Below are 72,089 nucleotides of genomic sequence, written 5' to 3'. Positions count from 1 at the left end.
ATGGGTTAAAAATTTTAATTTCGTAAGTTAATACACTGCAGTACCTCTTCTAGCGGCCATTGGATGTGAGCAGGGAATTAAGGATTAACAAAGATTTTATAGGAAACCAAATTTGTGAATTTTTTTGAAGGAACCTTTTTTTTTTTATGAAACCCTTAAAAAATACATGGCATGCCTTCCTATCTTACTCGATAGACTGTTACTGATTTCACCTTTTTTTGACTGCTTAGCATGAACACGTATTGTTCATTATCTCTTTGAATACTAGGTATTCTACTCCATCTTGTATCTTGTTGAATTCAGGAGACTTTGGAAATACGGAAGCTTTCACACAGACTGTTGTTGCTACCTGTTGCTTAATGATAGGATAAGTATTATAGAAATACCCTCAGGAACAGACTTCAAACTTGGTCTATCTTAGATTCCTTTTCCCTTTTACTTGTTTTGGATAGTGTTTCATTGTTATTCCCTGAAGGAAAATAAAAGAAATTTCCCTTGAGAATCCATGCTCCAGGGATTTCTAACCCTTGCCAATTTGTGTGGAAGTACCTGTAGTCTTGTTGTAGCCACGCGTTCCGGGAGACAAACTCACTCAGAAGGACAATGCAGATGTGGAGTGCAGTCTGTTACGCCAGAGCGCCCAAGGCAGAGTCTCCTCTTAGCCAAGGACCCCGACCAGTTTTTGTGAAAACCTTATATACCCTAAGTGTACATACCCAAACCCACCTCCCCAAATTCCCTGAAATTAGTCTGAACAAAGGAGGAGAAAGATACAATCAAAGTCAACCCGTGATTCATATGCCTTAAACCTGGGTAGTTAACAGTGGACAATTATCAATAGGTTTGTGGTCCTTCCCCAGTAAACATAATAGAATGTATGATTCTATTTGGTCACACAGATAATTAGGGTATTCTTTTAGGTAATGGAGAGCCTTGGGGCTCTTCCTTGCAGGGGCCTAGTTTTCCAGTTGATTTGTCGTTTCCGTAGATACTGGGCAGATAGTGCAAAGTCTGCAGATCGGCCCAAGATGGAGTCCTGCTTTCAACATAGAACTTATTCTGTTTCCTCCTTCAGTCTAGCATACCCATTTTATTCACATGCCTGTATTTCAAGTAGATCACAGAAGAAATGGAACTTTTGTTGAGGGCTCTCTAGTAGGTACAATGCTAAGTCATTCAGTTCAGTTCAGTTGCTCAGTCGTGTCTGACTCTTTGCGACCCCATGAACTGCAGCACGCCAGGCCTCCCTGTCCATCACCAACTCCCGGAGTCTACTCAAACTCATGTCCATCGAGTTGGTGATGCCATCCAGCCATCTCATCCTCTGTCATCCCCTTCTCCTCCTGCCCCCAATGGCTCCCAACATCAGGGTCTTTTCCAATGAGTCCACTCTTCGCATGAGGTGGCCAAAGTATTGGAGTTTCAGCTTCAGCATCAGTCCTTCCAATGAACACCCAGGACTGACCTCCTTTAGGATGGACTGGCTGGACCTCCGGGCAGTCCAAGGGACTCTCAAGAGTCTTCTCCAACACCACAGTTCAAAAGCATCAATTCTTTGGCCCTCAGCTTTCTTCACAGTCCAGCTCTCACATCCATACATGACCACTGGAAAAACCATAGCCTTGACTGGACGGACCTTTGTTGGCAAAGTAATGTCTCTGCTTTTCAATATGCTATCTAGGTTGCTCATAACTTTCCTTCCAAGGAGTAAGCGTCTTTTAATTTCATGGCTGCAATCACCATCTGCAGTGATTTTGGAGCCCCCCAAAATAAAGTCTGACACTGTTTCCACTGTTTCCCCATCTATTTCCCATGAAGTGATGGGACAGGATCCCATGATCTTCGTTTTCTGAATGTTGAGCTTTAAGCCAACTTTTTCACTCTCCTCTTTCACTTTCATCAAGAGGCTTTTTAGTTCTTCACTTTTTGCCGTAAGGGTTGTATCTGCATATCTGAGTTTATTGATATTTCTCCCAGCAATCTTGATTCCAGCTTGTGCTTCTTCCAGCCCAATGTTTCTCATGATGTACTCTGCATAGAAGTTAAATAAGCAGGGTGACAATATGCAGGCTTGACATACTCCTTTTCCCATTTGGAACCAGTCTGTTGTTCCATGTCCAGTTGTAACTGTTGCCTCCTGACCTGCAGGCAGGTCAGGTGGTCTGGTATTCCAGTCTCTGTCAGAATTTTCCACAGTTTATTGTGATCCACACAGTCAAAGGCTTTGGCATAGTCAGTAAAGCAGAAATAGATGTTTTTCTGGAACTCTCTTGCTTTTTTGATGATCCAGTGGATGTTGGCAATTTGATCTCTGGTTCTTCTGCCTTTTCTAAAACCAGCTTGAACATCAGGAAGTTCACGGTTCACGTACTGCTGAAGTCTGGTTTGGAGAATTTTGAGCATTACTTTACTAGCGTGTGAGATGAGTGCAATTGTGCGGTAGTTTGAGCATTGTTTGAGATTGCCTTTCTTTGGGGTTGGAATGAAAACTGACCTTTTCCAGTCCTGTGGCCACTGCTGAGTTTTCCAGATTTGCTGGCATATCGAGTGCAGCACTTTCACAGCATCATCTTTCAGGATTTGAAATAGCTCAACTGGAATTCCATCACCTCCACTAGCTAACTTTTTCTCACTTAATCCTTAACTCTGGTGGTAAATTGATTAATCCTTTTTCGTAGATGATGTTCAGTCACTCAGTGGTGTCTGATTCTTTGTGACCCCATGGATTGCAGCATGCTAGGCTTCCTTGTCCTTCACTATCTCTCGAAGTTTGCTCAAACTCAGGTCCTTTGAGTCAATGATGAGGAAACGAACATTAGGGATTGAGATAATTTGTTCAAATTCATATACCTAGTGTATAACTGAGAAGCAGAGCTTGAACCCACATCCTTCTGGCTCTAGAGCTTTTCTTCTACACTACTATGATTTTTTTGTTTGTTTGTTTGTTTAAGTATTTGGTTGTAAAATGCCACAAATTTAAAGCATTAAATTGTCCTTTTAAGAAGTCTGTTGTTGGTTATTTTTCTTATTTAACACTCCTAATTTAATTTCCAGGTTCAGGTGATCTCACTTTGCCAGAGTACTGGGTCCTCGTTAAATAAGAAAGGTTTTTTTTTGATTTTGGTTTGGATCAAAGCCAACTACCTTAAGTATTTCATGTTCATTTCTGGATGTTGGTGCTGGGCCCCTTCTTTTAACTGAATGTGGAACCTTGGTAATAACATAGCAATTTTCATTTTTTCCAGCATTCCTCTCTTTTCTTCCCCTCTTCTGAGTTTGATGTAGAGGATTTCACTTAGTAGGCTGTTACCTGAACTGCACCACTTTTAACAACTTGCTGAGGACCCTGAAATAAAATAGGGAGACCATTTTTCAGTGCTCATGATTTGATCAAGTCTTTTTACCTCTTTAAAAAAGTCTTTTCAATAAATTTGCTTTTTTACTATTACCTTTAGAGCACTTAAAAACATAGTATTCAATGAAAAGAAAACCCTATAACATCTCATAACTCCAAGCTCTGTTCTCTCACTCCAACTGGTATAGCATGGTGGCTCTGTTTCCTGACAACCGTTAAAATAACGCCTATGGAATTGAAGTAACTCATGTTTACTGGTTTTTAAGTTAATTTTTATTGGAATATAGCACATTTACTTTTACATCTCAGAAATGCAACTTCTCAGTAGTTTCTCTGTATCATATCTTAAAACACCACCTAAATCAAGAAGTTTTTTTTTCCTAAAATTTAGTACGAAAATTTTCCAACATACAAATATGTTGAAAGAATTCTACAGTAAACACCTTCATATGCTATGCACCATTTGTAGCTATTAGAGCAACAAAGTTAAGAAAGATATTAACTGAGATATTATCTGGGAATCAGATGGCTTAGACTGGATTTTAGCTCTGTCATCTGTTGGGCTGGCCAAAAAGCTCCTTTGGTTTTTAAGTAAAATAAAAGACACATTTTTCATTTTCACCAATAACTTTATTGTACAGCGTATTCACTGTTTTGTTCCACTGTGCTGTGCAGTTCTTAGTCACTCAGTCATGTCCAACTCTTTGCAACCCTGTGGACCATAGCCTACCAGGTTCTTCTGTCCATGGAATTTTCCAGGTAATACTGAAGTGGGTTGTCACTTGCACCTCCAGAGAATCTTCCCAACCCAGGGATCAAACCTACGTCTCTTGAATCTAGTGGGTTGGCAGGCATATCCTTTACCACTGTGCCACTTGGGAGTCCTTGTCATTTTCCAGGCGACTTCATAATTCCATCTTCTCAAAAGTTTTTAATTTCTTGAGCAAAGAACTGTTCCAAGTGCCTTTTATAGTCAGGGTATTGAAATTTTTTCCATTAAGAGAATTTTGTAAAGACAAAAATAAATGGAAATTCAAAGGTGCAATGTCTGGTAAATGTGGCTGATGAATCAGAACTTCCCAGCCAAGCTGTAACAGTTTTTGCCTGGTCATCAAAGAAATGTGGTCTTGCGGTATCCTGATGGAAGATTATGCATTTTTTGTTGACTAATTCTCGATACTTCATGCCAAATGCTGCTTTCAGTTAGTCAAATTGGAAGCAGTACTTTTTGGAATGAATCATTTCGTTTTCTGGAAGGAGCTCATAATAGAGGGCTCCCAGTCCTACCATATATACACCATCATCATCTTTGAATGAAGGCTGGCCTTTGATGTGATGGGTAGTAGTTTATTTTGCTTGCCCCATGATCTCTTCTGTTCCATATTGTTGTACAGTATCCACTTGTCATTGCCCATCACAATTTGTTTTAAAAATGGAATGTTTTCATTATGTTTAAGTAGAGAATCACAAATAGAAGTACAGTCAAAAAGGTGTTTTTTGTTTAACTTATGTGAAACTCAAATATCAAAGTGATTAGCATAACTTAGCTGATACAAATGATTTTCAACACTTGATTTGGATATTTTCAGTATGTAAATTTATCTTCTGCGTGGTATAACGTTGATTGTTCTCAGTTAATATCTTGATTTGATCACCATCAGCTTCAACTGGTCTACTTGACCATGAAACATTGTCCAGCAAGAAATCTCTAGCATGCAACTTAGTAAACCACTTTTGGACATGTTCGCTCAATCATAGCACCTTCTCCACCCACTGCACAAATCTTTTTTTGTGTGTTTCACTTGCATTTTTACTTTTCTTAAAATAATAAAGCATAGTATGCCAAAAATGCTGCTTTTTTTCTTCCATATTAAAATGGCTACACAAAAATTCACCGGTGTTGATTTTTTTTTTTATGCATGCTGATATGTCACCTGTCACAATGCAGTCTAAGGGAATTGTTTCTAATGAAGTTAATGACAACTCAGCATTACTAGAGCCATCATACCGAAAAAACCAAGCAAAACTTTTGGCCAACTTAATACTAACAGAGTTAGTTAAGCTCTTTGTCTCCCTTCTTCACCAGTTATATGGGGATAATAATAGTTATATTTGAACCTTGAACAAACCTGGTTTGAACTGTGTGGGTACATTTTTACTTTTTTTTTTTTCAATAGTAAAGACTACGTACTATGCAAACCTAGGTTGGTTGAATCTGCAGTTATGAACCTTGAGGTTTCAAGGAACCTCTGATATACAGGACCAACTCTCAATTATGTGCAGAGGGTCACATCACACATTGTTAAGGGTCAACTTTATTTCGTAGAGTTAACATGAAGGTGAAGTGAACTGATCCAGCATGCCTGGCAGCCTAGTAAATGCTCAGTAATTGTTAACTCACATATTATATATGATGATATAAAATTTTTATTTTTTCCTACAAATTTGGATTGAGATGTTACTTTACTTCAGAACTAATACTAGTTTGTTATGAACACAGCTGTAATTGAAGATAGGCAAATAGTGAAATAAATAGAAAGTGTAGACTAAAAATTGCTGAGAAATAATTTTTATTTGTTAAAGTCATGTATCCGTAATACTGTGATAGCCCCAAGCTTTTTAAAGGTTCTGGTTCCAAGCAATATTTTGGCCTTTATGGGGAAACAAAGTTAACTTATTACAGCTAAAATGGAATCATTTACATTTTCTGTTTGTTCATATCTAGATTTGAATGATTGCAGGACTAAGACAAACTGGTACTGTAGTAATGCTTCTTTAAAAGGTAGCCTTTTAAAGAAGGCTTTATTTGTATTTTCTGTTGTTTTTGTTCTCTTTTGATTTCTGTCCTCATATTTATTATTTTCACTCTTCTTATTTTCAGTTTTCCCCTTTTTTAGTTCTTTAGTTGAATGTAGAGTCCATTTGTTTTTTATATATATATGTTTTTAATTCATTATTATTATTTTACTTTACAATATTGTATTGGTTTTGCCATACATCAACATGAATCCGCCATGGGTGTACACGTGTTCCCAATTCCAAACCCCCCTCCCACCTCTGGGTCATCCATCCCTTCGGGTCATCCATTTGTTTTTAATCTTTATTATTTCCCAAAAATGTATTTAAATAAAAGCATAAGTCTCCCTCTGCTCCTGGTGTTGCTGCTAAGTCGCTTCAGTCGTGTCCGACTGTGTGTGACTCCATAGACAGCAGCCCACCAGGCTCCGATGCCCCTGGGATCCTCCAGGCAAGAATGCTGGAGTGGGCTGCCATTGTCTTCTCCGAAGTCTCCCTCTAAGGACTCCTTTTCTTTGTTCAGGTTTTTTAATTTAATGACTTGGTAGTATGCTCTGTAAAATGGCAGTATGCACAGTATAAATTTATACTGGGAAGTTCACTGGTAAGTTACATTGCTTGAATTTAGATGTTTCTTTATTATGTTACTGATGTATTAATTACTGCATTGGATAATTATGTCTTCTTTGAATACTTTAAGGCTTAACTGATTGGGATTATGTGCTGCTGTGATAGAGAAGATTAGCATATTATTTATTTATATCCTTTACTATATTTAAGGGAAATCTTGATCCTGTTCAAAGGAATGGGCTCAGCAATAATGAGGTGACATTTTAAAGGTATAATTCATGGGAATGTTTGTAATATTCACAGAGGATTGCCCGAAGGATAATCTATTCATTTCCCTATATGAGTAGTTTTCAGCAATTTTTTTTTTTTTGCCTCAAGACTGTTGGAGGGAAAACATTCCCATTAGTGACAGTATGCTCGAGTGGGGCGCGTCTAGTGTCAGAATCCTCCTATGCGCTCCATTCTTCTTTTGGACTCACGCTGGATTGTCACAGTGGCCTCCTGCTTTTCCTGCCCCTGTTTTGTCTCTCCTCTAGACCTGTTTTTCACTCCCAAATGTATATTTCAGAATAGAAATCTAGTTGTGCAGTTGCTCAGTCGTGTCCGACTCTTTGCGACCCCATGGGCTGTAGGCTTCTCTGTCCATGGGATTTTTCCCGGCAAGTGTACTGGAGTGGGTTGCCATTTCCTTCTCCAGAAATCTAGTTACATCACCTCCTTTCCTAGAAATACTTGCAAGTGAGTTTTCATTTCTCTAGGATAAACTCCAAACATGGTCGAAGTGCTGCAAGACCTCGTGCTACCCCATCACTCCAGTGTGATGAGCCAGGTTCTGCCCTTCCTCTGACCCAGGGACACTGGCCTTGTCTCCTTTCCTATCTCAGTTCTACAGGGAAATGTTGTTGATCCTGTTTTCTTTGTCTGCCAGAGACCCTTCCCTACCCCTTACCTGCTAGGCTGACTCTTCCTCTCAATTCATTCATGGCTCCCTCAGGGAAAGCCTTCCAGACTTCCCTGAGAGATGATTTCCTCCTATTGTGTCTACTGGTAGCACATTTATCTCCTTCATGTTAATGTTAATATATGATTATTATATTTATTTGTATGAGTCTTTGATTGATGTCTGGACTCCTCCATCACTAGATTGAAAACTTCATGAGAGAAGAAAACCATGTCTTTTTTGTTTACCATTGTATCCCCAATTAGCAGTGAATAAATACGTTGAATGAATGAATGGTGCTTTTTTTTTTTTTTGCTAGGAGGACAAAAGATTCTTATATAGTTTTTGAGAATTGTTGCTCTAGATGTTGTGGTTGTCATCCCTGGCTTAAATCAGAATGTCAGATGGTTGTGTGCTTGAACACTTGGACACTATTACTTTATTTCCTCATATAATTGCTTTTCCTCAGTTGAACTTTGGCAGTATGACCTTGGTTCAAATTGGGGTATACTGTAAATGATAAACTGTTGTATTGGTTGTATGGACACTATTGAGGATACTATTTATTACATCAAGTACTGCCTATTGTATCCAATGATATTGTCTTTATTAGGGCTCAGAGGAGAATTTCTCGTTTTCCCCAAGTGTTTAAAATTCTTTATTTTTTAAAATTTATGTTTTAATTAGAACTTTATTGAAAAAGAGAAATTAATCTGTTAATCTGCTTGCTGGGTAGGAAACAAGTTCAGTGTGTCTCTCCATGCTGAAAGTGGAAGGGATAAAGAGGGATATAAAATGTTTATTACATGTTGGGAGGAATTCTGGGTATTAAGTTCTAATTGGTTAATTTGGGAAATGGAAGTTCTTTTGATTTTTTTTCTGCTTATGTCACAAAAGCACAGGCATTACTTTATGAAGATGTCTTAGCAGGGTTATGAAAGTATCTGTTAGGCTCAGGGGCATACAGTTTAGCTCTTCTGTATATACATGCTGGGAGCTTGGCAGAGTTTTAACAAAAATCTCCCCTTACTCCTACTCAGATAAAGAGCAAGTTACATGTTTACTGCTGTGTAGGTTATGGTCTTTGTGGGAACTCTGCCTTGGTTTAACTGAATTCCTTTGTTTTCCTTCTGTTATAAAGATTGATTTTTGTACCATCTGATGAAATAACAGCTGTGCAGTGGCACATCTGTCTCTGGAGACAAGGCGCTGAAGGAAAAGTAAGAGTAGCCATGAGTGTCATAAGGAGAAACTGGAAGGCACTTTAGAATGACAGCCAGAGACGCCTTTCCTGACCAGTGGGTCAGATGATAAAACTCCCCTCTGAGTCCACTTTTGCCAGCCAAGTTGTCTTTTAGTTTGGGTATAGATTGATCAACTTCCCCTATGGAATTATTCCATGAGAAGCAGGAAGTGCTAGCTATGTATTATATATTTTTCTTGGCTTGCCAGGAAGAAACACAGGGCCATGCAGTTATCTACAACCACTTGAATCAGTGACTTTAGTTTGTTGTTCTTTTAGGACTTTACAATATTATCTTCTCAGTCAATGTTAATAACACACTTTTTATTAATTTTTCTAATTATATGACCCCGTTAGTTGAAGACAGAGCCCTAGTGATTCTAAGTTTAAGGGAGTAACTTTTTTTTTTTTCCTCTAGGGTGGTTAGTACCCCTTCAGATCAATGCCCATTCATCCCAGAGAAGAATAGTCTCCTGAAGGAGATGGGAAGAAAATATAAAATTATTTCCTTGCTATATATATATATATATTTACCTATATATGCAAGTTAGGTTCTTTCTTTTTTTTTTTTTTTTTGGCCCCTCTGGCATGCAAGATCTTAGTTCCCCAACCAGGGATCTATCTGGTGCTCCATGCAGGAAGTGCAGTCTAACCACCGGACCACCAGGGAAGTCCTGCAAGTGAGGTTTTGATGAAGTAAATGTGATAAAGTGTGTTGTTGATACAGGAAATAAAGATTAGAAGGACCACATATAGTTTTAAAAACAAAAGAGCAGTTACTTATAACAAAAGTAGGGAAGGAATTCTCAGTTATCTCTGGAGTACAGATAACATATATAGAATTAAACAAAATTTGCAAAGGTTATCATATGACTATGAATGATATTAGGCTAATTAAAATATGTAATTTTGCCCATGTTTGTATGAAGTCCCATTCCTGAAGGAATTTGTATTTTGGTTGAGACTGACTAAGTGCTAAGACTGACTTGGAGAAAAAAACAAACCAAGTGAAAATTGTCATGGCTGTAGATAGTCTTTTAAAGGAATAAGCTAGTTTCTGTAAGCCAAATACATTCTAGAGGGTGTAAGAATGTATTGGGTAAAGGATAAACATAGAAGTGATTTGAAGGCTTGTAGATATCCAGATTTTACCGCTGGTAATTTATAAGGAGAAACCTTTTTCTGGAACACATAAGATAAACCATCTAGTTTTTTAAATGTTTAAAACATTTTTTAAATGTTCAAGGTCCAGCTTGGGACCTTAACTGTTTATAAGCAAACAAATCACAAAAACTCAGGTCAGGGAGCTCTTCCATGACACCAGTATAGCCAACCAGTATTTTTCTCTAAGGGAAAATACCTAGTTTTGGAGGTTAAGGTAGGGATTTAGGCTAAAGCTTAATCATTAGAGGATCATACATAAGCTATACAGGTTGAAGGAAACAGAGCAGGCACAGGCAAATCCCAGACTCAAGCAAGCTTTTGGTGACACTTGCTACAGCTTCAGCAGGTAAGATTCAGGCAGCTTATTTATACGCAGACGACACATGCCCGATCAGCACGGCGTCAGCTCCTCACCTCCCTTGTCTGACAAGGTAACACTGAGACCAAAGGGGACAGAGACGCGTGGGCACGGTGGGTGACGGCACTGTGTCACTGAGGAGCAGTTTCTGTAGTGCAGCTTTGCAATTTCTTAGTCTACAGCTATATGGTAGGAGGTGGGCAAGGTGGAAAATCTAAGCCCTCGCTGAAACCAGGGAAGGTGGATGAGAAATTGCCTTACAGCAGCCTCCCTCCAAATAAGGAAGCAGGTGAGAAATAGCCTTGCAGCAGCACTTTCCTTTTCATAATTGGGAGGATCGCAGGGTGCCTGCTCAGGCTTACATCAGCCTGTGATTAAGCCTTGCCTGTGTGGCCTGTGTGGAGACATGTATGGTGGTCAGGGGGGTGCTGGTGCAGAGCAGTTTCCCAGCATTATCATCCATGCTGAGGGAGGAAGTGACAGAATGAATTAGAACAAAGCAGGAAAAGTGCTACAGGCGATAGTTTTCAAGCATCTAGAATTTGTGTTCTCTTGGTTCTAGGATAAGCAGTCTACTTCTGTCAGGTTGTCTACTCTGAAAAATGTCTTTTTTGCTGTGAACAGTTTATCCCAAGAAACTGTGTTCATGAGTAATATCTTTGTAATATCATCCCTCCAGAGTACTTGTATACTCTTTTATTGAGCCTTTTGTGTTTCTTCCAGAAGACTCAGTTTCTAATATGTAGCTTGTAGCAGGATCCTTTGTGTCTGTCTGCTTAGTGGCAGGAGCCTTTCAGTTCAGTTCAGTTCAGTTGCTCAGGTGTGTCTGACTCTTCGCGACCTCATGGACCATAGCACACCAGGCCTCCCTGTCCATCACCAGCTCCCGGAGCTTATTCAAACTCATGTCCATTGAGTCAGTGATGCCATCCAGCCATCTCATCCTCTGTCATCCCCTTCTTCTCCTGTCCCCAATCCCTCCCAGCATCAGGGTCTTTTCCAATGAGTCAACTCTTTGCATGGGTGGCCAAAGTATTCGAGTTTCAGCTTTAGCATCATTCCTTCCAAAGAAATCCCAGGGCTGATCTCCTTCAGAATGGACTGGCTAAATCTCCTTGCAGTCCAAGGGACTCTCAAGAGTCTTCTCCAACACCACAGTTCAAAAGCATCAATTCTTCAGCGCTCAGCTTTCTTCACAGTCCAGCTCTCACATCCATACATGACCACTGGAAAAACCGTAGCCTTAACTGGACGGACCTTTGTTGGCAAAGTAATGTCTCTGCTTTTCAATATGCTATCTAGGTTGGTCATAACTTTCCTTCCAAGGAGTAAGCGTCTTTTAATTTCATGGCTGCAATCACCATCTGCAGTGATTCTGGAGCCCCCCCAAAATAAAATCTGACACTATTTCCACTGTTTCCCCATCTATTTCCCATGAAGTGATGGGACCAGATGCCATGATCTTCGTTTTCTGAATGTTGAGCTTTAGGCCGACTTTTTTACTCTCCTCTTTCACTTTCATCAAGAGGCTTTTTAGTTCCTCTTCACTTTCTGCCATAAGGGTGGTGTCATCTGCATATCTGAGGTTACTGATATTTCTCCCAGCAATCTTGATTCCAGCTTGTGCTTCATCCAGTCGAGCATTTCTCTTGATATACTCTGCATATAAGTTAAATATGACAAGGTGACAATATATAGCCTTGACATACTCCTTTCCCAATTTGGAACCAGTCTGTTCCATGTCCAGTTCTAACTGTTGCTTCCTGACCTGCATACAGGTTTCTCAGGAGGCGGGTCAGGTGGTCTGGCATTCCCATCTCTAAGAATTTTCCACAGTTTATTGTGATCCACACAGTCAAAGGCTTTGGCGTAGTCAATTAAGCAGAAGTAGATGTTTTTCTGGAACTCTAGCTTTTTCAATGATTCAACGGATGTTGGCAATTTGATCTCTGGTTCCTTTGCCTTTTCTACATCCAGCTTGAACATCTGGAAGTTCATGGTTCATGTACTGTTGAAGCCTGGCTTGGAGAATTTTGAGCATTTCTTTGCTGACGTATAAGATGAGTGTAATTGTGTGGTAGTCTGAACATTTTTGGCATTGCCCTTCTTTGGGATTGGAATGAAAACTGACCTTTCCAGTCCTGTGGCCACTGCTGAGTTTTCCAAATTTGCTGGCATATTGAGTGCAGCACTTTCACAGCATCATCTTTTAGGATTTGAAATAGCTCAACTGGCATTCTATCACCTCCACTAGCTTTGTTCATAGTGATGCCTCCTAAGGCCCACTTAATTTCGCAGTCCAGGATGTCTGGCTCTAGGTGAGTGATCACACCATCATGGTTATCTGGGTCATGAAGATCTTTTTTGTGTAGTTCTTCTGTGTATTTTGTCACCTCTTCTTCATATCTTATGTTTCTGTTAGGTCCATACCATTTCTCACCTTTATTGTGCTCATCTTTGCATGAAATGTTCCCTTGGTATCTCTAATTTTCTTGAAGAGATCTCTAGTCTTTCCCATTCTATTATTTTCCTCTATTTCTTGGCATTGGTCACTGAGGAAGGCCTCCCTACTTCTCCTTGCTGTTCTTTGGAACTCTGCATTCAGATGGGTGTATCTCTCCTTTTCTCCTTTGCCTTTAGCTTCTCTTCTTTTCTCAGGTATTTGTAAGACCTCCTCAGACAGCCATTTTGCTTTTTTGCATTTCTTTTTCTTGGGGATGGTCTTGATCCCTGCCTCCTGTACAATGTCACGAATCTCGATCCATAGTTCTTCAGGCACTCTGTCTATCAGATCTAATTCCTTGAAACTATTTTTCACTTCCACTGTATAATCATAAGGGATTTGATTTAGGTCATACCTAAACGGTCTAGTGGTTTCCCCTACTTTCTTCCCTGCTTTCTTCAATATTTTCAGTATCTCTAGTCAGAATTCTTAATATGAATTCTAAATATGAAGATATGAAAGGTCTTACACTAAGGAGCTTAAGCCAGTTGAGACTGGTGGTAAAAGAAAGGATGCACACCTCTAGGTTTTATTATTTGCATTTAGAATTTTACATACAGACAGTAAAACACACAGTTCTTAATCGAATTTTTCAAACTTGATGAATTTTTACACGTGTGTATGAAGTAATCATTGTAACCATCTATGGAGAATATTTTATTGTACTATACAGCTCCTTAGTAGTCTTTTTTTGTTAGTTATAAACCTCCAAGAGGTAATTGCTATTCTGACTTAGGTCACCATCGATTAGTTTTGCCTATTCTTGAAGTGCATATAGATGAAATCACACAGTAGTCTCTTATGTCTGCAGATTCATCATATTGTGTTCAGTGGTACAATATGTAATTTTCTCTTTGCTTTATGGATTCCATTATATAAATAAAGCACTGTTTATCCATTCACTTGTTGATGGAGATTTGGGTTTACAATTTTCTACCATTATGACTAAAGCTGTTAAAAACTTTCTTATAGTTGTCCTTTGGTGAATATATGCACTCATTTTTCTTAGGCTGTAAGATATTATAGTATTATAAAAGCTGAAAACTTTTAAAATTAAAATAGCCAGTATGCTGAACCTGTCTCACATGAAATTTTCACATCAACCTAAATTAGACATATACCTCTGATTTTATGATAGAAATTGGGGAAGAATAACACTGACTTCACAATCATCTTAGGGTGATATTGTGTGCCTGTTCTAAAATGGCAAGGGTTATGGATATTTTCCATTCAGTCATTCAGTAAACAGCAAGGCACTGTGGCAGAGCCTAGAGATACAGCTATGAAAGACACAGTCGCATACTCTGCTTTCACCAAACAATAAGCGAGTCATTCATATATAATATCTACAGAGTGCAGATATAAACAACTGAGAATTGTTAGGGGAGTACTTACGATGGAGGACTTCCCGGTGTCTCAGCGGTAAAGAATCTGCATGCAAGAGGAGCCACAGAGAGGTGAATTCGATTCCTAGGTTAGGAAGATCCCCTGGAGAAGGAAATGGCAATCTCCAGGATTCTTGCCTGGAGAATTCCGTGGACAGAGGAGCCTGGCAGGCTACGGTCCCTGGGGTTGCAAAGAGTCAGACATGACTGAGCGAGTAACACACACGCATCTTCCATGTAGATCAGTTGATTAATTTGCGTTTTAAAATGCTGTTATTGAACATTTGGGCTTCTATAACTATAAAAATGTCATAATATAAAAATTTGTAGATTTTTGCTTTTGCTGTGAATATTTTTTACAGATTCAAGTTGAAGTATTTATTCTGCTTTTGTGGTTCAGGTTTTATTACTTATCTACTATTAAAATTTATTTTCTTATTAAAGTTTACTCTTACGATGAGAACTAATATACATAGCTGTCTGTGGGCCAAAAAAAATAAAAAATTCCTTCCAGTAGTAAGAATGTTTGCGTCCTAAAGTATTTTAATTTCTCCCTTCTGTCCTTCCTTCTTTTCTTTTTTATGGTAGCTTAGTAGATGGTAATTGGTTGGTGCAAATGTAATTGCAGTTTCGGATCGTGAATTTTAAATCATTATAAGTAGACTCAATACATCGTTATTAAAAAGGGAACCATTACAGTCAACACGTTTTTGCCAGTGCGAAATGAGTTTGTTTATTCCTTTAGAAATCCATGCTTCAGCATTTGATGAACTCTGAGAAAGCATTTTCTGCATCCTGCTGTTTGGGGGTGTTTTCCCTGCAAAAAGTTGTTTAGGTGCTTCAAGAAGTGGTAGTCAGTTGGTGAGAGGTGAGTTGAATATGGCAGATGAGGCAGAACTTCATAGCCCAGTTCATTTAACTTCAGAAGTGCTGGTTGTGTGACATGAGTCAGGTTGGGCACTGTCACTGAGAAGAACTGGGCCCATTCTGTTGACCAAGGCTGTCTGCAGGTGTGGCAGTTTTCAGTGCATCTCATTGATTTGCTGAGCATACTTCTCAGATATAATGGTTTCGCCCTAAGTCATAGTGGACCACCAAACAGTGACCATCACATTTTTTTGGATGCAAGTTTGGCTTTGCGAAATGCTTTGGAGTTTCTTCTCAATCCAGCCATGAAACTGGTTGCCGATTGTAATATAAAATACACTTAAATGGTTTGTTGTTGCATACAATAAGAGAAGATGATACTTCAAAACGATAACTTTTTTTTATTTGAGTCACCCACTTATCAAGCTTTTTCACTTTTCCAACTTACTTCAAATGCCAAATGACCATACAATGGTCTATGTTGAGTTCTTTGGCAACTTCTCGATTAGTTGTAAGAGAATCAGTTTCGATGATTGCTCTCAGTTGTTCATTGTCAACTTCCAATGGCCATGCTGTTCATCTTTGAGGGTCTCGTCTTTGCAAAACTTCTTGAACCACCACTTCATGTACGTTCATTAGTAGTTCATGGTCCAAATGCATTGTTGATGTTGTGAGTTGTCTCTACTGCTTTATGACCCATTTTGAACTAAAATAAGAAAATCACTCACATTTGCTTTTTGTCTAACATCATTTCCGTAGTCTGAAATAAATATAAAATAAGCAGCAATAAGTCATTACCAAAGAAACATAAGGTGAGAAATGCACATTAAAATTATGTATAACATAGCCACATTTACTTAAGAATGTATTCCAATATCAAATGGCAAATTTCAACAATGCAAAACCGCAATTGCTTTTGCAGCAACCTAATAATTATTGCAGTGTTACTTTTGGACAGTATTGCATTATGCATTCATTCATTTGTTTGGTGAGAGTCAATGCTTTTAATCTAAATCAAAGTTTGGCAAACTATAGCTGCTGAAATTGTTGATTACATTCTTGAAGGGTGTTTTTAAAAGAGGATTTGCAACGGAAACTATATGTGGCCTGCAAATTTAAAATATTTACTGTCTAACCCTTTATAGCCCACTCCAGTACTCTTGCCTAGAAAATACCGTAAACGGAGGAGCCTGGTGGGCTGCAGCCCATGGGTTGTGAAGAGTCAGACATGACTAAGTGACTTCACTTTCACTTTTCACTTTCATGCATTGGAAAAGGAAATGGCAACCCACTCCAGTGTTCTTGCCTGGAGAATCCCAGGGATGGGGGAGCCTGGTGGGCTGCTGACTATGGGGTCACACAGAGTCGGACACGACTGAAGTGACTTAGCAGTAGCAACCCTTTATAGAAAATTGGCCAATCCCTAATCTTACTGAGTATAACTTAAAATCTTGACTCATTTTTCTTTTCTTTTGGAAATGTTTCTATAATATTCCCTTTAGAGTTGACATTTGAAAACTGACATTTTCATTGCCTTTTACAGAGAAGATGGTGAATTAGAAGATGGTGAAATAGATGATGCAGGATTTGAAGAAACACAGGAACAGGAAGCAAAAGAGGATGAAAAGCAGAAAAATCAGAAAGCCTACCGAAAATCAAGGAAAAAACACAAGAAAGAAAAAGAGAGGAAAAAGTCCAAAAGGAGAAAACGTGAGAAGCATAAGGTTAGTTAGAATCTATTTTTTTGTTTCTTTGGTAAATTTTTATGAAATGTAAACATTACGCTGAAAATTAGAGAGTATAAATCATTGCCTATTTTCTTATAAAATATATGGATTAAATCTTTTGATTTATGTGCTTAATAGACTTTAAAGATTATACAAGATATCTTAAAGATTTAAAAATGATCAAGATAAATTTTAATACAAATTAGAATAAACCTTTTAAATTGATAGAAGATTGTGTGCAAGCATACTGAAAGCTTAAGGAAAGAAAATTTCATTCTCCACAGATGTAGATTGTCAGCACTGGCCTTGTTTGCTCATTTATTTATTTATTCATCCATAAGTATTACTACATGCTTGCTGTGGAAATCTCTGTGCTGTATGCTGGGGGTTACAGTAGTGAATGAGACAGTCTCTGCTCCTACAGAGGTTACACTGAAACGAGAAGGAGAGAGGCATGAAACAACTGAAAGCCAAATGCTATCAAGAGAATAGTTGAGTGCTAGATACAGAATGATGTGGATTAGGGTTGAGCAGAGAGAACTTATATTGACAGAGAACTAAAGCTGGCAGTAGTAGTGGGGTAATTTTTTTTAACTCCCCGAATTTCCCCCATAAAAACAGAGCAGTTAGGATGGCAAAACCAAAAATGCATTGGCAACATCTACCGAAAAATGAAGTAACAAGTTACCTCCACAAACCTCAAAAATACAAAAGGATAAGGCTAAACCACAGACTCAGGACTAAAGTAGGATCAGCAGCTGTGTGAAATGAAGCAGAGAAAAGGTAAAGAAATTTCCAGAACATAGATACCAACAGGTATTCATCTCAAATGAAAGTCCCCAGTGAATGTGGAGAGCCTGTTGGCCAAACTGAGAAACCTCAGTGGAGACCGAGAGGGGACTGTACTAGTTTCCAATTCCTGTGTGAGTATAAGGTGACCAGCTAAAACTGGATGGTGCTGGAATGGTCTGGGTCTGATGAACTCGTAATGCTGGTCAACTAAATTTCTTCTAGAACAGAGTCCCACCCTGAAGAGACAGCTGCTGGGAGTAGAATCTAGATGGAGAAGACAAGAGTAATAGGGCTAAGGAAAGAAAAATGGGTTAGAGAGCAGGGGTGGCTTATCTCAGAACATATGCAGCCATATTTTTTCATGCTTTGTGTTAACAACGTGAGAGTGAAGCTGGGGCAGTTTTCCTGGTCCATTCTTCCTGTGATAATGAGCAACAAGATTGGACCATGATCACATTTCCATATAAGTTACTGTTATTAAAAAAAAAAAGGAAAATGGAGAGAATAACATTCTTCCAGAAAAGAAAGAGTGCCCACAAAGCACGAAAAACTTAACCTAATATTTCAAAATGATTTTTAAAAATTACGAAAATAATACAAACTATGATCAGACAGCATCAGTAGAATTTGCAGGGGGATCCTTTGATCATTTAGGCAAAAAGACCAAGTCACTTATTAAGAAAGGGAAATCAGATTAAAAAAAAATTTTTTGATGTCACTATTTTGTGCCAGAAGATCATGGAGTAACATATTTGAATAAAATGTGAGCCAAGCATTTTATATCCAGGTACGTACCAAATTTCAAATATAATGTCCTCAGAAAAACTGTGTAGGAAACAGTGTCATAAGCCTTCTCATAAAATCTACTAGAGAACAAGTTCAGATATCCAAAATGACTGAGTGATAAAGCAAGAGTGATCTATATACACTGCATAGTTGTCTATAAAACTAAAAATAAACAATGAACATAAGCAGGGCAGAATATTATGTATTGAAACATAATGGCTATAGAAGGTATCAGGAAAAGCAGAAGAATATATGGTAAGCAAGATAACTTTATTGGTAGCTTTATAGTTATTAACTGAGAATTTTAAAATATACCTCAAATTATTATCCTGAGAATGAAAGAAAAGAAAAGAAGAGGTTACTACCTAATTTCAACATTAGTTCTTCTAGGAAACAAATAATATGCAAAGAAGGGGCAGGGATTCAGGTTATTGGGAAAAGGCAGTCTGAAAGAAGTAATTGAAACAAAAATACCAATACCTAATACCAAATACCTTCCTAATACCAAAAGATACATTCCCCAACAATGCAAAATCTAATTCTAAGCTATGTAAAAGAGAAAGATTTTTAAAAATGGATAAAGAAATACCAGGCAAATGCAAACAAAGAGAAGGCAGAAGTCATAGTGTTGATATATGAAAAAGTCAAGGACCTTCCCTGGCAGTCCAGTGGTTAAGACTCCATGCTTCCAATACAGGGAGCATGGGTTCCATCCCTGGTCTGAAAACTAAGATCCTGCCTGCTGTAGGGGTATGGCAGAAGAGTCAAATTTAGGTCAAAAAGGTATTGGACAAGGTGCCGTGTTGAGGTGGGTAGGGGAGAGGATTCAAGAGGGAGGAGACATATGTATACTTAGGGTTGATTCACATTGTATGGCAGAAGAGAACACAATATTGTAAAGCAGTTATTCTCCAACTAAAAACAAATTTTTTTGAAAAGGCATTGAAAGAAGCAAAGAAGGGCATTTTATAATGTTAAGGATTATAATTCACAATGAAGCTATGTTGTTAATATTTTATATTCCCTTAAATTTCAATTTTAATAAAGTAGGAAGTATAGGAACTATGAGAAGAAATAGCAATAGTAATAAAAGGAGATACACTAGTAACCTCTTTTATCCCAAAGACCTCAATCAAATGGATAAAGAGTTGATAAGGATATTAAAGAAATATTATAAATATATAGTAAGCTCTGAATCCTGAAAATATATCTTCCTCTCAAGTATACTTGGAATACTCACAAAAACAGACCATGTCATAGGCAACAAACTCCAGTTAATTCAGTAGAGTAGAAATAATATAAAGAGCTATCTCAAACTACAGTGCAATAAAATAAGACATTAATAACAAAGTCAGAAACCAGAAATGTCTTTGAACACAGATTAAAACTGCAGAATTTCAGGAATATAATGATAAAACTTTGACATATGGAGGATAACTAAAAAATTATGAGAAGAAAAAGTATTATGGTATTAAAATCTAGAAAACAGAAAAGAGAGAAACAAAAAGGAAGAACTTAAAGTTACAAGCAGAATTTAACAAATTAAAATATAAAGTCAGTTTTATAAAAAATCAGCAAGATATATAAGTTATTGGCCAAACTAGTCAAGAAAAAGGAGATGCAAAAACAAAGTTAGATATTTTGAGGCCAAGAGCTTTTAAAACCATCATGCCCTGGTTCCTTTTTAACAGTTCTTCCTTTAAGTTATCTATCTTCCCTCATAGAGAGGTACTTTCAACATTTTGCTTGAAAATCTTAACTAGTTCATTAGGCTTATTTCCTACTTTCCCTTTTACTGAATGTAACAGTGTTGCCAGGTTTCTGCACTATAGAACGGAGATCTCCCTGTCTCCACTCCTTTATTTACTTTTGACTGTGCTGGGTTTGTGGCTGCATGGGCTCTCTGTAGTTCCTGCAAGTGGCGGCTGGGGCTGCAGTGCACGGGCTTCTCATTGCAGTGCCTTCTCTTGCAGAGCACAGACTCCAGAGTGCATGGTCTCAGTAGGCATGGCCCCCGGGCTCTAGAGCACAGGCTTAGTACTTGTAGCACTCCGGTTTCATTGCCCTATAGCATATGGAATCTTCCCAGACCAGGGATCAAACCACTGTGCCACCAGGGAAACCCCTTCACTTTTAATAAGATCTCTCTCTCTCTTTCCTTTAAGTTACCCCAAAGTTCAAAATTTTACTAATGATCATTAAGGATGATCCAGGCTTTCACTATGCTCCTTTAAGGTCATTCCAGTATCTATTCCTTCCCTGATTCCAAAACCAGTCCTGCCTTTTAGTGTTTGTACTGCCAGCACCACATTTCCAGAATCTGTATTAGCTAACTATTGCTGCACAGATTGCTACTCCAAACTTAGAAGCTTAAAACAACGAAAGTTTGCCTCTCTGTTTCTGTGGGTCAGAAATGTGGGTATGGCTTAACTGTGATTCTGGCTCAGCACTTCTTGTGAGGTTGCAGTCATTTCCTTTTCCAAGTTCAGTCATGAGGCTCATGGCAGCCTCAGCTCCTCACCATGTGAGCCTCTTTACATGTCACAGCAGCGTCCTCATGGTTTGGCTCACTTCCTCCAAAGCAAGCGAGCCAGCAGTGAGAGAGCAAGCGAGAGCACCCACGATGACAGCTACAGTCTTCTTAACCTAAGCACTTTGGACAAGATGTATTTACTAGAAACAAGCTTCTAAGTTTAGGCCTCACTCAGGGGAGAAGAATTAATCTTTACCTCTTGAGGACAGGAGTAATAATTTGTGGACTTAACCTTTAAAACTACCATCCAAGAATGGATAGGAAAACCCCCAAAGGAGGTGACCCTAACATATTAAAGCACATTAATGCTTCTGTCATTAAAGCAGTGTGATACTGGTACATCGAAAAATAGACAGTGAAACAGAAAACTATTTTCTTTATTTGTGGTAGATTTTTGAAGGACAGGTAGGAATTAGTCGGTTGACCGAAGAGACACAAAGAATACAAAAGCAAAAAGGCATGAAAAGGCTGCCATGTTCACAGAAGTCACTGAAGTCTCTAATTTCTTTCTGGCACTGAATATTTGAAGGGTGCACTAAGTGGCCATCCTGTTAATTAGCTCTTGACTGTCCGTCTTTTTCCCTCTTTACTCACCACGATGTGGTGTCATGCTGTTAAAGAGTCCCACAGAAAACAATCATTTAGACTTGAACTTTAGTACTTAGCAACCAAGTGGATTGAAAGAAATAATCTACCAGTGTATTATAAGTAAAATAACAAAATTAAAGGAACACTTTCAAACACTAAACAGATACTAAACAGTACCCCAAAAAAGAAACACAAAAATTCTGAAATAAAAAGTGTACTATCCTTTTCACTTAAAAATGTAATAATTTTAATTACTCTCTTCTATTTATAGCTATTTTTAATGTAGTCCAGTTGTTAATTTCAGGTTAATAATTACTCTTAGTTATTACTATATATGAACCACATAGTATATTTTTTAAATAATAGCCTACCTAATGGCTTCTTAAATCTGTATTCTAGACTCATTTTGGGGGGATAGCCTGAAGACTCTTCTTCTTTCAGCAGAATCTTCTCTTCTCTGATGGCTCTTCCTGAAGCAAGGCCCTTGTTTGAACTTCTTCTTAGGCAAGTCTTCTTAGTGTTCTTCAAATGAGAAGTGTTCTCTCAGAACCAGAGCTGGCTTCTGCTAATAACACAGCAAATTTGGCTTTTAAATTGATAATATTTATTTCAAATCCTAACCAAAAAGATTAGATACTTAAGCTTGAAGTGTTTCATCACAGAATTATAAAAAGATCTTCATATCACCTATCAAATCAACAGAAACAGAGCAGCACCACAAAACGAAACCCCATAACATTTAAGAACAATGTAGAGGAAAACAGTCATCTTAAGTGAGCATGTAAGAATGGAATAGAGGAAAACAGATCCTTCTGTCAAAGTATCAAGAGCTCAGTTTAGTTTGGCACATTTTTACTGAGTTTGTTCTAGACCTTCATGCTGGAAATGTAAGGATGATAAAATACAGAGCCAGTGTCTTTGTTGATAAGAACTTTAAAAAATATTTTTAAAGAGGATGCTCAAACTGGGAAGGTAATTATTTTGACCAGATGGAGGCGATTTGATGATCTGAATGAGTGAAATTGCATTCATACTTGAAAAAACTTATTCATGATATTTGTCAATCAGTATCAATTACTTATGGTTTGCATTTCATCTTTGTTCAATTTTATGGATTGTATTTGTTTTATATTTATAATTTGGAATGTTTTGGTGTCTTTTAGATTTAGGGTACTTATACAATAGATTAAGAACTCTAAAGCCGTTTTAGATAAAAACAAATAATAATTCATATTCAGTTCATGTTCTAGGACCTTTTTGGTGATGAGGAACCAATTTTATTTTCTTTAAGATTAACTTAAATTTAAATACCTTGAAAGCATATTTTCTGTTTGAAGTCCTTGGGCCAAAGGGATGATGGAGAAAATGCTGCCATAAAATCTCTGAGAAAAGAGGAATATGTACTTTCCTTCAGAAAATTTTAGAGAAGCTGGGGTGGAGGTGGTCTTTGGAGCAAGAATTTTTCAGTTAATACTTCAGAACCTACTAGGATGATATAATCTATTGGTTGGCCCCTCTGGTTGAAACAAGCTTATTCAGTTACTAGTTAAATTTTCTTCCTTTTGTAAACGTAACAGTTTTGGTTTTTCCTTCTTTTAGCATAATTCTCCATCCAGTGATGATAGCTCAGACTATAGCCTTGATTCAGAGGTCGAACATACAGAAACTTCCCACAGAAAAAGATCTGGTTTCTACAGAGATTATGACATTCCATTTTCTCAGGTATTTCTTTATTTTTATTGTCATAAAATATACATAGCAAAAATTTACAGTTTTAACTATTTTTCTTTCTCTAAAAATTGAAGTGGAATTGACCTACAACACTATGTTAGTTCCAGGTACACAATGTATTATAATAATAGCATTCATTATTTCTGTACATTACAAAATGATACCATCACAAATCTGGTTACCAGACTTTCACTTATTTCACTTAAAACATGGTGCCCTCTAGGTCCATTCATGTTGTCGCACATGGCAAGGTTTCATTCTTTTTTATGGCCAAGTGATATTCCATTGTATATGTGCTACATATCTTTATCCATTCATCTCTGCTGTCACCTACAGAGATACTACATTATTGTGTTTCCCCTATGTTGTACATTTCATCCCTGTGATTCACTTATTTTACAACTGGAAGGCTCTACCTCTTAATCTCCCTGACCTATTTCTTTTATTCCCCTCTGGCAACCACCTGTTCATTCTCTGTGAATCTGTTTCTCTTTTGCTGTTTGCTCATTTGTTTGGTTTTTATATTCCACATGTAAGAGAAATAACATGGCATTTATCTTTCTCTGAGTCATTTCACTTAGCATGATGCCCTGTAGGTCCATCCATGTTGTTGCACATGGCAAGGTTTCATTCTTTTTTATGGTCGAGTAATATTCCATTGTATATGTGCTACATGTCTTTATCCAGTCATCCATTAATGAACACTTAGGTCATTTTCATATCTTGGCCACTGTAAATAATACAGCAGTGAACATAGGGGTGCATATATCTTTTCAAATTAATGTTTTTATTTTCCCTGGAAAAATATCCAGAAGTGGAATCCTGGATCATATGATAGTTCTATTTTTTAATATTTTGAGAAACCTTCATACTGTTTTCTGTAGTGGCTGCACCAATTTACATTCACACCAACAGTGTACAAGTGTTCCCTTTCCTCCACATTTTCACCAATATGTGTTATTTCTTATCTTTTTGATGATGGCCATTCTGCCAGGTGTGAGGTAATACATCCTTGTGGTTTTGATTTTCATTTCCCTGATGATTAGTGATAGTGATATTGAGCATCTTTTCATGTGCCTGTTGACCACTCATATATCTTCTTTGGAAAAACTCACTATTTTCACCATTTTAAAATAACAATTTCTCAGTGACATTAAGTGTATTTACCGTGTTTTGCAACGATCACTTCTATCCATTTCCACAACATTTTCATCATTCTAAAGAGAAGCAGTATCTGCCAAACAGTAATACCTCATTTCTCCCTTCCCCACTCCTGGTAACCACTATTCTTTCCATCTCTGTGAATTTGTCTGCTCTGGGCACTTCACACACTGTCCTTTTGTGTCTGACTCTTTTTACTTAGCATAATTTTTTCATCTTTGTTGAAAAAATTTTTTCCATCTATGTTGTATAGTATGTATCAGAATTTCCTTCCGTTTTAAAGCTGGATAATATTCTATTATAGGTATATACTACATTTTGTTTATTTATTCCTTTATTAATAGTTATTTGGATTGCTTCCACCTTTTGCCTATTGTTAATGCTTCTATGAATGTGAGTGTATAGACATCTCTTCAAGACTCTGCTGTCATTTCTTTGGGGGTGTAGACCTAGGGGTGAAATTGCTTGATTATATGTTATTTCTGCATTTAACTTTCTGAGGAATTACCAACTGTTGCCCACAAAGGCTGCACCGGTTTACATTTCTGCCAACAATGCTTGCGACTTTTCTAATTGCTCCACATCCTTGTCAAACTTGCTATTTTCTGTTTTTTGTTTGTTTTGTTTTGGATAAGAGCCTTCTTATGCATATGTGTGCAGTTGATAAGTTGTGTCTGACTCTTTACAGCCCCATGAACTATAGCCCACCAGGCTCCTCTGTCTATGGGATTTTTCTGGCTGGAATACTGGAGCAGGTTGCCATTTCCTCCTCCAGGGGACCTTCTCGACCCAGAGACTGAATCCACATCTCCTTCATTGCAGGTGGATTCTTTACCACCGAGCTGCCTGGAAAGCCCAAGAGCCTTCCTAATGGGTGTGAAATGATATCTTTTGAATTACTGCCTTTTAAAGAGAAGAATTAAGCTTTCAATTTCATTCTTTGCTTTCTGATGTTTAAAAAAATATTCTATAAAACATGCTACAAATTTCAAATCTTTGAACATAAAGAATGTTTGCTAGGGCTGCCATAACAACATACCACAGACTGGTGGCTTAAACAGCAGAAATTTACTTTTCTCACAGTCCAGTCCAAGATTGAGGTGCTGGCAGGATTGGTCTTCTCTGAGGGCTGCAAAGGAAGGGTCTGTTTGGCTTTTCTTCTTGGCTTATAGACTTGTAGGCTTGTAGATCTACTTGCTGCTTTGTCCTTATACGATCATCCCTCTGTGCATGTGAACCCTTGGTTCCTCTGTGTATTCAAATTTCCTCTTAGACAGAGAGCAGTCAAATTGGATCAGGACTCACCCTAACATCTTCATTGTGACTTTATCACCACTTTAAAGTCCCTTTCTCCAAACACTCTCACATGTTGAGGTATTGAGGGTTAGGGCTTCAATATATGACTTTTGTGTCATCTACCTTTTCAAGTGCAAATGTTATTTGGTGTATTTTAAACAGAAAAAAAAGTAAAACATGATATACTTTATATCTTCCTTAAGTATATTGGATTGTATGAGCAAGACTTCAATATAAATAATTACTTTGTGCTGGAAAAATCCTGGTGCTCTCAGGAGTACTGAGGAGTATTCAGGTCAGTGTGTGTATACCTTAAAAACCCCAGACTTTCTGAGTTTTTGCAGCTGGGGATTACTAAGGTTTCCACTCTTTCCAGACTCTGGACTTCTCCTTTTGTTCCCAAAGGTTAAAACGATAGTCATAGTATTGTTGAACCTGTCAGATGTTTTTTCATGATGGGCTAATGCTTTCAGAGCAAAAACAGCTCCAAGTACTGCTCATTTCTGGGGATTTTCAGCTACTCCATGAATAATGGTCCAGAAATCCTTCACTAATTTATTAGCTCTCTGATGTCTATAGTAGTTTGAAAAAAAATATTTTGTCTACCTTTTCTGCATTTTTTTTTAGGAGAAGGGCTGATCTGAATTAAATTACCTAATCTGGCATTAGAAAAGAAAGTTCAGGGTCATTTCCTTCACATAAGCTTTAGAGTTGACTCACTGAAATTAGAAAGTATATCCTAAAAATCTCATTTAATGAGATTATAAGTAGGTACTATATGAAACTTTAACTCTAAAAGGCAATAATAGAATATAGTATTAGCATCTAACTATGAAATTGAAGTACTTAATATGTTTTCCTTTTTCCTCATCCTTGTTCAGGGTCTCCTGTACTATTATTTCATGTTCATAATGATAGCCTGTATTACGGAAACCAAATCTGCCCCCACAGACATTCTAGCAGGTATATAGCCTAATAATCAATAAGCAAAGTGATTGAAGAAAATCTTTTGGTAGAATTTATAGTCTTTTTTGTTTCTTTTATCTTTAGGAGGGCTTTTAAAAATACTTGCTAGATCCTTGCTGGTGAGTACATTTTGTTCATTCCAGATGATGAGCTTGAGAAGCATGAGGAGCTCTTCTTCTAGAGAACTGGGGCTGCTCTGTACCCCCTCAGTCCATTTAGCACTTCCAGGAGAGCTTGGGTGGTGCCCTGATGTAAACACTAAGCACTGCAGCAGGCATATTAGAGTCTGTCACTGCAGAAGGAGCCCTGAGATGGGAGATTTGCATCATTAGAGGGATAGGATTATTTGCTGTTGGGAAATCAAGGGAGGGATGAATTTTAAGTTTAGGGGTAATTCTGCTTGAAAAAGTAGGAATTATGAACATTATTTTTGTAAAGGCTGTGAAAAATCAAGAGAACTGGATTAATATTAATGCTTAAAAGTTTTTGTGGAAAGCATCTAATTTCTAGAGGAAAATTCATAGTTGCCCATTAACAGTAATCTTTAGTAATTAAGCATTGAAATATATCATTGAAAAATTAATACAATCACATTTTTAATAAAAGGAAATGTAGGTACCATTCAGTGAATTAATCTTCAGCTTAATCAAAACAATTATTTTTTGTTTTAATAGTGGCTTTTTAAAAAATATAAGAAACTGCCTCTTGGTTATAATCCTAAATCCACTTCTGAATTTCTGAAGTGCTAGACTGAGAACAGTTGATAAACTTTAAAAACGTTGCTTTAAGAATGTTGGAAGTCATGGGAGGCCAGAAGCTGGCCCCTGGCACCACGTGTACTAGGGGCCCACCAGAAGGTGAAGGCCCTTTCCGCGCTGACTTGGTGGGAGTGTGAGGTGCGGGGCCGGCTGGGGCTTCATTGCCATGGAGTGGAAGGGGGATTAGCTGTCCGCGCAGCCCACCCTTGAGACCGAGGGGCTGCGTTTCCTTCACGTCAGAGAAATTAAGGAAACAATTCCATTCACCATTGCAATGAAAAGAATAAAATACTTAGGAATATATCTACCTAAAGAAACAAAAGACCTATATATACAAAAGTATAAAACACTGGTGAAAGAAATCAAAGAGGATGCTAATAGATGGAGAAATATACTGTGTTCATGGATCGGAAGAATCAATATAGTGAAAATGAGTTATACTACCCAAAGCAATCTATAGATTCAATGCAATCCCTATCAAGCTACCAACTGTATTTTTTCACAGAGCTAGAACAAATAATTTCACAATTTGTATGGAAATACAAAAAACCTCGAATAGCCAAAGCAATCTTGAGAAAGAAGAATGGAACTGGAGGAATCAACCTGCCTGACCTCAGGCTCTACTACAAGGCCACAGTAAAGACAGTATGGTACTGGCACAAAGACAGAAATATAGATCAGTGGAACAAAATAGAAAGCCCAGAGATAAATCCACGCACCTATGGACACCTTATCTTTGACAAAGGAGGCAAGAATATACAATGGAGAAAGTGAAGTGAAGTCGCTCAGTCATTTCTTGACTCTTTGTGACCCCATGGACCCCATGGAAGCCCTATCAGGCTTCTCTGTCCATGGGATTTTCCAGGCAAGAGTACCGGAGTGGGTTGCCATTTCCTTATCCAAAGGATCTTCCCAGCCCAGGGATTGAACCCGGGTCTCCTGCACTGCAGGCAGCTGCTTTACCCTTTGAGCCACCAGGGAAGCCCAATGGAGAAAGGACAATCTCTTTAACAAGTGGTGCTGGGAAAACTGGTCAACCACTTGTAAAAGAATGAAACTAGAACACTTTCTAACACCATACACAAAAATAAACAAAATGGATTAAAGATCTAAACGTAAGACAGAAACTATAAAACTCCTCGAGTAGAACATAGGCAAAACACTCTCCGACATAAATCACAGCAGGATCCTCTATGACCCACCTCCCAGAATATTGGAAATAAAAGCAAAAATAAACAAATGGGATCTAATTAAAATTAAAAGCTTCTGCACAACAAAGGAAACTATAAGCAAGGTGAAAAGACAGCCTTCAGAATGGGAGAAAATTATAGCAAATGAAGCAACTGACAATTAATCTCAAAAATATACCAGCAACTTATGCAGCTCAATTCCAGAAAAATAAACAACCCAATCAAAAAATGGGCCAAAGAACTAAACAGATATTTCTCCAAAGAAGATATACAGATGGCTAACAAATAAATGAAAAGATGCTCAACATCACTCGTTATCAGAGAAATGTAAATCAAAACCACAGTGAGGTACCATTTCATGCCAGTCAGAATGGCTGCTATCCAAAAGTCTACAAGCAATAAATGCTGGGGAGGGTGTGGAGAAAAGGGAACCCTCTTACACTGTTGGTGGGAATGAAAACTAGTTCAGCCACTATGGAGAACAGTGTGGAGATTCCTTAAAAAACTGGAAATGGAACTGCCATATGACCCAGCAATCCCACTGCTGGGCATACACACCGAGGAAACCAGAATTGAAAGAGACACGCATACCCCAATGTTCGTTGCAGCACTGTTTATAATAGCCAAGGACATGGAAGCAACCTAGATGTCTATCAACAGAGGAATGGATAAAAAAGCTGTGGTACATATGCACAATGGAGTATTACTCAGCCCTTAAAAAGAATACATTTGAATCCATTCTAATGAGGTGGATGAAACTGGAGCCAATTATACAGAGTGAAGTAAGTCAGAAAGAAAAACACCAATACAGTATACTAAGGCATATATATGGAATTTAGAAAGATGGTAATGATAACCCTGTATGCAAGACAGCAAAAGAGACACAGATATACAGAACAGTCTTATGGACTCTGTGGGAGAGGGTGAGGGTGGGATGATTTGGGAGAATGGCATTGAAACATGTATAATATCATATATGAAATGAATCTCCAGTCCAGGTTCGATGCATGATACAGGATGCTTGGGGCTGGTGCAGTGGGATGACCCAGAGGGATGGGATGGAGAGGGAGGTGGGAGGGGGGTCCAGGATGGGGAACATGTGTACACCCATGGCAGATTCATGTTGATGTATGGCAAAACCAATACACTATTGTAAAGTAATTAGCCTCCAATTAAAATAAATAAATTAAAAAAATACATTTATATTAAAAAAAGAAGAGTGTTGGAAGTCTAATACAGTGTCTTCAAAATTCTAAATCGATGTTAATTGATTTTCTTGATTGCTTCAGTTATATACTTTTTCTCTATTTTATAATTACTGCTGCTGCTGCTGCTGCTGCTAAGTCGCTTCAGTCATGTCCGACTCTGTGCGACCCCATAGACGGCAGCCCACCAGGCTCCCCCATCCCTGGGGTTCTCCAGGCAAGAATACTGGAGTGGGTTGCCATTTCCTTCTCCAGTGCATGAAAGTGAAAAGTGAAAGTGAAGTCGCTCAGTCGTGCCCGACTCTTATAGAAAGGACTTAATATTTCTGTGTATTTTATTAAAAACACAGTCTCATGTTGGTATTCTGCCAGGGTAGTATTTTATATCACATTTAAAATGTACTAAACTGAAAATGAGTCATGGTCTGACTTTTTCTAGATCCTCAAGTTGTAATTATGTGCAATTTTTTTTCTTGCTTTCTAATAAAAAAATTGACAAGATATGACAGAAGTAATGAAAATATTTCAGTGAATAGAGAAGTACTTGAATACTATCACTAAATAAACTTCTAGGACTACAATGTATTTTTTTATTTTTACATGCTTTAGTAAAAAGCAATAAAATTCATAATGGATAAATGCAATAAATAGTTTCTAATGAGCAATTTATTCATTAGATGTTTTTCATTATTAGGGACCTCTATATTTTTTCCTATTAAATCTCATATGCAACATTTTCTTTTTACAAATTTGACCTTACATGTTTTTTATTAAATATAATATGCTTAAACATGTCATTTGGGAATTTTTCAATCTTAAGGAGACTGTATATTTTCTACCCTTTCTCCAAGCTATTTTACTATTTTTTTTCTATTTTCACAAAGACCTCTTTGGGTTTTTGGAGAAGGAATTCGTGTATGTTGATACGGATTTTAAAGTATTCTTGTGGATACAAATATTGAGGTATGGAGCATGAGAAATGTAAGACATGGGCATGGGAAACAAAGTGAACAAGACACACTCACCAGCAAGGTTTTATGAACATTACAGTGTTTAATAACATCAGAGTAGCATTTAGCTTTTTAAACTTAGTTTTAAATAGTTCCATAGATAAATTCTAACCACAAGACAGAACAACTCTTTTCCCCCTTTTCTCCCAGCTTTCTAGGGGTGGAGGGGTGGGGGAAGATGTCCTATGTTACTATCAACTCCTCTATATGTAACAGAAAAATCCTGACAATGATTATTCATTTTCACTTAGCATGGACATATATCAGGAAGCTACATGGCATCAAAGAAGAGTCAACATAACAGAAAATTTAAAAGTAAAGAATATGATGAGTACATCACCTACAGTGATGACAACTTTGGTAGCTACAGTCAGGAAACAGAGGAAGATTTTGCCAGTCAGCTGAAACAATACAGGCAAGCTAAAGAAACCTCGAATACTTCTTTAGGATCATCTTTTTCTAAAGAACCAGGGAAAAAACAAAGATTGAAAGGAATTCAGCAAGGTAAGTTTGAAATTGTCTGGTTTTGACTATGAAAACTTTATTAAGATAAACAGGTAGCTATGAAGTAAAAACTTAAATTTCTTAGCCCTTTGTTATCGTCAGTTTATTCCTGTGGTTCCTAAATTTGTTTTTCTTTATTTTGTAGACCTTGAGGACAAAAATCTATAGATATTTCAATCTGCATGATATCTTAAAATTTGCATTTAATAGATTTCCTAATATTTTTAAAGTATATAAAATGTAGAAAAACTTTACTGTTACAAATTTTCCCCTCTCTTCTATATGGTATCAGTATACTGAAAAAAAAAATTACCTATCCTTTTCAACTGTTACCTTGTGTTACTTTATATTTTAGACCCTATAAAGACAGAATCCTGGAAAGCTATTCTTTTATTAGAGTTTAAAATGTAGTGATCATCTTTGCTGTTTAAATATACTCAAGACTATATACTTTTTAAAAAATATATGTATTTTATTGAATCATAATTGACTTAAAATGTTACAGGTACACAGCAAGATAATTCAATTATACAATTACACAAATACTATTTTTGAAATTATTTTTCATCATAGGTTATTACAAGATACTGATTATAGTTCCCTATGCTATACAGTAAACCTAAATAAATGCTAGAAATCTAGCATTCTATTCATACTAAGCCAAACAAGTGAAATCAAAATGTCATATTTTTTTTGTTATGTAAAAATTCATAATTTTTCTAAAATATATGTATTATACATGTTTATACATATGTATACAAAAGCTTTTCTACTATACTTGATAAAGGCTTGAGAAAGAACATCAAAAAATAAAAATAAAAGAGAGATCAAGAAATTGGAAAACATAAACTAAATGAAATGAGGCACTGAATATGAAATAGAAAAAGTGAAACAGACTAGATAAAAATAAAAGATCATCGTATAGTCCAGTTTAGTCAGTTCAGTCACTCAGTTGTGTCCTACTCTTTGTCACCCCAAAGAGGAGGACTGCAGCATGCCAGGCCTCCCTGTCCATCACCAACTCCCAGAGCCTACTCAAACTCATGTCTATTGCATGGGTGATGCCATCCAACCATCTCATCTTCTGTTGTCCCCTTTTCCTCCCTCCAATCTTTCTGAGCATCAGGGTCTTTTCCAATGAGTTGGTTCTTCGCATCAGGTGGCCAAAGTATTGGAGTTTCAGCTTCACCATCAGTCCTTCCAATGAGTATTCAGGACTGACTTCCTTCAGGATTGACTGGTTGGATCCCCTTGCAGTCCAAGGGACTCTCAAGAGTCTTCTCCAGTACCACAGTTCAAAAGCATCATTTTTAAACATGACTGCTCATTAGAAACTTATCTGGAGCTCTGGAGAAAAAAAGCAATACCTGATCATTTGTATTTTTCAGAAAGTTTCAAGATAACTCTGATTTACATCTGGAATTTAAAAAGTGATTACAGGCTTTTTTGTTAGAGCCTAGTTTGGGTGATATGGAGTTCTATTATTTTTCTGTTGACCAATCATGATACAGTGGTATTAAGTGAGTAATAGTTACATAATCACAAGAGTAAAAGATGTTATCAGTTTTCACAATCAATAGCCATACAAAAAATAAAAGAATTACAATTGCAAGCCATAATGGAAACAGTGGGTACATAATGGATTAACTTAACAATATAAAATAACTACAATTTGGGAGGGGGAGTCAAGCAGAGTGGTGTGGTAAACGGAAGTGCATACATGCACATGTTTTCATCCACCCAACCAAGGACTATACACATTTTTCTGAATCAGAAATAACAAAACCTAAAGAAATTTTTGGAATGGTAACCTATTCATCTGTTACATTGAGGTACATCATCCTTGGGAAAACCAGGACAAGTCTCCATAGAAATTATGGATCACATAAGGGTCAAATTAGCCTTAAAAATTGTCTAGTTAGCATGTCTGCTTCAAGAAAACTGGAGCAAGATGAGGCTGAGGTGAAACGATGAAACCCAAACCCTATGTAACTATCTTTTCTTTTTTTAATTTTAAAATGTAAATTTAAAAATTTATTTATTTATTTTTATTTATTGTATTTTGTTTTTTAAATATAAATTTATTTATTTTAATTGGAGGCTAATTATTTTACAGTATTGTATTGGATTTGCCATACATCAACATGAATCCGTCATGGGTGCACATGTGTTCGCCATCCTGAACCCCCCTCCCACCTCCCTCCCCATTCCATCCCTCTGGGTCATCCCAGTGCACCAGCCCGGAGCATCCTGTATCATGCATCGAACCTGGACTGGCAATTCGTTTCACATCTTTTAATTAGCACTGAAAAAAAGAGTCCATTATGAGTAAATTTGGTTATTTTTACGGCTTTATTTTTTCTTGATTTCCTAGCAAAATTCCTTTGAAAAATGTGAACCGAGGCTTTGTTGAACTAGAGGAGGAATTTGTCTATACATGTGTTATTGTAATTGGCACGTTTGTTCCTGGAGTCAGACATAGTGGTGTCAGGGATCATTTCACTTGGGGAATAAAGGGAATGTGAAGTTCTTGTTCATCCCTTCCTACCTGGGGTTTTTCCTTTCAGACTCCTTCTTTTCGTTCTGTTAATGAATTGAGTATTGCATTTTATTCTGAATTTCATTTTTTCCCCAGAATTATGAAAGTAATATATAGTCAAATGCAGAAAACTTTTTCTATGTGTAAAAAATGATAACGCAGCAAAGATCAAAGATAAAAAAAATTTGAATCTCTACACCCAGGAACAATTACTATTAATATTTTTGGCAAACATTCTCTAGAATTTTTGAGAATTATTTTTAACAAAAAACTATACACTGTTAAAACTCCTTTTTTTTCCCCTTTAACTGTGAATTGTATTTCTGTCATTCTTACATTAATGAGTAGATTCTAATGCCTACATTCTAATAGATGCACCATAATTTATCTATTAAGTTGCTAAATTTGTTTGCTAGTAATTATTTGAGATTTAAGTTGCACCCATTTTTTGAAAATTCTGTGATTAACCCTGCATATTTATACATATCTCATCTTGGTAAACATTTTTTTCCTAATAATAAATGCTGAAATGTAGAATTAAGTCAAAAGGCATAGACACATTTGAAAATTTTTGACCCATATACCAAGCTGATATCCAAAAAGGTGTTATAGCAGTTTATAACACTTCTGCCAGTGTGTGAAAATGCCAGTTTCTCCAAATCCCTACCACCGTTATTTCTTTGAGGTGAAAATTGGTGTGTTAATTTTTAATTTCTTTTAATGAAGTGAAACATTTTTGTCATGCGTTTATTGGCTGTTTTGTAGATTTAAGATCATTGTAAAACTTAGTAGTTCAATATGACTTTGGTAAAATGAGAAATCACTTTGTATTGTAACTTACTACCCTAATATATAATTTTTATAATTTAAGTATCTGTTTAGATACTTTTAAACATCAAGTTTTTCAAGAGTAAAAGATAGGTATAAATTTTGCTTGGCAATATATGTGATATCCAGAATTATCAATAGAAACAATTTGCTACAAATTAATCACTAATAATACTTCATTGTCTTCCTTAGAGAGGAATGCAATGTTTAATTCTCTTAAAAAACAGAAAACCTCCTTAATTGTTTATTCTAAGGAGAACTGAGAAGGATAAAACTAGAGTTGACTTCTCCAGCTACGTGTATCCTTGTTCTTTGCCTTCCTTATGTTGCTAACATCACTTGAGAAACAAAACAATAAGAAGCAGTACCTTAAAGTAAAATGTAAAGATGGAATTAGTTTTTTCATTGAATCTAGAGGGAAAAAAGAATGCACTGTACATTGTAGACTATTTAAAATATGCTATTCTCTGTAAACTAGTAGGTTGGTGTGCTGTTTTATTTATAACATCTAGAGTACATTTTAACTTTTGTAGGTACTGAGCAGAGGGTTAAAAGTTTTAATGTTGCTCGTGGAAGAGGTTTGCTGAAAAAAATCAAACGCAAAGACCGTGGCGGAAGGGTCAACAAAGGGCCAAATGTGTTTTCAGGAACTGATGACTATCATGAGGTAATGAGAATTTATGTATATTGAGGATTCTACATTTTAACTTACTTGGCTGCAAGTAAAGCATTGTGATTTTAATACTATTTTCGTAGTAAATGAAAAATTTCCAGTTCAGGTCAAATGAATATAGATGAATTCCAAAAACAAGTTTTGTTTTACTTAGTTATGATACTAGTATACAGATGCACGTTTAGGTGACATTGAAATGAAATTGCTAAGTTCGAAAGCACTTCAAAATAAAATTGATATGTCTGAAAGCAAAAATTTTTGTTCTGTAGGTTCTCTGTTGTACTTTTCCTTCCTAGGGGTCATCTTCCCTTGATGCAAATGGCAGTAAGATGCTTGGTAGCTTAATACGTGGCAGGACCAAGAAGGGAGACAGTGGTAAATTTACTTACTTATTAGAATTGAAATCCTTGAAAGAGAAGAAAGGAGGTATTAATGTTTGGAAGGGTCAATTTAGGAACCATGTGTATAGTAGAGACTGAATAAATGTATGTTGAATTGAACTGAACTCTGAACAAATACATTTCAACCTTGTAGTGACTTTCTAGATTAGAGTAATCCAGTTTCTGTATTCTGCCATTGTTCCAGTAAGATTTGATTGAATTATGCAGAGCAAGGGGTTATCAATAGCTGTAACCCTGACTGATAGAAAAGGGATACTAACATTGTAATTGGAAAATGCTCAGTTTTCTAATCTCTGGGTTTAAAGATAATAGGCAAAGATTTTTTTAATATACTCCTTAGTATACTGTTTAGGGAGTTGCTAGCAAGTATGACCTTAAAAAAAAGTTTAGGACCAAATAAATTTGTGAAGCCCAGCACATACTACTCTACTCCTGGTGATTCTTAGTCAACATGAATGTTTAAAGGCTCTGAGCAGGTTAGGCAGAAAGAAGTCTGACTTTGTTCAACCCATCATTCCTAAAATTTACTTCACCATGAACTCTTTTTTTCCCCCCACACACCTACAAACATTCATTCTTAACTCACTGTTCTGTGGAATAACAGCTTTGCAAATAAGCTTAAAATTTCTGGGAAACTATGACCTGCCTCTCCATCTTTCTAGGCAGGTGTGGTTGTCTAGGATGTGCTGCTTTCACTAGACCAAATTGATGTGAATACTTTCTGAGTAAACCTCCTCCTATATTCAGTACTTATACCCTATACGTGAAAAAATATTAGCTTCCAGGAAAATATAGTTTTGAGGGAGTTACTGCCTATCTCTGAGCTTCAGTTTGCTTAACCTGTAATATTAGAGTACAGTATTAAAATTAACTCTAATGGCCCCTTCAAGCACTAATATTTTAGATGTTTCCAGATCTAGCTTGCAACTAAAAAATTTCTTAATCTTGTGATAGAAAATAAGAATAAATTCTTTCTTGTGCATTTATCAGATTTAGGACATTTTTCCTTTCCTGAAGAATCTCCTGTCAAGCAGGAGACATGGGTACTGTCCCTGGGTCGGGAAGATCCCTGGAGAAGGAAATGGCAACCCATTCCAGTATTCTTGCCTGGGATATCCCATGGACAGGGGAGCCTAGCTGACTATAGTCCATGGGTCACAAAGAGTCAAACACAACTGAGCGACTAAAGGGGTTCCCAGTTGCTGCTACTGGTAAAGAACCCACCTGCCAGTGCAGGTAGATGTAAGAGGCATGGGTTTGACCCCTGGGTTGGGAAGATCCCCTGAAGGAGGAAGTAGCAACCCTCTCCAGTATACTTGCCTGGAGAACCCCACGGACAGAGGAGCCTGATGGGCTGCTACATAGTACAACTTGGTGCATTCTTCAGTGGGTTTTACTGGGGGGGGGGGTCATTACCTAATATTTTTACTTTTTGATTTCAGAGTTATATTCCTCAAGTTGGCTCTTTGACTTCTCATGGTGCACTCTTTGGCTGCCTATTTTATTACAGCCACAATCCTTGTGGAGAAGGCATATGTGAACTGGTCATTTATAACTACTTGTTCTAAGTGAGCCTAGAAATAGAAAATGTTTATTAAAAAAATTTTCAGTTCAGTTGTTCACTCATGTCTGACTCTTTGCAACCCCACTGCAGCACGCCAGGATTCCCTGTCCCTCATCAACTCCCGGAGTTTACTCAAACTCATGTCCATCAGTTGGTGATGCCATCCAACCATCTCCTCCTCTGTCATCCCCTTTTCCTCCTACCTTCAATCTTTCCCAGCATCAGGGTCTTTTCAAATGAGTCAGTTCTTCACATCAGGTGGCCAAAATATTGGGAGTTTAAGCTTCAGCATCAGTCTTTCCAATGATTATTCAGGACTACTTTCCTTGAGGATTGACTGGTTGGATCTCCTTGCTGTTCATGGGACTCTCAAGAGTCTTCTCTAACACCACAGTTCAAAAGCATCAATTCTTCGGCACTCAGCTTTCTTTATGGTCCAGATCTCACATCCATACATGACTACTGGAAAAACCATAGCTTTGGCTAGACAGACCTTTGTCGGCAAAGCAAGGTCTCTGCTTTTTAATATGCTATCTAGGTTGCTCATCGGAGAAGGCAGTGGCACCTCACTCCAGTACTCTTGGGCCTGGCAAATCCCATGGACGGAAGAGCCTTGTAGGCTGCAGTCCATGGGGTTGCTAAGAGTCAGACACAACTGAGCGACTTGACTTTCACTTTTCACTTTCATGCATTGGAGAAGGTAATGGCAACACACTCCAGTGTTCTTGCCTGGAGAATGGCAGGGACGGGGGAGCCTGGTGGGCTGCCGTCTGTGGGGTCACACAGAGTTGGACACGACTGAAGTGACTTAGCAGCAGCAGCAGGTTGGTCATAGCTTCCCTCAAGGAGCAAGCGTCCTTTAATTTCATGGCTGCAGTCACCATCTGCAGTGATTTTTGGGCACCCCCCAAAAATAAAGTCTGGCACTATTTCCATTGTTTCCCCATCTGTTTGCCATGAAGTGATGTGACCGGATGCCGTGATCTTCCTTTTTTGAATGTTGAGTTTTAAGCCAGCTTTTTCACTCTCCTCTTTCACTTTCATCAAGAGACTCTTTAGTTCCTTTTCTCTTTCTGCCATAAGGGTGGTGTCATCTGCATATCTGAGGTTATTGATATTCCTCCTGACAACCTTGATTCCAGCTTGTGCTTCATCCAGCCCAGTGTTTCTCATGATGTACTCTGCATAGAAGTTAAATAAGCAGGGTGACAATATATAGCCTTGACATACTCCTTTCCCAATTTGGAACCAGTCTGTTGTTCCATGTCTGGTTCTAACTGTTGCTTCTTGATCTGTATACAGATTTCTTAGGAGGCAGGTAAGTTGGTCTGGTATTCCCATCTCTTTAAGAATTTTCCACAGTTTGTTGTGATCCACACAGTCAAAGGTTTTGGCATAGTTAGTAAAACAGAGGTAGATGTTTTCCTGGAACTCTCTAGCTTTTTTGATGATCCAACATATGTTGACAATTTGATCTCTGGTTCCTTTGCCTTTTCTAAATGCAGGTTAAACATGTGGAAGTTCATGGTTCACATACTGTTGAAGCATGGCTTGTAGAATTTTGAGCATTACTTTGCTAGCGTATGAGATGAGTGTAATTGTGTGGTAGTTTGAACATTTTTGGCATTGCCCTTCTTTGGGATTGGAATGAAAACTGACCTTTCCAGTCCTGTGGCCACTGCTGAGTTTTCCAAATTTGCTGGCATATTGAGTGCAGCACTTCCACAGCAGCATCATCTTTCAGGATTTGAAATAGCTCAACTGGGATTCCATCACCTCCACTAGCTTTGTTCATAGTGATGCTTCCTAAGGCCCACTTAATTTCGCAGTCCAGGATGTCTGGCTCTAGGTGAGTGATCACACCATCATGGTTATCTGGGTCATGAAGATCTTTTTTGTGTAGTTCTTCTGTGTATTCTTGCCACCTCTTCATATCTTATGCTTCTGTTAGGTCCATACCGTTTCTCACTTTTATCGAGCCCATCTTTGCATGAAATGTTCCCTTGGTATCTCTAATTTTCTTGAAGAGATCTCTAGTCTTTCCCATTCCATTATTTTCCTCTATTTCTTTGCATTGATCACCGAGGAAGGCCTCCTTACCTCTCCTTGCTATTTTTTGGAACTCTGCATTCAGATGGGTGTATCTCTCCTTTTCTCCTTTGCCTTTAGCTTCTCTTCTTTTCTCAGGTATTTGTAAGACCTCCTCAGACAACCATTTTGCCGTTTTGCATTTCTTTTTCTTGGGGATGGTCTTGATCCCTGCCTCCTGTACAATGTCACGAACCTCCATCCATAGTTCTTCAGGCACTCTATCAGATCTAATTCCTTGAATCTATTTTTCACTTCCACTGTATAATCATAAGGGATTTGATTTAGGTCATATCTGAATGGTGTAGTGGTTTTCCTTACTTTCTTCAATTAAAGTCTGAATTTGACAGTAAGGATTTTATGATCTGAGCCACAGTCAGCTCCCGGTCTTGTTTTTGCTGACTGTGTAGAGCTTCTCCATCTTTGGCTGCAAAGAGTATAATCAGTGTGATTTCAGTATTGACCATCTGGTGATGTCCATGTGTAGAGTCTTCTCTTGTTTGTTGGAAGAGGGTGTTTGCTATGACCAGTGCGTTGTCTTGGCAAAACTCTGTTTGCCCTTGCCCTGTTTCATTTTGTACTCTAAGGCCAAACTTGCCTGTTTACTCCAGGTGTATCTTGACTTCCTGCTTTTGCATTCCAGTCCCCTATGATGAAAAGGACAGCTTTTTTTTTTTTTCGTGTAAGTTCTAGAAGGTCTTGTAGGTCTTCATAGAACCATTCAACTTCAGCTTCTTCAGCATTAGTGGTTGGGGCATAGACTTGGATTACTGTGATATTGAATGGTTTACCGTGGAAACGAACAGAGATCATTCTGTCGTTTTTGAGATTTCATCCAAGTAGTGCATTTCAGACTCTTTCGTTGACTACAAGGGCTACTCCATTTCTTCTAAGGCATCTTTGGCCACAGTTGTAGTTATAATGGTCATCTCAATTAAATTCACCCATTCCAGTTCATTTTATTTCACTGATTCCTAAAATGTCAATATTCACTCTTGCCATCTCCTGTTTAACCACTTGCAATTTGCCTTGATTCATGGACCTAACATTCCAGGTTCCTATGCAATATTGTTCTTTACAGAATCAGACTTTATTTCCATCACCAGTCACATCCACAGATGGCCATTGTTTTGCTTTGGCTCTGTTGCCTCATTTTTTCTGAAGTTATTTCTCCACTCTTCTCCCGGAGCATTTTGGGCACCTACCGACCTGGTGAGTTCATCTTTCAGTGTCATATCTTTTTGTCTTTTCATACTGTTCATGGGATTCTCAAGCAAGAATTCTGAAATAGTTTGCTATTCCCTCCTCCAGTAGACCACGTTTTGACAGAACTCTCCACCATGACCCATCCATCTTGGGAGGCCCTACACAGCATGGCTTATAGTTTCATTGAGTTAGACAAGACTGTGGTCCATGTGATCAGTTTGATTAGTTTTCTGTGATAGTGATTTTCATTCTATCTGCCCCCTGATGGATAAGGATAAGAGGCTTATGGAAGCTTCCCATAGAAATAGAAAATGTTTGTAAATAAAATTTATGTAGGTTTAAGACATTTATTTCTGCTTTATTGACTATGCCAAAGCCTTTGACTGGGTGGATCACAATAAACTGGAAAATTCTGAAAGAAATGGGAATACCAGACCACCTGAACTGCCTCTTGAGAAACCTATATGCAGGTCAGGAAGCAACAGTTAGAACTGGATATGGAGTAATGGACTGGTTCCAAATAGGAGAAAGAGTACGTCAAGGCTGTATATTGTCACCCTGCCTATTTAATGTATATGCAGAGTACATCCTGAGAAATGCTGGGCTAGAAGAAGCACAAGCTGGAGTCAAGATTGCTGGGAGAAATATCACTAACCTCAGATATGCAGATGATACCACCCTTATGGCAGAAAGCAAAGAAGAAGTAAAGAGCCTCTTAATAAAAGTGAAAGAGGAGAATGAAAAAGTTGGCCTAAAGCTCAACATTCAGAAACCTAAGATCATGGCATCTGGTCCCTTCACTTCATGGCAAGTAGATGGGGAAACAGTTGAAACAGTGGCTGACTTTATGTTTTGGGCTCCAAAATCACTGCAGATGGTGATTGTAGCCATAAAATTAAAAGACATTTACTCCTTGGAAAGACAGTTATGACCAACCTAGATAGCATATTAAAAAGCAGAGACATTACTTGTCAACAAAGGTCAGTCTAGGCAGGGCTATGGTTTTTCCAGTAGTCATGTGTGGATGTGAGAGTTGGACTATAAAGAAGCTGAGTGCTGAAGAATCAGTGCTTTAGAACTGTGGTGCTGGAGAAGACTCTTGAGAGTCCTTGGACTGCAAGGAGGTCCAACCAGTCCATTCTGAAGGAGATCAGCCCTGGGTGTTCATCGGCCACCTGATGCTGAGAGCTGACTCATTGGAAAAGACCCTGATGCTGGGAAAGACTGAAGGCAGGAGGAGAAGGGGACGACAGAGGATGAGATGGTTGGATGCCATCGCCGACTCGATAGACATGGGTTTGGGTGGACTCCAGGAGTTGGTGATGGACAGGGAGGCCTGGCGTGCTGCAGTTCACGGGGTCACAAAGAGTTTGACACGACTGAACGGCTGAACTGAACTGAAGACATTTAAAATGATCCTATCAGAGAAGAGTATAATGAGTTTCTTTGAGTTTTCATGGGATACACACACGTGTGTGTATGTGTGTGTATATATATGTATATATGTGTGTATCTATAAATACTTTTTTAAAAGAAACTCAAAGATTATGTTTTCCTGGTATTCTGATACTTTTTTTTTTTTCTCCAGAAATCAGGTGAATTCTATCATTCATCAGTTGTGAGCACTGAGGATCAGATTTAACTTTACCTCTCTATTGCCTCAGGTGTTTGCTATGAGAGATTTCAGTAGATTGTGCTTTGTTCTCCATTGTCTAGCAAATTGAGGAAAAAGAGAAAACTGGTATCAATTCAGAAATGTAAATAGTTATGAACCTCCTACAGTGTGCAAGGCACTGTGCCTGCTAGGAGCTTGAAAAGCAGTGCTCTTTCATAGAGGTCATACTTTGTTGTTACTCAGCCTTCTTATACTTGCAGCAAAAGTTGAATAGGGGCCTGAGAACAACTAAGGAAAGCAAGTAGGGCTGTGAGATTTCCTATCATATACTAGGTTTTCTTAATTTTTAAGTTTAAAAGTTAAAGGTAATATATCCTCAGTTTTTTTCCCTAAAGAAAATACAAAATAACCACACATGCAAACAATCTATAACAGTTTAGAAATTCATCTAGAGATACACACTCTTAAAGGTAGGGGTATATTCTTTTAGTTGTTTTTTTCTTTGTCTTTATTATTATAAACTCAGATCACTTTTTCACTTGGTAAGGTATTGTGAACATTCTGTGTCCCCAGATTGTCTTTCCATCTGATGATTTTTTAAATGACTTTATGATATTCTAAATGTACCATAATGTGTTTTTTGTGTTCTAGTTTTAGATACATAGAGTATTTCCTGGTTTTGTTTGTTTTACTTATAAATAATTCTGCAATGGTCATTTTTGTGGATAAATCTTCATGTGCCTTCCTGGTAATTCCTTCAGAATTTTGTGCTGAAAAGTACAAATTTTGTGTCAAACAATATCAATATTTTAAGTTTTCTACCAACTATACATGAAAGTGCATATTTTATTGTGTCTTTGCCAAAATTGAGTGTTATTATTAAGTTTAAAATTTTCACAATTTTATTTTGAAAAATGTAGTTAGATGTCTTCATTGAATTAGAGATAGGGTTCTTTGCAACTACCAGTATCGTAAGCAGTTTTCTAAAAGCATGCTTGCGTGCATCGCCTCTCTCCAGATAAATAAATAGCATCATAATGTTCAGTCTTAACCACTTTTAATAATCAATATGTACTGCTTTCTAGATCCATTTTAGTATGAATTTTAATGTCTTTTTTAATACTTCATATGTTTTATTTAAGTAAATTTTTTTCTTGCAGTATAGTAAACCAGGGAAAAAATGGAAGATTATGACTCAGGAATTTATTAATCAACATACAGTGGAACATAAAGGAAAACAAATCTGTAAATACTTTCTGGAAGGGAGATGTATTAAGGTAAATTTATAGGGGTATCATAAATCATTTTAACTTCTGACATAATCTTTAAAATTTAAGGTCATTTTAGGGGGTGGTGAGTGTTTTCTCATATAGTTGGAATAAAACTAGTTCTTCAAAATGGATCTTGCATTGAATACTGTATATCAGAACTCATATAATTATATTTTGGGACAATAATATAGCTTGTTGAAATCAGTTTTTATTTTACCTGACACATGATGCTATGTGGCACGTGCTCTTCAAATTGTCTTACTAATATTAAATGTTTTCATGTTTACAATGATGCAGTAAAGTTCAGTTACTGTTATTATTCTCATTTTAATCATGGTCAAACCAACAGGTTAAATGAGTCCCCAAAGTAGCTCAGCCAGAAATGGTGAGTGCTGGAGCCAAGCAGTGTCCTCTGAGGTCATGTTCACTGTTCTGCCTCTCCGCCCAAAGCCACCTCCACTATCCTGGGCAAGAATTCTAAGGGATTGTTTCAATTACTGTGAGCTCATTATTTAAAGATGGGAGATATGACCATGGTTCTACCATGAAACACCACAGAGAAAATTCAACTCAATGGTTACTTTTTTTTCTCTTTTTTTGTGAACAGGGAGATCAATGTAAATTTGATCATGATGCAGAGTTGGAGAAGAGGAAAGAGATCTGCAAATTTTATTTACAAGGATATTGTACCAAAGGAGAGAACTGCATTTATATGCATAATATCCTTTATTAAAAATGTTAACCAAAATATTGCAGTTTTCAAGTGTCATTGAGGCTTTAAAAATCTAAAGTACAATCTGGAAAGCCTAGTTTGGTTTTAAGTTTAAAATAACACATTATGTAAACTAGATCTCTTCAGCCTTTGCACTTCAGAAGGTCAACTGAGTTTTTTTCTTTAGGGAAATGAAATAGCTTCCTTTTGGAAAAAAAAATCTGAAATAAACGTATTTTAAATAATATTTATAAGTATTTCAAGAGGCTGTGTTTTCTGAAGTAGTTGGCAACATATTTATTCTGTGACTTAATTACTATTTACTTGGGTTCATAAATAATAAATTATCATTGTTGGGAATTATAAAGTTCAAGTACTGTCAAATCTTACCACCAAATGAGAAGCACTACCCTGTATATTCTTCCCTACTTCTGATACATTTAAATTGTATTCCTGCCTCTACCCATGTGGCATTTCACTGTATATGGTACATATATATATATGATTTTTGTTAATGTGTGAAAACCAATTTGTAAGGCAATCATCCTTCAGTTAAAAATAATCTAAATATATATATATAAAACATTTCCTTTGGTAAAGACCTTATTATTTTCCAAATGGTTAGTTATCATCTCCTCTTCACAGATTTAAGAAGTCACCTGCCCATATTCTAAGTTTTCAGCGAGCATAGTTTTGTTTCTGTAATACATCATTATACCTTGTGCTATCTGACCATTCTGCTCTGTAGTAGTATGTTTGATACTTACTAAGGGCAAATACTCCTTTTGTATCAAAATGTTATAATAAATTTGTCTTATTCAAACAAATTTTTTTTTAAGATTTGATGTATTTCTTTAGAAACCAGACACCTTATTGAACAGTTTCTGAAATCTTCTCATCTATTCTTATGTTTTCTCCATAGTCATGATATCTGTGGCATGACAATTTTAATAGTATTGGCTGCACTTGCAGAAAAATGTTAAATAATAGGGATTGTGAAGCATAAAACATGTTTCAAGGGTAATGCCCTTTTGCTTTGGCTTGTGGCTACAATTTTAAGATTGATTTTTAAAAAAATCAAGTATATAAATCTTCAGCTTCCTAGGTGTCTCAGTAGTAAAGAATATGCCTGGAGATTCGTGTTCAATCCCTGGGTCAGGAAGATCTCCTGGGGAAGGAAATGGCAACCCACTCCAGTATTCTTGCCTGGGAAATTCCATGGACAGAGGAGCCTAGCAGGCTACAGTCCATGGGGTTGCAGAGTCGAGCATGACTCAGAGACTAAACAACAACATCTAATATATATCCTTATTTTACTAAGAGGTTTTAATATTAAAAAACTTGAATTTTATCAGTTGTCTTTTGTATCTGCTAAGATAATCACATTATTTTTCTTTCTTGACCTTATCAGTGTGATGATTTCAGTAATAAATTTCCAAAAACTCCTCAGAAATTCTCAGAACATACACCAGCTGAAATGGTATATTTTTCACTATACTTCTAGATTTAATATTTTCTTTAGATCTTTGTCTCCAAAATTTTAAGATTAGTTTGTGGTTTTGGTTGTTGGGATATTTAACTTTAACATGACAATATCAGACTCCTTTATTTTTCTTCATAGATATAAACATTTGCTCAAAATTTATTTGCTCTGTATTTTGTTTTATTGTGTAAAGTAACAGTTTACATAATTAAATTATACCATAGCCATTATAAATAGCTATAGCCATTTTTACTTTAGAAAATTGTTTTCTTGAAAGAGAGTGTATATATATATATGTATATATGTATGTATAACTGAATCACTTTGCTGTATACCTGAAACTTACATGACATTGTAAATTAACTATACTTCAATTTTTAAAAAATGGTTATTGAAGAAACCTCAGTGTCCACTGCAGCACTACTTACAATAGCTAGGGCATGAAGGCAACCTAGATGTCCATTGACAGATGAATGGATAAAAAAGTTGTGGTACATATACACAGTGGAATATTACTCAGCCATAAAAAGGAACTCATTTGAGTCAGTTCTAATGAGGTGGATGAATACAGAGTAAAGTAATTCAGAAAGAGAGAAACAAATATATATGGAATCTAGAAAGATGGTACTGATGAACCTGTTTACAAGGCAATGGAGACACAGACATAGAGAACAGACTTGTAAACACAGCAGGGGAAGGAGAGGGAGGGACAAATTGAAAGAGTAACACAGAAATATATGCATTATGATATGTAAAATAGATAGCCAGTGGGAATTTGCTGTGTGACACAGGGAGATCAAACCTGGTGCTCTGTGACAATCAAGAAGGGTGGGATGGGGAGGGAGGTGGGAGAGAGGTTGAAGAGGGAGCGGACATAATGTATACCTATGGCTGATTCATGTTCATGTATGGCAGAAACTAACCCAATTCTGTAAACCAGTTATCCTCCAATTAAAAAAATAAAATTGATGTAACTAACAAAAAAGAATCCACCAGCCAAGGCAGGGGACACAGTTTCAATCCCTGTTCCAGGAAGATTCCACATGCTGTGGGGCAACTAAGCCAGTATGCCACAACTACTGCGCCCCATGCTTTGCTACTGCTTAAGCCTGCACACCCTAGAGCCTGTGCTCAGCAACAGGAGAAGCCAGTGCAGTGGGAAGCCTGTGCCCACAGCTAGAGAGCAGCCCGCAGTCACAGCTAGAGAGAGCCTGCACACAACAGTAAAGGCCCAGTGCAGCCAAACATGAGTGAAAGTAAATAAGTGAAATTTTAGAAGTATTAGTGGAATTAGCTAATTATCCAAGCTCTATTTGTATGTAACATTTCCCTAGCATGGTACTTTCAACAAACTATTGAAACCTTAACATGACTCTCTTGATCAGTGGTGAAAACAGCTAGAGTTTGCACTAGATTTTAGACATAATTTATTTACAGTGGTAATTTGGGAGATGATTTGTAAATCTTGATTGAGAGCTCTTATTAAGGAAGTCTGTGTTAATTACCCACATTACTAACTCTACTATTATAGAAGACATAAATATCACTGACAGAAAAAATAATAGTTTGTACAGTCAAGTTTTTTAAAACAAAAAAATTAAGCTCTTAAAAAATTGTTCTCTAGTTCTAATAGAGTAGAAGAGACTTAAAATTTTTGAATGTTCTGCAACAGCATATTTAAAATATTTAATCTTAAAATTAAAAATTAAATCTGTGACTTGAAAATTTAGTACAGTGTATGGTAATACAGTTATATTGATTTCACAGTTGTATTTTTTGTTTTAAAAATATGAGAGTTTGATTTTACTTGGTCTGTTCCTTAATGTTTTTATTTACATGAATTTCCATGTAAGTTCTATCATAGTGGAGCAAAATGTTACCAAGGAGACAACTGTAAATTTTCACATGATGATCTGACTAAAGAAACAAAGAAACTTTTGGACAAAGTGAGTAATATTTTTGCACCTTGATTACAGATTCATTAGACTTTAATCATGTTTTATAAGTCATATTTTATGCCTGGAGAATCCCATGGACAGAGGAGTCTGTACAATCCATGGGGTTGCAAAGAGTCAGACATGACTGAGCAACTTCACTATCTTGCTGAGAAAGCAAGGACTTATTTTATGTTTTATTCTGTTAATGTAGTGTGTTAGAAAAGCAGGAATATTGGACTAAGAATTAAGAATATTTTGTTCTTATAAGATTCAATTGTGATGTACATGAAACACTTTGTACCACTCCTAGTAAACAGTAAAAGCTCAGTTAGTGGCTGGAGAAGGCAATGGCACCCCACTCCAGTACTCTTGCCTGAAAAATCCCATGGATGGAGGAGCCTGATGTGCTGCAGTCCATGGGGTGGCTAAGAGTCAGACACGACTGAGCGACTTCACTTTCACTTTTCACTTTCATACATTGGAGAAGGAAATGGCAGCCCACTCCAGTGTTCTTGCCTGGAGAATCCCAGGGACGGGGGAGCCTGGTAGGCTGCCGTCTGTGGGGTCGCACAGAGTCGGACATGACTGAAGTGACTTGGCAGCAGCAGCAGCAGTTAGTGGCACCTATTATAGTTCTTTACTTATTAATGATAGCATAGAATATAATTGCCTTAACCTTAAAAAAAAAAAAAACACAGAATCTTTTGTTCTTATCATTGTTCTGCCATTAAAAAACAGTCCATCACAAATTTTTTCAACCAGTCCATCATAAATTTTATTTTTCTTGGTTGAGCTCTTGTTCAAATGTCATTTACTTTCCAATTTTATTTAGATATAATTGGTATACAACACTGTATAAATTTAAGGTGTACAACATAATGATTCAACTTACATACATCATGAAATTATTGCAAGCTTAGCAAACATCCATTATCTCAAATAAATACGAAATTAAAGAAACAGAAAAGATTTTTTTCCATGAACACCCTTAACGGATTTCATATATAACGGTACAGCACTGTTAATTATAGTCACCATGTTGTGCCTCACATCACTAGTGCTTGCTTACCTTATAACTTGAAGTTTGTATCTTTTTAGTACCTTCATCCAGTTCCTACTCGTACTACCCTCTGCCTTTGGTAACCACAAAATATGATCTCTAAAAAAGCTAATTTACTTTGAGAAATATCCTTTACCTCTTTGAACCTCATATTCTTTATAAAAAATTAGTTCACTATCTCTGACCTATTTCAACTTTAATATTATATTTTTCTCTTAACAAAACTAGTTTATTCAAGTCTTCACAGTTTTAAATGTGAGGAAGAAAGCTAGTTTTGAAATAGTAAATCTTGGCCAATTATCTTTAGGTGTTGAATACTGAAGAAGCTGCAAATGAAGATGAAAGAGAATTAGAAGAACTTAGAAAGCATGGCATAACTCCTCTTCCCAAACCACCTCCAGGAGTTGGACTTCTGCCAACCCCACTGGAGCATTTTCCCTTTTCTGATCCTGAAGATGGTTTTCAGACAGATCTCTCTGATGATTTCAAGAAGATTCCATCTCTTTTTGAAATAGTTGTAAAACCTACTGTGGATTTAGCACATAAAATTGGAAAGAAGTAAGTTAAAATTTTCATTCCTTCCAGTGAATATTCAGGGTTGATCGCCTTTAGGATTGGTTGGTTTGATCTCCTTGCTGTTCAAGGGACTCTCAAGAGTCTTCTCCAACACCACAGTTCGAAAGCATCAGTTCTTCAACACTCAGCTTGCTTTATGGTCCAACTCTCATATCCATACGTGACCACTGGAAAAACCATAGCCTTGACTAGACAGATCTTTGCTGCAGAGGTCCAATATCTATTTAGAGATGTAATGTTCTTATTTGTCTCTTTTCTTTGAACTAAGAAATATTATTCTTTTGTCCACAGGCCACCAGCATTTTATAACAGTGCCTCACCACCAGGACCACAATTTCAGGAAAGCAGCCCACATCCTCAACATGTCTATAGTTCGGGGTCAAGTCCAGGTCCTGGCCCTAACATGTCTCAGGGACACAACAGTCCTGTGATCCACCCAGGCTCCCCCGGACACTGTCCTGGCTTACCAGTGCCACAGAGCCCACCTTTGCTGCCTGGCCCCCCAGGAATTGTGGGCCCTCATGGTCAAGCTGGAGTACTTGGTCAACCAGATACGCCTTTGACACCACCAAATATGAGTGGTTCTTACCACTGCCCGGGCTTTCCAGAACATGTAATGAAAGTACCTAGAGAGAATCATTGCTCTCCAGGCTCATCGCACCCACCTGGTGAAAGGCAGCTCAGTACCAGCTATGATTCCTTACAAAATCCCGCTGAGTTTTATGATCATTACTATTCACAGCATGCTGTCCATAATTTTCAGCCACCCAGTCACTCTGGTGGTAAGTTTACCTTTCTAAATAACTCATTTCTAACTTAAAATATCTGGAGTCCTATGTTTCTTTAGTAACATGAAAGGCATGTGTGTTTTAAATAAAGGAAAATATGATGAAATTGAAATGTTAAAATGTGTTTTCAATTTAACCAAATATTTCTAACAGTAGACTTTGAGATAACTTTAAACAGTGCTTACTGTTACATAATAATCTGATAATCAAATGTGATATTATTGTAACTCAGTTTCTTACAAGGCACAGCGGTCCTTGTCTCCTGGAGTTTTGTGCTCAATCAGTGTCTTGTGTCTTTTTGTGTTGTGTATGTAGATGGGGTGTGGCACGGTGACTTTGCCCAGCACCAGGCTCCAGTTGTTCCAGACTCACCTAACCGTGGGAGTGGGTCCGACAGCAGCAGTAGTGTGGCAGGCCAGGGCCCCCTGCCTGCACTGGGTCTCCTCCCTGCTGTCCAGAGAGCTCTTTTTGTCAGACTTACTCAGAAATACCAAGAAGATGAAGAACCAAGCAGCACCCAGCCTCAGAGGACACCAAGCAAGGAAGAAGGTGTGTCAGGTGTCATGATAGCATCATATCTGTTTGGATCTACCTATTCTATTTCCAGCTACCTTACAGCTACTATCTTCTTGGGGCTGATAGTCATTTCCAGTGCCATTGATGCATTAGTAATTAATTGCAATGGGTTTGATTTGAAGCAATAAATCAGACTGGAGTGTGAGGCCTTGGAAGCACACTTGTTATTAAGCTTTGTTTTTGAAGAGAAATAGAACAGAAACAAGATAGCCTTGAGTTTAAGAATTTTAACTTGTAACTCAAGTTCAAAATTATTTGGTTATTAGATTTTTATGGGCAGAGGCTGTTTCCTTCAGGTTCTGCTATACTATTAAAGGATATTATTTTTAATATAAAAGATTATATTTTAAGTTTCCCTTAGTATTTTTGATACTGATAAATCTACAGCAATTAGTTAATTCAGTTAAGGGAAGAAAACTTGAAATCAACCAGTTGTTATTATGAGTTAAAAAATTGATATGTTTGGCCACTCTTAAACATGAAATTAAGGGCTTCCCTCGTTCCAGTGGTTAAGAATCCATCCTTCCACTGCAGGGGTCAGGGAAGTTCACATGATGTGAGGCATGGCCAAAAATGAGAGAAACATGAAATTTATGAATAACTATGTAAAACTGGATAATGCTAGCAGCCACAAGTTATATAAACATTGTTACATTTGCAAAGATAGTATTAAACCTTCATTTATTTAACATGACAGGGAAATGAGGAATTTCTAATAAGTTAATTTCCTGTATAATTTATATTTACTCCTTTAGATACTAATTTTAAGAAATAATCATTTTAATGGTATTCTTTCTTTAAAGTGTAACAAAGTCTTATATTTTCATAAAGAAAAAAATAAAACTTTTCTAAGTGATATAAAATTTTATATATAATACTATAAAATTGGTAATGTTTTATAAGGCTTGTTTTCTTGGAATCAGAAAACATCTTAAACAGATTTTTGTGTGTTTGTGTTCATTCTTACAAATTTTATTGCCTTTGTGAATTTATTTGTCCTTTGATAAAAAGCTGATAGAAACCTTTTAATCATTTTCTAATACCTGCTTTCCACTGACCTCTCTGCTGTTCTACTTTCTTTCTGCTCCATATTCATTCTTGTTCCAAAAAGATTTTAAGACTGCTTATAAAATATGTTTATATGAAAGTGAAAATTAAATAGCATCTTACCTATCTGGATCAGATTTGGATTAAGTACCAAATTCTATGAGGAGTGAAACTCCTACACAGAAATGTTTAAAATAACTACAACAGTTGAAAGTGAACCACAGGTCTAGCTCTAGACTTCCTGGAGGTCAGAGAAAAAAGAGATCCAGTGTCTAGAAGTAGTTTTTTTCAGACACTGAGGTATGAATTAAAGTTTTTGCCATTGTGATATAGTGTATACTATTTTAAAGCCACATCCTCCCCTAAATATGAGTGCTTGTTCTGTAGCATTCGTCTGTTCAAACTAACTGTGTAATGCTATATTTCCATGTGACAGAAATGCATGGTGAGCAGTGAGATAAAAGTGAGAATATATGTGCTATTCTATTGATTAAAGATATTCTATGATATACATAAGTGTGTGTGTGTACATATATACATGTACATGGCTAATTCAGAGATAATCTATGTATGTTTTAATGGAGAAGAAGGAAACCCACCCTCCTGAGGTGTCAGTTTTTATTTCCTTCTCTACTAGAGAGAAGACCTCTGATGGTTAAGCTTCTTAACATTATGGCTCATGCTAAAGTTACATAGGCTTTAAGAGTAAGGCCCAAAGTTCTTACAAAGTTTAAGTATGTAAATTTTAGGGTGTTAGTTTCATTTGTTGCTTTTAATTTAGTGTTTGAGTAATATATTCACAAGGTCAAACATTTAAAAATTTATGAGAGAAAAGCCTGGGGCCCATATATGCTCAGTTCCCTTTGCTTTCCTAACATTCAATGTTAGTGTTTTGTTTTCTTTCCAGGTTTTTTTTTTTTTTTTTAAATAGCTCTTCCGTGTTATCTGATAAATCCAGAGGTATGAAATTTAAGGGATTGCTTGAATTAAAGAAGGCTTACCTGGTGGCTCAGATGGTAAAGCGTCTGCCTGCAATGTGGGACACCTGGGTTTGATCCCTGGGTTGGGAAGATCCCCTGGAGAGTTCAGTTCAGTCGCTCAGTCCTGTCCGACTCTTTGCGACCCCGTGAATTGCAGCACACCAGGCCTCCCTGTCCATCATCAACTCCCAGAGTTCACTCAGACTCGCGTCCATTGAGTCAGTGATGCCATCCAGCCATCTCTGTCACCCCCTTCTCCTCCTGCCCCCAATCCCTCCCAGCATCAGAGTCTTTTTCAGTGAGTCAACTCTTCTTATGAGGTGGCCAAAGTACTGGAGTTTCAGCTTCAGCATCATTCCCTCCAAAGAAATCCCAGGGCTGATCTCCTTCAGAATGGACTGGTTGGATCTCCTTGCAGTCCAAGGGACTCTCAAGAGTCTTCTCCAACACCACAGTTCAAAAGCATCAATTGTCCGGTGCTCAGCCTACTTCACAGTTCAACTCTCACATCCATACATGACCACTGGAAAAACCATAGCCTTGACTGGACGGACCTTTGTTGGCAAAGTAATGTCTCTGCTTTTCAATATGCTATCTAGGTTGGTCATAACTTTTCTTCCAAGGAGTAAGCGTCTTTTAATTTCATGGCTGCAGTCACCATCTGCAGTGATTTTGGAGCCCAAAAAAATAAAGTCTGACACTGTTTCCCCATCTATTTCCCATGAAGTGATGGGACCAGATGCCATGATCTTCGTTTTCTGAACGTTGAGCTTTAAGCCAACTTTTTCACTCTCCTCTTTCACTTTCATCAAGAGGCTTTTTATTTCCTCTTCACTTTTCTGCCATAAGGGTGGTGTCATCTGCATATCTGAGGTTATTGATATTTCTCCTGACAATCTTGATTCCAGCTTGTGCTTCTTCCAGCCCAGCGTTTCTCATGATGTACTCTGCATATATGTTAAATAAGCAGGGTGACAATATACAGCCTTGACGTACTTCTTTTCCTATTTGGAACCAGTCTGTTGTTCCATGTCCAGTTCTAACTGTTGCTTCCTGACCTGCATGTAGGGTTCTCAAGAGGCAGGTCAGGTGGTCTGGTATTCCCATCTCTTTCAGAATTTTCCACAGTTGATTGTGATCCACATAGTCAAAGACTTTGGCATAGTCAATAAAGCAGAAATAGATGTTTTTCTGGAACTTTCTTGCTTTTTCCATGATCCAGCAGATGTTGGCAATTTGATCTCTGGTTCCTCTGCCTTTTCTAAAACCAGCTTGAACATCTGGAAGTCCACAGTTCATGGACTGAAGTTCATTGCTGAAGTTCACAGTTCATTGCTGAAGCCTGGCTTGGAGAATTTTGAGCATTACTTTACTAGCGTGTGAGATGAGTGCAATTTTGCGGTAGTTTGAGCATTCTTTGGCATTGCCTTTCTTTGGGATTGGAATGAAAACTGACCTTTTCCAGTCCTGTGGCCACTGCTGAGTTTCCCAAACTTGCTGGCATATTGAGTGCAGCACTTTCACAGCATCATCTTTCAGGATTTGAAATAGCTCTACTGGAATTCCATCATCTCCACTAGCTTTGTTCTTAGTGATGCTTTCTAAGGCCCACTTGACTTCACATTCCAGGATGTCTGGCTCTAGGTGAGTGATCACACCATCATGATTATCTGGATCACGAAGATCCTTTTTGTACAGTTCTTCTGTGTATTCTTGCCACCTCTTCTTAATATCTTCTGCTTCTGTTAGGTCCATGCCATTTCTGTCCTTTATCGAGCCCATCTTTGCATGAAATGTTCCCTTGGTATCTCTAATTTTCTTGAAGAGATCTCTAGGCTTTCCCATTCTGTTGTTTTCCTCTATTTCTTTGCATTGATCTCTGAGGAAGGCTTTCTTATCTGTTCTTGCTATTCTTTGGAACTCTGCCTTCAGATGTTTGTATTTTTCCTTTTCTCCTTTGCTTTTCACTTCTCGTCTTTTCACAGCTATTTGTAAGCCCTCTTCAGACAGCCATTTTGCTTTTTTGCATTTCTTTTCCATGAGGATGGTCTTGATCCCTGTCTCCTGTACAGTGTCACGAACCTCCGTCCATAGTTCATCAGGCACTCTGTCTATCAGATCTAGTCCCTTAAATCTATTTCTCACTTCCACTGTGTAATCATAAGGGATTTGATTTAGGTCATACCTGAATGGTCTAGCAGTTTTCCCTACTTTCTTCACTTTAAGTCTGAATTTGGCAATAAGGAGTTCATGATCTGAGCCACAATCAACTCCTGGTCTTGTTTTTGTTGACTATATAGAGCTTCTTCATCTTTGGCTGCAAAGAATATAATCATCTGATTTTGGTGTTGACCATCTGGTGATGTCCATGTGTAGAGTCTTCTCTTGTGTTGTTGCTATGACCAGTGCATTTTCTTGGCAAAACTCATCCTGCTTCATTCCGTATTCCAAGGCCAAATTTGCCTGTTACTCCAGGTGTTTCTTGACTTCCTACTTTTGCATTCCAGTCCCCCATAATGAAAAGGACATCTTTTTTTGGTGTTAGTTCTAAAAGGTCTTGTAGGTCTTCATAGAACCGTTCAGCTTCTTCAGCGTTACTGGTTTGGGCATAGACTTGGATTACCGTGATTTTGAATGGTTTGCCTTGGACACGAACAGAGATCATTCTGTCGTTTTTGAGATTGCATCCAAGTACTGCATTTCAGACTCTTGTTGACCATGATGGCTACTCCATTTCTTCTGAGGGATTCCTGCCCGCAGTAGTAGATACAATGGTCGTCTGCATTAAGTTCACCCATTCCAGTCCCAGTCCCCTGGAGAAGGAAATGGCAACCGACTCCAGTATTCTTACCTGAAAAATCTCATGGATGTAGGAGCCTGGTAGGCTACAGTCCATGGGGTCATAAAGAGTCGGACACGACTGAGCAACTTCATTTTCACTTTGAATTAAAGACATCCAATACATTTTGGAATTTCTTTTTTAGAGTGTTTTCCCTTCTCCCTCAGCCCTGTCTTCCGACACATTTCTGAGTTCCTTTTGGCCAGCTGGAATGAAAGGTCCAGACTCTTCTCTGACTGGAAGGACATTTTACATGTTCTGATGCCATACTTCTTTCTTTATAGAGTACAGTGACTGAATTGTTAGTTGTTATGTCACATCTTTTCTTGTTCCAGTGTTGAAACTCTGTCATTTCTATGATGCATTGTCTTGAAGTTAGACTACCCTTTTTTCAGAAATAGCCTGTGTGTTTTTTAATTAAAGCCAAATATGAATGTGTCACTCTTTACAATAGTGTTTGTCTGCATTTAGATGAAACTGTTAACTGGTACTCCAGTAGTGAAGAGGAAGAAGGGAGCAGCGTCAAGTCAATACTGAGAACGTTACAGAAACAAACAGAGACTTTTAGGAGTCAGCAGCAGCCTTCCACAGAACTCAGCACTCCTACTGACCCGAGACTTGCTAGAGAGAAGAATAAAGGAAACCAAGTTGTCGACCCTAGACTTAGGACTATCTCAAGGCAAGACATTAAAAAATCTTCTGAGTCTGCCCCACTGGATCTCAGACTTGCATGGGATCCCAGGAAATTAAGAGGGAGTGGAAGCGGCCATGGCAGTTCTGCTGCTGCTGGAGCCAAGTTTGATTCACATCATGGCAACACCGGCCCTAGCATCAGACACAAAAGAGGAGATGATGATGATGAAGATACAGAAAGAGAGCTGAGAGAAAAGGCTTTCTTAATACCTCTGGATTCTTCCCCTGGTGTGATGCTGCAGGACCCAAGGTCACAACTGAGACAGTTTAGTCACATTAAAATGGATATTACCCTAACCAAACCCAACTTTGCCAAACACATTGTGTGGGCTCCAGAAGACTTACTACCAGTTCCTTTACCTAAACCTGATCCAGTCTCTTCAATCAATTTACCTCTGCCCCCTCTTATAGCTGACCAGAGGCTCAGTAGGTTATGGAGTACAAAAAGTGATCTTCGTCAAAACACAGTGCCCACTGATACAAAACTAGCAGCCAAAGCCAAAATTAACACAGCAAACAGAGAAGGCTACCCAGACCAATTTGGAGACTCACATAGTTCTGGAAGTAAATTAGGAGATCCTAGGCTGCAAAAAAATTTTGATCCTAGACTTCACAGACTGCACAACACAGAGCCTCATCAAGCAGTTATGAAGGACCCCCATATGTCTAAGACTGCCCCTCCTTTAGGGACCAGGCCAAACCTGGGGTCATCACAGCCCTCAGGGGCAGTACCTAGCAGTTCTGGTCCTGGGGCTTTACCTCCATATGCCCCCAAACTCTCATCTTCAACTGGCCTTCCCCTGGGAACTCCAGGTTCAGTCCTTAGCGGTATTAGTTTGTATGACCCCAGGGAGCAAGGTTCACCCTCTACATCAGAGCTAGCAGCAGAAAATGCAGAGAACCAGAAAAAAAGCGGGAGTTTAAAATGTAGTGACAAAAATGAGCCTCTTCCTGGAGAAGCAATCCTACCACAGAAAATGGCTCCAAATGTGGATGTCCCTGTTGACCGCCCAGCTGACCCACAGACGGATGTTTGCCGGAGTTCCGGTACCGTTCAAGTCCCAGCAGTGCACAGCCTTCCAATTCAGGCATTAACAGGCCTAATCAGACCCCAGTACAGCGATCCCAGGCAGTCAAAACATCTGGGACAGGTGAGCCCCACCCCCGGTGATGATCCCAGCAAAGAAACAGATGACAAATCTCTGAAGGAGGTTTTTAAAACTTTTGACCCAACAGCTTCACCATTTTGTTAGCTGTTGTGTAACCAAGCAGTTATTTTCTCTCTCCTGACTGTTGGCAGTCCCCTGCTGTTTTGTAACTGTTTTACCTCTATAGTTTATTTATTTTTAAATTATAAACACTTTTCAGCTGCTAGTATCAGAACCACATGAAGTTATATCCTCCAAAGCCTGTGGTATTTTATATAGTATTTTTATAATTTTAAGAGACTGTAGTCATTGACATAGAAACCTATATATCATGTTAGTTTCAGTAAAAGTACTTTTATTGTAAATAAACCATCATGAACTCAACACTTTGCCTGAATATATGCCACTTGTCTTTCATAATCAGTGTTTAGATAAATGATCACCACTTTTATATGGTTGTTAGTTTCAAGCAATATAATGTACATTACTTTTCAGAAACAGTATTTTGACTAGGATCCTCTCAATTTGTCAACACAGAACTGACTAATATGTAATGCTAACTGCTAGCTAAAATGTAAAGTGAAGTAAAGAAAACATTTTTTAAATCTAATATTAGCAGAGCAGTTCATGTTTAAGGGCATCACTTTTATTATTACTGGCAATATTATTTGTGTAAATGAAGCATTTGAATGTCATACCTTTTAAATGTATTTTATGGTATACTGTATCATAGAAGTTGGAGATATATAAATAGAATGTTTTGCTAAAGTAAAAAATTTCCAAATTCTCTAACATAACTTTTTAAATTTAATTTTTCATAATAATAGTTATGAGTTATTGCTGTTACGTTATGATGTTTATGCATTTTGATGTCTTTTGTCTTTAGCAGCATAATTTATATTACTTTTTCAAATTGTGTAGCTGCAATAATTGTATTCATCATGACTTTGGCAGTTTTTAACAAAATTTTAAAAGATCCGGTGTGTCTGTAGTGATTTATTGCATTGATAATGTTTTAAGTGTGCAGGTTCTATTTTTTTTCTTAAATAGCAAGAAAACACAGAAATGGTATAGTCAACTGTATATGGCTATCAATAAAGACTCTCTTTCAGATCTCACCTGACTGGCATTCTATAACAGAGGAGACTGCTTGGTGTTTTATTATGTCCTCATAGTTTGGAAACCTCCTCAATGGATTAGAAATTGTACTTTTATGAAAAATAATTTGTATTCATTCTTGTATATTTATTGCAGTATATAAGTAATGGCAACCCTACTTACTTTATACATATATTATTTATAACTAAAACTAAGTATTACACTTAAGTCTCAGGCTAAGTGTATATATTAATATCTTCGACTAGAGGTATCTGACAGTGTTTGCTAGTAACAACTCCAGCAAGTAATTTAAAAGGAGCATTTCATTGTAAAAGGTAATGGAAGTAGAGGAAATCAGCACTTGAGAAGTGATTTTTAAAATATACAGCAAAATATTTGTGTGGGAACCTAAAGCTCAGCACATGGCTTAATACTAATGTATATCTTTCCTATTCCTGTCTTCACCTTTTGCTTTTTTTGCTCTGATTCCATGCTGAAATGAGGTTGCAGTTAAGTGAACAAGAACTCTGCCTGTCTACCTCAGAAGTTCATTGTGTTCTAAGTGGAAGGACAGTTGTTCAAGGGAATGTGAGTTCCTACTATTTTTACTTTGGTTACATTGTTGCCTAAAATGATTCTGGATAACATTTTATGGTTAAAAAATGAAATTTACAGCTATTATAGAAAGTATTTTCTGACTTGCTGTCCTTTGGAAGCAAGTTGAAGGATAATTGATTAGTAAAAAAATCCTTTATGAATGTTCATATAAGCTACTTGCTGAATTAAGTAGAAGAGAGAGAGGGAGGAGAGAACTTATGAGGGTTAGAGGTTTATGACAGGGAATTCATATTCTTGTTCTGAACTGATTTATAGGTGTTTTATCTCAGTGTCTAGTTTGTTATCTGTGAAATAGGTATGATTTTGACTGTTCACAGATTTGATGTAAGAAGGGAATGAATTATTATTTTAAAGTATTTGTAAATATAAAATTGATTTATATTTTATTTCACACACATAATCATAACATTCCCACTGGGTTTGCATTAAGTTGTACAGATTCCAAAATAATATAATATGGTTTGTGTGGTTCATCAATTCTGTGAAGTTTCAGATAATAGTAAGACACAGTAGAAGTTGTTTCAGAGAGTATTAACCCATCAGGTTAGCAATTTCCTTGAAAATTTTGTGTATCATTAAGTCACAGGGCTTTTTCTACTTTAGAGCTCTATGGGCTTGTCGTGTCTATTCAGGGTCTGACATATATGCTCACTTTAGACAGGTTGGATATTGACAGAAGGTGAAAATCCTGTGATGGTCTGTGTTGTGTTTTGTTGTGTTTTCCTCACCTACGTGTTATGACTTCGTGTTTTGTGACTGACGTGTTTGCTTAAATCATGGCATGTGTGGTATGGGTGAAGTGGCCAACTCAGTCAATGGGAGGCTGTTGGCTTTTAGAAACAATAAGGATATTTACTCCCACCTCTTAATATGTATTTCTGCAAGCATGCAACATTGAGATCTTTCTTAGTAATCACTTGTTGGAAAAAGGTGCCTTTTTCTTTGGTTAATGGCATCTTGAAGTTTGAAAATTCCCAGTGACCTGGATGTTAGGGCTTGTCAGTATATTTCCATTTGCACAGCACAGAGTCTCGTGATAGAGACGCTCTCCCTGAGTTCACTCTCCTGGGCTGAGGACTGCGCCTCACAGAGGCTGTCTGTGTCAAAGGCAGTGCCTTGGAGGGCTGATCTGCAGTCAAGCAGTCCACCGATAGTGCCCCTGCCTCCTTCAGTATCAGGCCTTCTGGGAATTTCTAGGATGAAGAGTTATAATCATCTCTTCAGAAATGGTTTGGGAGCACTTGATAATATTATGTTCAAAGTTTAGTAATCATTAGTAAATTTGCTTAGTTTAAATAAGGCTTAATTTAGGCAGTGTAAGCCTTGACAAAATGTAACCGAAGAGTGTCTGAGTGTTTGAAGTTGTTTTCCTCACTTATGTGTTACGACTTTGTGTTTAGGTAATGCCTTCTCCCCCAAGTAACTTCATGTGATTTGCAGAACCAGCTTCAGTAGTTACCAATTGCTGGACTGCTGGGGTTATGTTTCTCAGTATGTTATTTATCAGTAGGATCTACCAGTTGTAACAAAACCCCTAATTTAACCTGGCTTTCTTGGAAAGGATACAGACCTAAGACTTTAAGTTAATGCCAACATAACATTTAGAATTTATGATTTTAAAATAAGAAATGAAAAGTATGTCTTAAAATTTATGTTTTTGGAGGCTGAACCTGTATGCGTCTGCTTGTTCTTCTGTTTCCGCACAGCAACAAGCCGAGTTCTGTGCACGCAGTAGGTGTTTTGTTAACTGTTTCTTGATTGCTCCCCAACGTCCATCCAAGTTTAGATTTTTCAGGTGCCTCCATCTGTCAAAATAGATGTGGCAGAGCCACTCCAGGATTGTATTAGAAAGAGTATGGTCATTAATTATGCCTCTTTCATTAGACATAGGGCACCAGCCTTCTCTTTTCTTGTCTCTTCTCCCCACCACCCACCCAAACAATATGAATGTAGGGTTATGGCAGCTTTTATTTAAGAGTTAACATGTTTCTACAATAATTCATGATTCTAAGAGTCCTCCAAGCTTTACAAGATGATTTTACTACTTCATTGTAGAAGTTTGACTAGATCAAACATAGATCCCTGCAGATCTATGAAGGATTCTTTCTGTACTTTGAAAGAACTGCATATTAAAGTCTCATGTTTTCATTTTAAAATGTTTCTCTAATTTTCCCCTTCTGATTCTCCTCAAAATTCAGCCAGAATTATGGAGATATGCCTAACCTAGTGAATTTCCAATAGCATTTTATTCTAACACTATGAATAAATTTGAGTCTTGTGTTTTGTCCTTAAACACGCTTCATTATCCTTTGGAATACAACAGTCATGTGTTACAATTGGGAAAATCATTGAGGGCATAAAGAAAATCTGTTTGTCCCAATGACTGTGAGTTCTTGGAATAATATATTATAGCTTGATTTATCATTGAATCTCTTGTTTTTTAAACTTAGAATTTATGAGAAAAAGGTTATTATAGAGCTAGTTATAGCATTTTAGAAAAAAAATCAACCTTGTAAATTATCAAGCTCCTTGCTCCTTGGCTCAGTACTCTACTAATTTTAATACCTCTGTGAGGGTGTTAAGGTTGAGAGGAGTGATGAAATTTGCATTAGGTAATATTATTTTGTCAGGAGTCTGATATATAGATTATTGTAAAGGAATTAAATACATAGAGGCCCAATTTTTTAAAAATTAATCACATTTCCAAACTTCCATTACGAGCAAGGTCTTGGGGATTTGTCATTAATGATAGACTCTACATTTTATATGCTTTTTAAATAGAGAAGGTGGCAAATAATTAATTATTACAGATAAGAGGTTTTAGTCCACCTCTATTTTATAGGAATTTGCCCTCCAAATATTTGAGAGAGAAGTCAAATAAGATAGGAGAATATCTTTTCCTGAGGTAGAATATTTCCTTTAAAAGTGACAATCGAGAAATAGTCATTGCTATACTTACCAAAGTTTAAAAAAATTTTTATGTTTCTTATCTTAAACCCACTGCTCCCCACCAAGGATTCAGAGAGGGCTCAGTATCGATCCAGGGTTCCAGTGCCCAGGTCATTTCATTTTTTGTCATTTCTAGGCTGCTGTGCTTGCCCATGGTAAGGGCATTGATGGCACTTGTGTCCTAGGATGTAATGTGTGTTTGGTAAGGGGTGGTGCCATGTCCAGACTTCTGGTCACCCTTTTTCTATGAGATTTATAAGCACCATCTGTAAGCTGAAATTTAGATTAAACCCATTCAGTATGAAGTAGTGTTTTTTTTTAATAAAAAACAACTTCCTACAGTTATTATTTCAATTCCCCACATATCTCAAATGTTGGGGAAATGCTTTCTTGACTGTTTCCTTTGGAGGATTTCAGTAGCTATTAATTTAGTAAATTAACTAAATCATTAATCTATTGTCTGTTCAAAAGATACCAGCAAAGGGTATACTTTGCTGAACTGATAAATTATTCTACACCAGGACTAACAAATTCCTTGGTAACATCAGGAATATCTTTTTTCCCCCCTTCTCATTTACTAGTAACTTTTCCAAGTTGCATTTTGTTGTTTCAAGTTTCTGTAGTTGTCTTCTGTGACATCTTTCTATTGTCTGACTTTAAATAAAAATATTTCTAATAATATCTGTCTCACAGTGCATTGCTTTGCTTTAATATTAATAAATATTCGGTAGTTAAAGGTAGACTGTCAGGGATCCATGTCCTCATGAGAGTTTGTAAATGGAAAGCTTCCAGGCCTTCCTGAAAGAACATAGCAGTAAGCCATCCTTCAATTTATTCTTAGTGCACAGAGATTGTACTTTACTGAATCACACAGATAAACAGCATTTAAGGCCCTCTTCTATGTAAGGAAGTGTCTCTTACATTAGCATATTAATTCTCTGTTAAAAAGATCTGAATAGCAAGTGTAATGCACAGAGTAGAAAAAGAACTCTTTAGGGTCAAAATAGCTGTGAAAAGAAGAGAAGCAAAAACGAAGGAGAAAAGGAAAGATATACCCATTTGAATACAGAGTTCCAAAGAATAGCACGGAGAGATAGGAAAGCCTTCCTCAGTGATCAACACAAAGAAATAGAGTAAAGCAATAGAATGGGAAAGATTAGAGATCTCTTCAATAAAATTAGAGATACCAAGGGAACATTTCATGCAAAGATAGGCACAATAAAGGACAGAAATGGCATAGACCTAATAGAAGTAGAAGGTATTAAGAAGAGGTGGCAAGAATACACAGAAGAACTATACAAAAAAGATCTTAACGACCCAGATAATCACGATGGTGTGATCACTCGCCTAGAGCCAGACATCCTGGAATGAGAAGTCTAGTGGGCCTTAGGAAGCATCACTATAAACAAAGCTAGTGGAGGTGATGGAATTCCAGTTGAGCTATTTCAAATCCTAAAAGATGTTGCTGTGAAAGTGCTGCACTCAATATGCCAGCAAATTTGGAAAATTCAGCAGTGGCCACAGGACTGGAAAAGGTCAGTTTTCATTCCAATCCCAAAGAAGGGCAATGCCAAAGAATGCTCAAACTACTGCACAATTGCCCTCATCTCACTTGTTAGTAAAGTAATGCTCAAAATTCTCCAAGCCAGGCTTCAGCAATACGTGAACTGTATACTTCCAGATGTTCAAGCTGGTTTTAGAAAAGGCAGAGGAACCAGTGATCAAGTTGCCAACATCCACTGGATCATGGAAAAAGCAAGAGAGTTCCAGAAAAACATCTACTTCTGCCTTATTGACTATGCCAAAGCCTTTGACTGTGTGGATCACAACAAACTGGAAAATTCTTCAAGAGATGGGAATACCAGACCACCTGATCTGCCTCCTGAGAAATCTGTGTGCAGGTCAAGAAGTAACAGTTAGAACTGGACATGGAACAACAGATTCATTCCAAATTGGGAAAGGAGTACATCAAGGCTGTATATTGTCACCATGCTTATTTAACTTCTGTGCCAAATACATCATGTGAAATGCTGGCCTGGATGAAGGACAAACTGGAATCAAGATTCCCGGGAGAAATATCAATAATTTCAGATACACAGATGATACTATCCTTATTGCCGAAAGTGAGGAGGAACTAAAGAGCCTCTTGATGAAAGAGGAGAGTGAAAAATGTGGCTTGAAATTCAACATTCAGAAAACGAAGATCATGGCATCTGGTCCCATCACTTCATGACAAATAGATGGGGAAACAATGGAAATAGTGACAGACTTTATTTTCTTGGGCTCTAAAATTACTGCACATGGTGACTGTAGCAATGAAATTAGAAGATGCTTGCTCTTTGGAAAGCTATGACAAACCTAGACAGTATGTTGAAAAGCAGAGACATTACTGACAAAGGTCTGTCTAGTCAAAGTTCTGGTTTTTCCAGTAGTCGTGTGAATGTGAGAGCTGGACCATAAAGAAAGCTGTGTGCCAAAGAACTGATGCTTTTGAACTGTGGTGTTAAGAAGACTCTTGAGAGTCCCTTGGACAGCAAGGAGATCAAACGAATCAATCCTAAAGGAAAGTAGTCCTGAATATTCATTGGAAGGACTGATACTGAAGCTGAAACTCCAATACTTTGGCCACCAGTGCAAAGAACTGACTCATTGGAAAAGATCCTGATGCTGGCAAGATTGAAGGCAGGAGAAGGGGATAACAGAGGATGAGATGGTTGAATGGCTTCACCAACTTGATGGATATGAATTTGAGGAAACTCCAGTAATTAGTGATGGACAGGGAAGTCTGGGGTGCTGCAGTCCATGGGGTCCCAAAGAGTCAGACACGACTGAGTGACTGAACTGAACTGAACTGGTGGTCCATTGGTTAAGAATCCGTCCTCCAATGCAGGGAACGTGGGTTTGATCCCTGGTTGGGTAATTAAGATCCCACATGCTGTGGGGCAGCTAAGCCCATGCACTACAACTGCTGAGCCCATACACTCTGGAGGTCATGCAGTACAACTAGAGAAAAGCCCATCAGGGTCCACAGAAGATCCTGCATGCCACAACTGACACTAAGACAGCCAAATAAATAAATTATATATACATATTTAAGGTGATTTTTAAACTGAAATCTGATGTCTGAGTGGGCCGGAAAGAGATACATTCTAAGGAATGGTAACAGCTTGTGCAAAGACCCTGAGGCAGGACTTCTGTATCTGAGGTAGTGAAGTGAGGCTAGTGTGGTTGGATCAGAACAAGAGAGAAAGTGAAAGTGAAGTCGCTCAGTCATGTCCAACTCTTTGCGACCGGTGGACTGTAGGCCACCAAGCTCCTCCGTCCATGGGATTCTCCAGGCAAGAATACTGGAGTGGGTTGCCATTTCCTTCTCCAGGGGATCTTCCCGACCCAGGAATTGAACACAGGTCTCCCACATTTCAGGCAGATGCTTTAACCTCTGCACCACCAGGGAAGCTCTTAAATACAAGAATACAGTCTCTCAGAAAACCTATAGAGACACAGAACTTCAGATCCAAGTACTAACATCAAAGATTTCAAGGGAGGAAAGGAAGCCAGGTTGAAAGAAGAAGGGGGAGGAGGCGGGAGAGGGGGGTGCGAAAGGGGTGGCCTTACAGACGTCTCCTGCCACCTACAGAGACCCAGGCGTTATGGGACTTTTCCCTGGGCCTCCAGAGAAGGGAGGACTGGAACTCGGCCCTACCAGAAATCAGACCAGACCAGAACCAGAATTCGCGTTCTCTGCCAAGAGGAGGTGATCAGTCTCCAATCCTCAGCTCAGGCTGAGGGCCCTTCAACCAGATTCCTGCATCCAGGACCGGGGAACTAGAAAAACAGGGAATGATAGGAAGGGTTAAGGAGGGAAAGAGAGAAGGAAGGGGAGAGAGGTCAATAAAGTCTCTTGTTCCTTACTGGTTGGAGTGTGAAAGGCTGAAGGTGGAGAAGGAGGCCAGAATGAGATCAAACATGTCTTCTGACAGATTTTGTTGAGAATTTGGAGGAATTGGTGGACAAGGAAGCATACAGGAGGGGCTTGTTGATTCGAGTAGAGTTGTTAATGAGTGTCTGGGTTAGAGAAATGCCTCCTACATTTAGTGGGTGCCCAGTTGGCACTTAGCAAAGGCAGCCATCATCAAAACTGGTAACTACAGTGGCCACCTAGTCTTGTAAATAAAGTTTTTTGGGGACAAGGGCCAGGATCGGAATGATGCAAGCAGTCAGGGCTGTGCAATGGTGGAGTCTGATCCTGTCTTTATTAAAAATGTTGATGTCTATTTCATCATGCATTTTTGCATTCGTTTTGATTCTTAACACTACTGTATTAAAATGTTGAAGTGAAGTGGAAGTCGTTCAGTCATGTCTGACTCTTTGCGACCCCAGGGACTATACAGTCCATGGAATTCTCCAGGCCAGAATACTGGAGTGGGTAGCCTTTCCCTTCTCTAGGGGATCTTCCAACCCAGGGATCGAACCAGGTCTCCTGCATTGCATGTGGATTCTTTACCAGCTGAGCCACCAGGGAAGCCCATTAAAATGTTGTGTATCTTCAAAAAAAAAAAAAAAAAAAAAAAAAAGCCTAATAGAAAAGGATACAGTTAATCTGATTTCTGTAAAATAAATATGTTTATTAGATAGATTGGAGCAGGGATTTATGAAGAGGAAAGGGTGAGAGCAAAAACATGGAAGTATGAAATAGAAATATCTATTCAGATGTCTACAAGTGACTTCTTACTGGTCTCATAAGGCTAGAGCACAGATGGAAATTAAGTGGAATGGTGTGTCTGTCTGTCTGGGAGGCATGGAGAGTAGATAACATAGATATTTCATGGCAAGTCTAGTAAGTCCTGCAAAGGATTTTGGACTGTATCTCATATGCAGTTAAGGTCACTGAACGATTTGAAGCCAAAAGGAGGCATGGATAAAGTTGCCAATCAGAGTGGTTAAAATGGCAACAGTATGGAAGAGATAAGCAGTGCAGGTGGAATGAAGCAAAAGGGAGTCAAAAGTCATAAACAGCAAAAGATGAAAACTGCAGAAAGGAGGCCAATGGAGAACAGAGTGTCAAGAAGTTCTTGCCTGGGTCAAGAACTCTTAAGAGACTGAATTCTGAGATTGTCAGATTTCATCTGACAAGTTAGAAAAAGATGAAAAACTAGGCCGGATTTTTGAAGACTTTATGGATGGTAATAAAACTGCAAAGATAGATTAAATTTACTTATAGAAACGTAGTTGTAACTGGAAGGAGAAAGTCCAGTGAATGTTACCCAAGAAAAGAGAATTGAACATAAACCAAAGGGAAGGTAGTCCAAAAAGAGAGAGTAAGTACTTCTGCTGGCCAAGACTGAACAGAATATACAAAACATTGGTCTTTAGATATTAGACATCAGGCAGCATAAGACAGTGGTTCTTTTTTTTTTTTTTAATTGGAGGATAATAACTTCATGGGCTCAGACGGTAAAGAATCTGCCTGCAATGCAGGAGGCCTGGGTTCGATCCTTGGCTTTTAAAAAGATCCCCTGGAGAAGAGAATGGCAACCCACTCCAGTATTCTTGCCTGGAGAATCCCCATGGACAGAGGAGCCTGGCGGGCTACAGTCCATGGGGTCACAAAGAGTCGGACATGAGTGAGCAACTAAGCACAGCACAATCACTTTACAATATCGTGTTCATTTCTGCTGAACAAGAACATGAATCAGCCGTAAATATACATATATCCCCTCCCTCTTGAGCCTCTCACCCACCGCAAACCCCATCCCATCCCTTTAGGTTGTCACAGAACACCAGGCTGAGCTACCTGTGTTATACAGCAGCTTCCCACTAGCTAGCTATTTTACACAACAAAGGTCCATCTAGTCAAGGCTTTGGTTTTTCCAGTGGTCAGGTATGGATGTGAGAGTTGGACTGTGAAGAAAGCTGAGTGCTGAAGAATTGATGCTTTTGAACTGTGGTGTTGGAGAAGACTCTTGAGAGGCCCTTGGACTGCAAGGAGATCCAGCCAGTCCATTCTAAGGGAGATCAGTCCTGGGAGTTCATTGGAAGGACTGATGCTAAAGCTGAAACTCCAGTACTTTGGCCACCTCATGTGAAGAGTTGACTCATTGGAAAAGACCCTGATGCTGGGGAGGGATTGGGGGCAGGAGGAGAAGGGGACAACAGGGGATGAGATGGCTGAGTGGCATCTCGGACTCGATGGAAATGAGTTTGAGTAGACTCCGGGAGTTGGTGATGGACAGTGAGGCCTGGCGTGCTGGTATTCATAGGGTCTCAAAGAGTTGGACACGACTGAGCCACTGAACTGAACTGACTGAAGTGTATATATGTCAGTGCTACTCTCTCAATTTGTCCCACTCTAGGGCAATGATTCTTAACAGAAAAAAAAAGATGAGCCCTTGACTAAGCCAGCTTAATTCCTGGAGAGTTTCTAAGCTGTGGTAAGCTGAGGGGGAATCCAGGGAGAAGCCAGTGGTCTCAGCATGAGAAGACCAAGTTGGGAGTCCAGGGAACACAAGGGAGCTCTAGTCTGTAGGGCAGAGAATGAGAAGATAAGAGATACACAGAGAGAAAGCTCAGAAAGCCACACGTCTTCAGCTATGTACACATCAACACAAGTGTATGAGAAAAATTTCCTGGGGTCATGAAAAGAATTAGAGGAGACATTCTCCAGAGCTTACAACAGAGGTTTCTTGCCATCATCCAGAATGGATAAATCATGTAAGCAAAGTGATATTGGATAAGACATTCAGAAAAACACTGCTTCAGTAGTGAGGCAAAATAAATTCTAGAAGAAACAGCATTGATCCTATCCAAAAAAAAAAAAAAAAAAAAAGGCTTAAAATTAAGACTTTATAGGGCCAGACTGTTTATAGATAAATTAACTGCATCCCAGAGTTCAAGAATACTTACAGAGATATGAAACCTCCCAGCACACATTCAAGTTAAAAGTCACAATGCCTGGCATCCAATCACAATTATCAGACATGCAAAGAAACAGGAAGTGCCCAGGAAGAGTCTGGCAGTTTCCTTAAATGAGACAAAGCTGAAAGACCTGAGAAACCAAAGGATTTTGCAGAACAGAGTACCAGAGAGGAGAAAGCTGCACAGAACTTTGGGGGATCTGCAGCGGTTTCAGGGAGTACTGATGAGTGTATATCTGTGAGGAAACTACTAGGAGCTGAAAATATTGGAGATAATTGTGCCAGGGCTAGTACAGGGCCAAGAAAAGCACCTGTTCTCACCGGACAGAATGGAAAACCTCATGATTCACAAAGTATTGGAGAGAGTACACAGAAGAGTCTTGCCTCAGAAGGAACTATTTCACCTTGGACTGAACCCTACTCTCATCCCACTTAACAAATCTTAAAAGCAAGACAGAAAATAGGAAACTGTTTCCAAGTAACTGTCTCCCAGAACCAATTCAAGAATATTTATAGGAACACAGAAATTGCCAGGAACCCAATAAGACAAGTGTCTGGCAAACAGTAAAAAGTTACCAGGCATGCAAAGAATCAGGAAATATTGCTCACAGTCAGGAGGTAAATGAATCTACTGAAAGCAATTGAGAACTGACACAGATATAAGAATTTGTAGAGACAAAGATATTAAAAAAAGATTAAAATTGTATCCCACAAGTTCATAAGTAAAGGCTTAGGAAATATTTTAAAAGCCGAAGTAAATTTTAGAGCAAATAATTTTGCCAGGAATGAAGAGATTGCTTTATTAATGATGAAAGATTTAATTCATCAAAGTGATATAAATGTTTATACACCTTTAAAAATAAATGAAGCAACTCTGATAGAACTATAACAGAAAATTCACAATTACAGTTGCAAATTTCAATATCCTACTTTAAAAATTGATAGAACAAGTAGAAGGAAAATCTAAGGACATCAAAGACTTGAGCAACAGTGTCAGTCAACTTGACCTAACTGATTTTTATAGAACACTCCAACTAACAATAGCATAATGTACTTCCTTTTCTAATGGACATAGAACATTTGTCATGATAAACTATAATCCAGACCACAACACATGGCTGAATAAATTTAAAAGGATTATGAACTACAAAGTATGCTTCTTGACTGAAAAGGAATTAAATCAGAAATCAAAACAAAATCTTTGGAAATTCCACCCCCCCCCACACAAATATTTTGAAACTAAGTACAGTTCCAAATAACCCATGAGTCAGCAAATAATTTTAAAAGATAATTAGGTTGTATAATGATAAAGGAAAAAGTAAAAATTGGTGGGAAGAAGCAAAAATAGAAATCTACAGAAGTAAAAGCCTATATTAGAAAAGAATGCCACAAAATAATGACCTTACGTTGACATCCATAAACTTGCAAAAGAAGAGAAAATTGAAACAGAAGAAAAGAAATAGCAAAAAGAAGGAATTCATGAAATAGAGAATCTTAGACAAAGCTAAATCAAAAATGGTTATATAAAAAAATAAAATTGATAAATCTCTATATAGACTTACCAGGGAAAGATGAGTGAAGACAAATGACCAGTATCAGGAATGAGAGAAGTGACCTAAATAAACTTCTGCAGTTTCTGTAAAAGTTAAACATTCACTTACACTACTATCCAACCATTCCACTATTAGAAATTTTCCTGAAGAAATGAAAGCATAGAAGGATTATTTGTTACAGCTCCGAACTGTAAGCAATACAAATGTCCATCAACAGGTGAGTGGATAAAAAATTGTCCTATATCCATATAATGAAATACTACTAGGCAATGAAAAAGAATGAATCACAATATACATGTATTATGGATATCTCAAAATAGTTACACTGAATGAAAGAATCCTGAGGGGGGAAAAGAACACCTACTGTATGAATCTATTTTTACACAAGCCCTATATACTGCAAACTAATCTAATTAGTAAACTAATCAAACTACTCTAACTAATTGAAAGTGAAAGTGAAGTCGCTCAGTCGTGTCAGACTCTTTACGACCCCATGGACTGTAGCCTACCAGGCTCCTCTGTCCATGGGATTTTCCAGGCAATAGTACTGGAGTGGATTGCCATTTCCTTCTCCAGCGGATCTTCCTGACCCAGGGATGGAACCCAGGTTTCCCGCAGTATAGACAGATGCTTTACCATCTGCGCCACCAGGAAAGTCCAGTATAATTGATTTACAATATTGTATTAGTTTCAGATGTACAGTGTAGTGATTCAATTTTTTTCTACATTACAAAATGGTTACCACAGTAAGGCTAGTGTCCACCTGTCACCATACAAAGTTACCACAATATTACTGACTGTATCCCTTACCATGCACATTAAATTTCTGTGGTTTATTTATTTTACAATTGAAATTTATACTTCTTGATCCCCTCACCTGGTTTACTCATCTCCTCACACCTTCCCTCTGGTTCTCACCCATCTGTTCTCCGTAACTATGAGAGTCTGTTCTCATTTTGTTTGGTTTATTTGTCTGTTTTGTCTTTTAGACCCCATATATAAGTGAAATCGTATGTGTTTGTCTTTCTCTATCTGACTTATATCCCTTAGCATAATACCCTCTGGGTCCATCCATGTTGTTGCAAATGGTAAGATTTCATTCTTTTTTATGACTGAGTAATACTCCATTGTGTATGTATACTTATCCATTCATCTGTTAATAAATACTTAGGTTGCTTCCATATCTTGCCTATTGTAAGTAGTACTGCAGTGAACATAGGGCTGCGTATAGCTTTTCAAATTAGTGTTTTTGTTTTCTTTGGAAAAATACCCAGAAGTGTAATTGCTGGACATTTGCTAGTTCTATTTTTAATGTTTTGAAGAACCTCTATATTGTTTTCCATAGTGGCTGTACCAGCTTTCATTCCCACCAACAGTGCATGAATGTTCCCTTTTCACCACATCCTCACCAACACTTATTTGTTGTTGTTGTTGTTTTTATAATAGCCAATTGACAGGTGTGAGGTGATATATATCCTTGTGGTTTTGAGTTGCATCTGCCTGAC

General features: G+C 37.8%; 1 protein-coding gene across 1 annotated transcript; it reads left to right on the top strand.

The window, feature by feature from the left end:
* Window positions 1-14,325: 14,325 nt before the first annotated feature.
* ZC3H6 (zinc finger CCCH-type containing 6) lies at window positions 14,326-57,557 on the top strand. Its single transcript, XM_052648218.1, has 14 exons — window positions 14,326-14,351; window positions 16,725-16,905; window positions 23,207-23,329; window positions 26,677-26,758; window positions 26,846-26,880; window positions 31,176-31,428; window positions 35,329-35,462; window positions 43,503-43,619; window positions 44,221-44,332; window positions 47,645-47,754; window positions 49,113-49,363; window positions 49,673-50,163; window positions 50,485-50,718; window positions 56,083-57,557. The coding sequence occupies exons 1-14, from the start codon at window positions 14,326-14,328 to the stop codon at window positions 57,555-57,557; spliced, it is 3,624 nt and encodes a 1,207-aa protein (XP_052504178.1).
* Window positions 57,558-72,089: the final 14,532 nt, after the last annotated feature.

This window comes from Budorcas taxicolor, chromosome 11 (assembly GCF_023091745.1).
Source record: "Budorcas taxicolor isolate Tak-1 chromosome 11, Takin1.1, whole genome shotgun sequence".
NCBI classification, from domain to species: domain Eukaryota; kingdom Metazoa; phylum Chordata; class Mammalia; order Artiodactyla; family Bovidae; genus Budorcas; species Budorcas taxicolor.
This window is presented reverse-complemented; position numbering and strand designations above follow the sequence as displayed.

What these genes read in the sequence shown, in the direction of transcription:
- ZC3H6 (XM_052648218.1), top strand. Translation starts at nt 14,326, where the DNA reads ATGGAGGACTTCCCGGTGTCTCAGCG. An exon ending in ATGACATTCCATTTTCTCAG is followed by an intron (nt 23,330 to 26,676) that starts GTATTTCTTTAT and finishes ATCCTTGTTCAG; the next exon opens with GGTCTCCTGTACTATTATTT. An exon ending in ATTGAAAGGAATTCAGCAAG is followed by an intron (nt 31,429 to 35,328) that starts GTAAGTTTGAAA and finishes TAACTTTTGTAG; the next exon opens with GTACTGAGCAGAGGGTTAAA.